Source organism: Engraulis encrasicolus, chromosome 14 (assembly GCF_034702125.1).
Source record: "Engraulis encrasicolus isolate BLACKSEA-1 chromosome 14, IST_EnEncr_1.0, whole genome shotgun sequence".
Taxonomy (NCBI): domain Eukaryota; kingdom Metazoa; phylum Chordata; class Actinopteri; order Clupeiformes; family Engraulidae; genus Engraulis; species Engraulis encrasicolus.
This window is the reverse complement of record NC_085870.1, coordinates 45,633,732-45,705,469: the sequence shown is the minus strand read 5'-3', so window position 1 is coordinate 45,705,469 and position 71,738 is coordinate 45,633,732. Positions and strand designations below refer to the sequence as shown.

At 44.8% G+C, this 71,738-nt stretch overlaps 4 protein-coding genes and 2 long non-coding RNA genes across 8 annotated transcripts; 5 read left to right on the top strand and 1 right to left on the bottom strand.

Annotated features, from left to right (window-relative positions):
* Nucleotides 1-2,167: 2,167 nt before the first annotated feature.
* Nucleotides 2,168-6,086, top strand: LOC134463358 (uncharacterized). Of its 2 annotated transcripts, none has more exons than XR_010037730.1 (5): nt 2,168-2,353; nt 3,704-3,756; nt 3,942-4,125; nt 5,117-5,212; nt 5,550-6,086. It is a non-coding gene; the product is annotated as an uncharacterized LOC134463358 (long non-coding RNA). The 2 variants fall into 2 exon arrangements; XR_010037729.1 differs by lacking the exon at nt 2,168-2,353 and adding an exon at nt 2,802-3,365.
* Nucleotides 6,087-18,742: 12,656 nt separating this feature from the next.
* LOC134462733 (cyclin-L2-like) lies at nt 18,743-32,981 on the top strand. The gene is made up of 8 exons (XM_063215916.1): nt 18,743-19,042; nt 28,980-29,100; nt 29,430-29,494; nt 29,627-29,726; nt 30,197-30,452; nt 31,938-32,028; nt 32,268-32,339; nt 32,462-32,981. Exons 1-8 carry the CDS (start codon nt 18,942-18,944, stop codon nt 32,703-32,705), a joined length of 1,050 nt encoding a protein of 349 aa, XP_063071986.1. The 5' UTR covers nt 18,743-18,941; the 3' UTR covers nt 32,706-32,981.
* A 1,200-nt stretch (nt 32,982-34,181) lies between these two features.
* LOC134462734 (olfactory receptor class A-like protein 4) lies at nt 34,182-55,638 on the top strand. The gene is made up of 4 exons (XM_063215917.1): nt 34,182-34,412; nt 53,891-54,142; nt 54,574-54,828; nt 55,236-55,638. The coding sequence occupies exons 1-4, from the start codon at nt 34,182-34,184 to the stop codon at nt 55,446-55,448; spliced, it is 951 nt and encodes a 316-aa protein (XP_063071987.1). The 3' UTR covers nt 55,449-55,638.
* LOC134463357 (uncharacterized) lies at nt 39,384-48,245 on the top strand. Its single transcript, XM_063216570.1, has 2 exons — nt 39,384-41,088; nt 48,041-48,245. The coding sequence occupies exon 1, from the start codon at nt 39,760-39,762 to the stop codon at nt 41,083-41,085; it is 1,326 nt and encodes a 441-aa protein (XP_063072640.1). The 5' UTR covers nt 39,384-39,759; the 3' UTR covers nt 41,086-41,088; nt 48,041-48,245.
* On the top strand, nt 45,915-47,157 carry LOC134462919 (uncharacterized). The gene has a single exon (XM_063216192.1). It carries the CDS (start codon nt 45,916-45,918, stop codon nt 47,155-47,157), a length of 1,242 nt encoding a protein of 413 aa, XP_063072262.1. The 5' UTR covers nt 45,915.
* LOC134463356 (uncharacterized) lies at nt 49,046-51,633 on the bottom strand. 2 transcript variants are annotated; one of them, XR_010037728.1, is made up of 4 exons: nt 50,730-51,633; nt 50,039-50,222; nt 49,504-49,599; nt 49,046-49,167 (listed from the first exon to the last, which is right to left on the bottom strand). It is a non-coding gene; the product is annotated as an uncharacterized LOC134463356 (long non-coding RNA). The 2 variants fall into 2 exon arrangements; XR_010037727.1 differs by lacking the exon at nt 50,730-51,633 and having other exon boundaries at nt 50,039-50,332.
* Nucleotides 55,639-71,738: the final 16,100 nt, after the last annotated feature.

Below are 71,738 nucleotides of genomic sequence, written 5' to 3'. Positions count from 1 at the left end.
AGGCTATTCAACCGAACTTTGCTGAGGCTAAGCTTAGCCATGAAATCCGCGGATTACAGATGAGTCTACAGATGAGACGTTCAATTGACTGCTACGGGGACCGTACCGTATGCTATGTGGAAGTATTTGACTTTATTGACAACGACTTGGATAGCAGTTTTCATCAGCATGATTTCGGAGTTATGACGATGATGTAGGCTATTGAGGCTACACACGCAGCCTGGGGAGGGTAAGTCACTGGCTATTTCCATTATTAGCACAGGCTGCTGAGTGAATAGGCCTATATTTCGCTGTTTTAGTATGTGCAGTTATGTGCTGGCATATACTTAAAGAATCTCTGCTGGCATGTTATGGGTTGACGGCATGATACCTGCTCTGTTCTTCTGTACTGGAATAATTGACTGATTGTGATGGGTTAGAACACTCTTTCATTCTCAACAGGGGTGCAGAGGCACCCTGGGGTGCCACAGTCTCCCCTCAGGGGTGCCGCGGAAACGTGGCTGATAAATAAATTATATAATATAATACATATTTGTCTAAATTGATAAATTAATGCTAGTAACTGGAATCTTTCATTTGCCATTTACGCACAATAAAGTAAATAGGTCGTCCCAGTCATCTGCAACTTCAAACGTAGGTCGCGTGACGTCTCCAAATGTGTTACTTTTCTAATCTTGTGTGGTATCGGATGCAATAGTTGGTTTGGAAATGTTTCATGAATTGAAAGGGTGCCTCGTCTAAAAAAAAGGTTGAGAAACACTGGGTTAGAAGGCCTACTGTTGCCTGCTTTGTCATTTTATTCCCAAAAGTGGTCTTATGTCGTCACATACAAGCAACAAGTACAACTGTTTTGCAATGTGGAGTCAAGTTTTACAAACGTCAGGGCTCTAAATTATATCAGCCAACTGGCCAAATACAGGTGAAATTTCAGCTTTGACTGGATGAAAAGACCACCAACTAACTAGCCATTTCAAAGCTATAAAAAGCAAATAAATACACCTAAATGTATGTACTAGCAGCCTCCGACGCAACTCACTTCAATATATCGGCCCAAAAAGACTTTCTGAGCCTCTATTGAAATTGGGCGGGTTTTAGTGCCTCCTGGCGGTTTTTGAACACATTTTGGGCGGGTAGTCATCAGCTACATCTGGCAACACTGTGTGGAACAGGTCATAGGACAGCGTGAATGTCTGTCAGCTGTCCTTAATTACCCCCAGCAATTACTGCTGACCAACAGCTGCCGTTACTTGGCCACAAATTACGGAGTACGAAAATGGCATCCATCGTGGATGGATGACCAATGACCATGCGCAAGGGAGTTAATTTTCCATCCACTCGTGTCCTCAGGCAACGCCCCCGTACTACACCGTGGCCAATGCATTCCCCGCCATGAGATTGTTCTTTCTCTTGAGTTTCTTTGGTTGCGAGCGTCGACGTTGCGCAAGGAACGTCAGCGAGAACTTGTTGTCACGATGTGGGTGTCATTAAATACAGCGCATTTGCAGTCGGCCACAAATATGAACGAGACGATGAGCTCGCACCGGTTTGCTCTACTAACACACCACGTGTGAGGAGTGGGGGGACAGGCAGTGAGGAGGAGCTGAAATGGGGACCTGCGCAAACTTGTGTAGAGGTGTGAGACAAGACCCATATACACACGTGAGTGAGTTGTTGACCAACCAGTTCATGGGCGCGTGACCTCGGAGGCAGTCCGCCGACGAGCGTTGAAGGGGATAAGCAACTGCAGAGGTTGCAAGATCTGACTACAGCCGCATTCATCCCGCGATAGTTTTACACCATGTGACATGTCACCTCGTCAACGCAACGTCGACGAAATTTATAAGTTTGACAGGAAATCTAACCGTCATGCAGCATTTTCCATCCAGGGTGCATTGCTGTCTAAATGTGCATGCATGCGTTGACACATCTCGAATGCACCTATTCTCAATGGTGGGCTTGAAGCCATATACCTCCTTGCCAATTCTTGCCAAGTCGGCTCTGTTTCGTTCCTACGATAGTTTCCCCTCCCTTCCAAACAGCCCAGATATTTTTTTCAGGCTGACCCTGTATTTAAGAGAGCTATTAAAATAGTTGACCAATGAGCATGGATATTTGGGTTGATTGGCAGTTGACATTCTTTAGAATTATTGTTTTGATTGACAGGCAGGCCGTCGTCAAGGCGAAGGACGACTCTCGCGCCGTCTCCAGGGGAAGCTCCCTCCCTGCTGCATTACTTTCAACAGCTTCATCACTGCCATGGGTTATTTAATTTTGGTACACTTTCCCCACAAATATGCGTTGTTGTACTTTTGGATGTACTTCTCCGTATTCTGTAAGGACCTCTGCAGTTTTGGTAAGTAAAATAAAAACATGTATTATACGTGGCTGATTGACCAAAATGACTGAGCTTTGTTAAACAAACACGTAGGCCTACGACAATGCTAGCTTGTTATTAGCCCAAGGCAGCATGCTGATCTTTCAGTGTTTGATGATCTGTCGGCTTGTCAAGTAACTTAATTATAATTTGAATGCCATTGCTTTTGGAAGCAAAATGTGTCTGTTTGGCGTGCATCAGGTGTAAGGATTCCCTCCTTCCGTAGCCAAGTCCTTACATCAAGATGCTGTGTAAACATTTCACTACCATTCTGGCACTATGCTGGCCAGTGGCCACATCGGAAAAGCAACGTAGTCTAGCTGTGTTCCTCCGTGAACTGTTAAATGGGCCTATTGTTCGTTTCTGTATTGCCAAATTTCCAAGTTGCTAGTTGGCGATGAAATGATGGTCATTGGTAGGCCTACGTTCGTTATCAGTATGTTAAATCTTAAATGTGACCTGGTGGCATTATTGCGTGAATGCTTTGCACACTTAATGAATAAGGTCCTCAAGTGTGTAGAGTTTCGCTGAGTTCGTTGTTTATTTACATTTTCCTCAGCATAACTGTACAGCTGACACCGCTGCCTTCTGTATCATAACAAAGCCTGTCACTTCCACGTTTCGTTCTTTTTATGTGACCGAAGTCACTGGCTACTGCACCAGAGAGGGCCTCTGCACTCATTGCTGGTCCTATGATGCCATCTATTGGCGATAACGTGCAACAGCATAATTAAACTAAAAGACAACTTCTGACAGGACAACAAAAAGACAGGGAATGAGAATAAGGGAATAACAAAAAGACAAAAATGGGGGGTCCACTACACTTGCATACAAACTGATTGTGATGCTGTCACTCATTTTCTAGTCTATATCTTGGACTGAAAAAGGATTACATTATTATGTTTCAGGTGTTTTGCCCCTGCGGTTGTGAGGAGGATGCTGTGTAGGTGGCAGCGTGAACGTGTCACACAGACATTGGCTAAACTACTCGGTAGGTATAACGAAATAAAAGAAACCACCCCCTCAACCCTGTTTATGCTGCACTGTACCTATTATAACCAGTTTTTATATAGACCATTATTTGAAATCTATGAGAGCCTTTCTGTTAGGATACTGTACAGCAGGGATGGTAAACTGGAGGCTCGGGCGCCACATGCAGCCCAACTTCTCACTTTTTTAAAAAAAAAGAAAAAGGACAGTTTTTAACCGACGTTGGCAAGACATAAGTGTGCTGTCTGGGTAATGTTGGCGATTGTAGGCCTTCTGACGAGTGCATTGTGTAGTAAACATCCTTTCCCCATCCTCATGTGACATGGTTTCATTCTGTAGGCAAACAACAAACCACACTTCACCTGGAAAACAGAGCCAGGACTCACTGTCAGGTAAGTAAAGTTTAAAATCCCTAATATAATATAAAGTATGCTCCTGAGTTAAGACCAGAGACCTTCCAATGTAAAGCTAACACCATCATCTCCTTACTCTGCATGTGTTTATATATTAGTAATAAAATAGTAATGAAATATATGTTGTTCTCATCACCCTTCGTTTGTCATCATTTTCTTTACAGATGTCTGCAAATGTACAGTAGGCTACACGCCAGCAGGTCTCACCATAGTCAGCATCATCAAGGATTGTCACTCCGACCTGAGAAGAGGCCCCATAGAGACACGGACAAGGACCAGCCACTGTTGCCAGTGCACAACTGAGGACCCGACCAGCCTGCTGCCATCTATGATACTATATAGTACCCGGTATGTAACATTACACTACACTCAGCCAATGCTTTCATCCAAAGTGACTTTCACTTATTTTTACATGTGCCTCCCAATTTGAAGGGACAAAAAGTAATCGGACTGGATAAAAGTATACATCAAGCGTAGTAAACTCTCAGCGTTTGTCAGTAGCCACTATCTTCAATAATTACAAGGGTACCAATTCTATTGACAGATATGCATGCCCACACCATGAAACTATCACCCCATGATTTTCACTGATTAGGTAGCATGCTTTGAAACACGAGCAGCCCATCTCCTTATCTATTGTGTTTTCTTCCCATGAACCTGACACTAACACAAGTTCAGCTACTTAATGTTGAGGTTGTAAATATGGAGATTATTGGATGACCCAGAACTGATATTGTTGCTGTCACTGTTTGCTGTTATCTCAGTAAAGTTGACTTAAGGGGACATCCCCCCATGCCAGGTGGTGGCTCAAACCCCTGGGGTGCCACTGGCCCTAGAAAGACGAAGGACACCTTTGGGGTGGGGGGTTGCAGTATATAATCTCACTTCAGAGATTCATCTGGGAGTCTCCTTCCATCTCTAAAGGGGCTCCAACCTCTGTCTTTCTCTCCTTCTCCCTCTCTCTTTCTCTCTCTCTGTCTATCTATCTTGGGTAAACTGTATTTGATTTCACTGTATCCTATGTAACCTACAGTAACCTTGAGTTAAATGTAATGTTACCTTGCAGTTGATAATTAAATTGTCATATAACATTCATTAATTTGCACCTCCTCATCTGTATCATGCCATTTGCCTTTCCTGTGTCTTAAATTAAGTTAACACTGCTTCTGTTTCAAATGCCCACTCCTTTCCGTCGTTGGTTAGGAATAAAGTGGAGGGAAAAGTTATTTTATACTTTTACAAGGTAAATAATGAAAACGACATAAGCATGTTAAGTTGTTGGTGTACCAAACAGTGACGTATTCTCATCACACTTCATATGCCATTATTTTATTTACAGTGGAGCGGTCTGAAGACGTGGAGTACACTGCAGCAGGTATCACATGACCAAGGACTTGGACAACGTCTCTGCTTACATCTATAGTGTATTACACAAGTGAGTGTACACCCCCATATTTCTGCAGATGTAATGGGACAATAAAGACATTTGAAAACTGAAAATTAAGTCTGCACTTCAAGCTCATCACATTGAATAAGTAAAACAGGAGCTTGGTGAGCAGACTTAATTTTCAGTTGTCATTTGACTTTGTTAGTCCTGCACCCAAAACTTTTTTGAGAAGGATGTTCATGGGTTTTTCCTTTTTAAACAAATGTAGGCATTTTTACTACACTGAAATGTTATAGTTACTCTATATATACCAGTGATATGCTTCAATTATGTTCATGTTACATTAATTGTTTTTTTAAAAATAGATTTGTATTTATCGTTACAGCTGAAGATGTACAGTACGCTGCTGCCTGCATCCTGCCACCACAGAGGATCCGATATGCGAACCAGCTTCAAAAACCATTGCAATTATGAAACACAGTTAATAAATGCTTATATACAGCAGCCCACACATTTTGTTTAATTTGTAATATTGGTTAACACACTATTGTTACAACTGTTTAGATCGGTGTTTCCCAACCAGGGGTACATGTACCACTAGGGGTACGTGAACACAATGCAGGTGGTACATGCATTGGCAGGTATCAATAAAAAGAAATGTATGGAGCATAATCATATTGGGATAGAGGAAGATATACAGTAGACTAGAGCATGAGGGAGGGGGTACTCATGGTATGACAAAAATGCTTAGGGGGTACATGAGACAAAAAAAAAAAGTTGGGAGACACTGTGTGATTGAAGTAATGCATTTCTTACAAGCTTGGGGAAGAATGTCCACTCCATGATTTGCAAGTTTAAAAAGCAGAACATAAGGGTGAATATTTCATTTTAATCTTGATGTCATGCACACAAAACACCCAGATGTTTTGTCATAGCCTACTGTAGGCCAGCTATGTTACTGAAAGGTGTTAACTTTGGTTTGTTTACCATACCGTCTACTTCTAAGAGTGATCTAAGAAAGAGAAGCTTTGTATTCTGAATCTTTTCAAAAACTGGGGGGATCAGCAAAAAATGGTCATGATGACTGCTCGACACGGCAATCTTCATCTTCAATCTTCCGGATGACAGCTTGGCGTCGAGGAGACTTTCTTCAGCGTCCATGGTTTGTCTGTCAAACGGAAAGGTTTTGCATGTCATTTGATGCCCAAACATTCAAAGTTATTTACAAATGTCCGTAGAGGATTAACTTGGTGTGGCAGACACTAAACAAACACTATTTTACGATGTACAACATGAAAATTGGAGCATTCTGAGCTCATACAAATGCAATGTTGATACTGAGTATTGCTGACATGGATTATGTTTTGCCAAACGGTACGCCGACCCCAAAGACACATTTTCACATTGCATTTTCTGTGTACAGCTCTGTTTGTAGCCTAACTTCCAATTTATCTTTAATTGCGGCTACATTACAACGTGGTGAAGTAACTTTTATAGTAAGCTAGGTCTTACGCCATTCGGCTGGCTCACGTTAGATGCTAAGCTAAAATTATTATGGTCATCATAACAAGCTCTTCAAGGTTTCGTTATCCCAAAGTATCATTTTATTAATAGCATGGTATATTTGCCATACTTACCGATCACCAGTTCCATTTGAACTTGTGTTGCTGTTTTTATGACAATCAAGGGTTTCTGTGTCGACCAGTTCCACAGCTGAAAATTGGGTTCAATATTTCTGCTGGGGACGCCATGTAATATTCGGGTGGGAGGGGCGGGACATGTCTTGAAGTTCCGTGAGTGAACAGCCCCTGGTTATACTCGTCATATGAACAAGGAGCTGAACCACTGAGCTGAACAATCATTTGACAACTTCTCACTGTGTATGCCACTGTCTAGTGCAGGGGAAGTCAGTGAGCTGAACAATCATTTGACAACTTATCACTGTTTATTATATGGTGTGACGTCATCGGTCGAATGCTCCATTCATTTCAACTGGGCTCCCCAACGTTCGCACGTCTGTTATTTTTCGATAACGGACGGGTTGGTCTATAACAGACCGCTGTCAATGGCAACAAGACGTTTCACTGCTAAAGCGACTTATCAACAAGACTCTAATCAGCTGCTGTGATAGACAACACCTGTTGTCCTGGCTACCTAGCTGTTGCCTAGCGGTGTTCCACAACGGCACTGTTTTGTTTTGCGCAGCAACAATCTTAACATTAAATAGGCCTAAAGAAATGTCCCCGCTATGTGTGAACCATTTAAGTATATCCATATAATAAGCGGGTTAACTTTCGGCGAGTCGGTCGCTTTGCGTCGGGGTCTAAAGATTCTCTCTGTCGTGCTGCTATTCCACGGTAGCGACCTTCTCGCCGAACGTTAACCCTTACGTATGCCACTGTCTAGTGCAGGGGTTGTAACATTTATATCAGGCACCTTTACAGGCACCTGTCAAGTGTAAGTGTGGGGTCCTGATTGAGAGGCATTTGACGTTCGCTGCGTCAAGCCGTCAGTCTTCTGAATAATAAATGAACATCAGCCACAGCTCCGCGAGTACCTGTTTTTATTATAATTATACAAACACGACATGGTGTCAGAATAATGGACGTAACCGGAGTACCCTCGCCCAAAATCAATTGGGACGCGCCTGATCTTCCCGGGGAGTGGAAGAAGTTTAAACAGCATGTGGAGCTGATGTTTTCGGGACCGCTACGGAGCAAGAGCCAGGTCGAGAAATGTAGCTACCTGCTACTCTGGGCGGGAGAAAAAGGTAGAGACATTTACAATTCATGGACGTTGACTGATGAAGCCGCAAAACTACTTAAAACATACTATGACGAGTTTGAGAAGTATGTATTGCCCAAGAAAAACACAATCTTTGCTAGATACAAGTTTAACGAAAAAGTGCAGGGAACCAACGAAAGTCTAGAGCAGTTCATCACCGAGCTAAAGCTGCTAGTCAAAGACTGTGCCTACGCAAATGATGACGAAATGGTCAGAGACCGAATCGTATTTGGCGTACAGTCTGCCAAAGTCAGAGAAAAGTTGCTAAATGAGGGATCGGAGTTAACGTTACAGAAAGCTACTGACATCGCCAGGTCCCATGAATTCGCCCAGGCACAAACTCGCGCCATCGAAGCTAACGTTAGCAACATGATGATCGCGCGTGATCCGGTCGTACATTCTGTGCAGAGGCAGCAGCAAGCAGCCACGAGAAGGCGTCCCAGGCTTGAAGAAACCGAGCGAGATAGACCTAGCGAGAGGAGCAGGGATTACGGCAGGAACTGTGGATACTGTGGAGGGAAAGCACACAGAGACATAGAACAGTGCCCTGCCAGAGGAAAGCAATGCGCCAGATGTGGGAAAACTAATCACTTCGCAAGAGTGTGCAAGTCTACTACGAGAGGGAAAACAGTACATGCAGTGAATGACGACGACGACGAGGGTGAGTCAGAGGAACTGTATGTAGATGCCGTCACGAAAAGTGGACACCCTCGAGAATCGGAACAAGCATTCGCAGACATACACATTGGGGAGAAGCGCACAGTTTTGAAATTTAAATTAGACACAGGGGCCCAAGTCAATGTCATTCCACTGAATGTATTTGACCAGTTGAAATCTGAATGCAGGCTGCGCCTACAGCCCACAATGCGCACACTGACAGGATATGGGGGACAGGTGCTTGCCGTTAAAGGCCTGTGCAAAATTCGCAGTGCTTACAAGAAGAACAGCATGATGTTGGACTTTTATGTAGTGGACACTAGGGCACCGCCTGTCCTAGGTCTAAACGCCTGCCTGGATTTAGACTTAATTAAGCTAGTGTTATCTATTGGCACACCACTCGACCAGAAGGCCATTAGGGAGGAGTTCGCAGATGTTTTCAAAGGCATCGGGCTCTTCCCTGGTGAATGCACAATACACGTTGACCCAGCCGCAACCCCCGTGGTATGCCCACCAAGGAGAGTTCCGTTGGCGCTGCGCAGCCGGCTAGAGGAGGAGCTGCAACACATGGAGGACACCGGAATCATTGCCAAAGTGACTGAGCCAACCGAATGGGTCAACGCGCTTGTTGTTGTGGAGAAGCCACGTACAGGACGGCTCCGAGTCTGCCTCGATCCCAGGGACTTAAACAAAGCCATCAAGCGACCCCACTACCCTCTTCCTACATTAGAAGACATCACCCCCAAGCTAGGGGGTGCCAAGTGCTTCAGTGTGTTGGATGCACGTTCGGGGTACTGGGCAATCAAGCTCTCCACAGAGTCATCCAAACTTACCACCTTCAACACGCCATTCGGGCGTTACCGCTTCCTGCGGCTACCCTTCGGACTCATCTCAGCCCAAGATGAATTCCAGAGGAAGATCGACGAGACATACCAGGGGCTCGAGGGCGTGGTGGCAATCGTGGATGATGTCCTGGTATACGGTGCAACCAAGGAAGACCATGATCGAAACCTCCGCGCCATGCTGCAACGATCACGTGAGAAGGGAGTTCGCCTCAACCCGGAGAAAGCGATCATCGGTGCCACTGAGGTCAGCTACTTCGGCCACTGCCTCTCAGCTGAGGGCATCAAGCCAGACCCAGAAAAAATCACAGCCATCAAGATGATGAAACCACCACGAAACCGGGCCGAACTAGAGACAGTGCTGGGGATGGTCAATTACCTGGCAAAGTTTGCACCCGGTCTATCCGAGACCAATGCGCCGATGCGCCAGCTACTGAAGCAGTCCAGTGAATTCCTGTGGGACGCACAACACGATGCTGCGTTCCAAAATATGAAAGACATCATCACCAGAGAACCAGGGCCAGTCCTCGCCTATTTCGACACCAAGAAAGAGCTCACCATACAAGTGGACGCTTCCAAATACGGCCTGGGTGCCGTGCTGCTACAAGATGGAAGACCCCTCAGCTATGCATCCAAGTCACTCACAGACACTGAGGTGAATTACGCACAAATTGAGAAGGAAATGTATGCCATACTATTTGGACTAAAACGCTTTCACCAATATGCATACGGCAGGCATGTCACTGTTGAATCTGACCACAAGCCACTGGAGTCGATCATGAAGAAGCCACTGGCAGCCGCCCCCCCGAGGTTGCAGCGGATGATCCTCCAGCTACAAAAATACAGCTTCACCATTATCCACCGTCCTGGTAAGGATATACCTGTCGCCGACACCCTCTCAAGGAAATCACTTACATCGGATGACAACAGCCTCAGTGAGGGGATGGATGCACAAGTACACACCGTATGCAGCAGCCTACCGGTGAGTGACAACCGACTGAAGGAGATCCAAGTTGAAACTGAGAAAGACGAACAGCTGACACTGCTGGAGAGAGTCATACAAGAAGGCTGGCCTGATGAGATACAGAGCTGCCCCCAGAGCGTCAGAGAGTTTTGGAACCATCGTGACGAGCTGTCAAAAATGAATGGTATTCTCTTCAAGGGTGAAAAAATCATCATCCCTGGCAGCCTTCGGGACAGGATGCTGGAAAAAATCCACACAGGCCACTTGGGCATGGAAAAATGCAAACAGCGGGCACGTGATGTCATGTTCTGGCCCGGAATGTCCAAGGCCATTGAGGCGATAGTAAAGGACTGCGAAATATGCAGAGAACGCCAAGCAGCAAACCAGAAAGAGCCCATGCTGTCACACAAAATTCCAGATAGACCATGGCAGAACGTGGCAACAGACATATTCGTATGGAATGGTGAGAATTACCTTGTAACAGTCGATTACTACAGCAGGTTCTTTGAGCTAGATAGACTTACCACCACAACATCAGCAGCAGTGATCCACAAGCTGAAAGCAGCTTTTGCCAGGCATGGCATTCCAGAGATCTTAATTTCTGACAACGGCCCCCAGTATTCATCAAAAGAGTTTGAATTCTTTGCCCACTCGTGGGAATTCCAGCACCTCACCTCCAGCCCGCATTACCCACAAAGCAATGGCCTTGCAGAAAGGACGGTGCAGACTGCAAAAGCACTGATGGAGAAAGCAAAAGCAGCGCAGAGAGACCCCTACTTAAGTATCCTTGAATACCGAAACACACCGGTGGACAACTTCAAATCCCCGTCACAACTACTGATGAGTCGCAGACTCCGATCGGTCTTACCAACCACCAACAGACAGCTGCTGCCCGAAGTCGTCGACTACGGAGAGGGGAAGGAGAAAAGACAGCAGAGACAGCGACACCAAAAGAGGTACTACGATCGATCATCCAAACCACTGCCCCAGCTACGCAGTGGAGAGCACATCAGGGTACAAGAACAGGGCCGCTGGAAACCAGCCGTCGTGATTCAGCAAGCTGACACAGCACGGTCATACCTCCTCCGCACCGCAGGTGGAGAGGTGTACCGTAGAAATCGACGCCACCTTCGGACCCTGTCAGACACGGCGCAGGCGAGCGAAAGCAGTACACCTGACACACCACGCGCAACTGAAGAAGAGCCATCCCCATACTCACCTGACGCAGACACTCAGACACCGGAACCGCTGACCAGGCCAATGTCATACCACACAAAGTCCGGGCGTGAAGTCAAGACACGCTCGGTCATGGATTTGTGACACGAAAAGGGGGAAGCCGGATTGCTGCCCTGAAAAACATACTTACCTGACACACACACACACACACACACACAAAGGGTACACGCCGAACGCTGCCCTGAAACACATCCCTGACACACACCACATGGATCGCTGCCCTGAAACATACTTGCCTGACACACACACACACACACACACACACACACACACACAAACAAAAGGGTGCACGCCGAACGCTGCCCTAAAGCACACATGCCTCACACACACACCACGCAAGTATATACTTACCGGAGAGCGAGAGCACCATCAGACTGAGGACAATTCAAAAAAAAAAAAAAAAAACACTTGGCGGATCGCTGCCGTATTTTTGTTTAAAAAAAAATAAAAAAACAAAAAACAAACAAACAAACAAACAAAAAAAAAAACCCCCCAAAAAAAAACCCTGACGAAAAAAAAAGAAAAAAACAAGAAAAAAAAAAAAAAGACAAGAAAGAAGGAAAGAAAAAAGCATATTGATACAGGGTGTTTGCATTCCCTTGAATTGTTGTTTGCATTTTAACTACATGTTTTGCAGGCCTACATATCTATACGGTATGATTGCTTTTCCAATGTTTTATAACTTCAGCCAGGAACTTGAATGTTGTTTGAATATTGAATGTACTCAAGAATTTAACTGAATTCGAGACGATTCGTGTAATGAATTGTTGAGAGGGGACCATTCGAACAAAACGTTGGACCATTAGTAGAAGGCATGGGGCGTTTCGTGCAGTACCTGAGGATTTTTCGTCGAAGACCTAAGGACGTTACGTTCAACCCATGCAGACCTTTCGTTTAACTGGGCAGATGTTTAGTTTAGTCTGCCTATTTTATTAGCCTATTATTTTTATATTTTATCAAACTTGTGTGCCTACCACCACAATGCAATGAAAACAAAAATCGAACCGTGTAGAAAGTGCGTGCGTGCGTCTCTATTTTTTTTTAAATTAATTTTTCATTTTAGTTCAGTTTTTTTATCATTAGGCCATTTCATAGCCTATTTTATAAATATACTATATCGTAGCGGACTGCCTCTGCCTCCTCCGGAGTGAGATAGCAGCGTTACCCCCTGTGCACTACATCTGTCTATATATATATCTGAGTTATTTCTAATGTGTTGGTTACTGATTTGTATTCATTTTTGGAAAGGTAAAGGCAGTCTTAAGGGCCGTACACACACGTCGCTGCTATTTACTCGCTACTTGCTCACTCGCCTACTTGCCACTCGCTCTGGGTGATTTTGTTTACTGGTTGTCATGGTTCCCGCTGTCCTCGCCAATAACGTCCGTACGAAACAAAATGTAGGCCTACGCTGTTTAACGTTGATCGTGTGCTGTGCACAACCATGCATATGAGCCTTTGATGGTGTACACTCATTGATATTTACTGTCAATGTGTACACTGTATTGGATGTATTTTCCTCAACACTTCAAAGTGTGATGGCGTGCAGAAGTTGGGTGGTCAGAACACCACAGGGGCAACGTCACCTGTCAATAATCTGTACCCTGCATTCCAATTGGTTACTCGCTTAACTCGCGTCGCTCGAAGATAAAATAAGTTTATCTCGGAACCCGCCCACATCGCATCGCTTGTACTCTCCTCGCCTACTCGCCAGCGAGACTCGCTGGAACACGTAGACATTCTATTGACTTCATCCGCTGAGCGAGTAACTAGCAGCGACGTGTGTGTACGGCCCTTTATTGTTGCCTAGCTGGCGCCCATGTCATAACTTAAAACAGTCGGTTGCACCGCCGCTACAATACCGACGAAATGTTTTAAAATGTAGGCTTACAACAGTAATTTAAAGGTAAGGGATAATGTATTGTCCCACATGACTATAAGAAAATATTGCCTATACGGGACGAATAAGACCCCCGATGCCGAAGGCAGAGAGCTGTTATTCCGCTCCGAAGGAAATATATTTCCGTAGTCATGTGGACAATACATTATCCCGCTTATCCCGCCTTTACCAACATTAGAAAGCATAGAATACACAGTTAACCAGTAGTTTATAGTAACAGGTTTATTGCCATTTTATAGCGTGCGCAAAGAAAGATAGAAAAGAAAGATATAAAAAGATATAAAAAGAAAGAAAGGAGTCGCACACTGGAGCTGAATGCAGAATCAAAAGATGCCATTTACAATTGTCCTAAGACGTCAAACTGGTCCTGGATTAACGCATCACTGTTACGTTATTTGTTCTACTGTATGCATCTAGGCCTATATTCGTTATAAAAACAGATATCTTAGAATGAAGTCTTATGAATGGTCCACCATGCTTAATTCCATAAAGCATGCCAAATGAACTTGAAAGAAATGTGAAATGAAAACAGCGTGTCAATGCAAGCTCTTTTTAAAAAAAATCATAAATACAGTATGAAATAGTGATGTGAGCTGTTACAAATTGAGAACAAGCGCACAAGTCTGCAAACAAGGGTTTTGCAAAAGTGCACTACTAAAAATAAGACAAGATATTCGTTGTGATGATCTGAGTTATTTCTAATGTGTTGGTCACTGATTTGTATTCATTTTTGGAAAGGTAACGGCAGTCTTATTGCTGCCTGACTGGCGCCCATCTCATAACTTAAAACTAAAGTCGGTTGCACCGCTACAATATCAACGTTTTTTTTTTTCTACAACAGCTTTAAAGGTAAGGGATAATGTATTGTCCACACGCAGTGGTAGAACGCAGGTATACGGAGTATACCCACTTCTAAATTTTAGGGGATTCAGTATACCAACTTAAAATTGATTGATCCATTATTTAGAATGGCATAAATATATACAGTATACCCACTTCAAAAAATGTGAGAATATACAGTATACCCACTTCAAAAAAGTAGACTACACCTAGACTACAAATATTTTCCTACGGGGCGAATAACACCCCCAATGCCGAAGGCGGAGTGCTGTTATTCCGCTTCGAAGGAAATATATTTTCCGTAGTCACGTGTGGACAATACATTATCCCGCTTATGCCGCCTTTACCAACATTAGAAAGCATACATAGTAAACCAGTAGTTTATAGTAACATGTTTATTGCCATTTTATAGCGTGCGCAAAGAAAGATAGTTCGTGGAACGCTCATAATTTAAAAAGAAAGAAAGGAGTAGCACACTGGAGCTGAATGCAGAATCAAAAACTGTATTAAACAAAGCCGAAAAAAGTAAATAAAACCGACAGACAGGGGACAAACGTTTCGGTCAGCCCATCATCTTCCTTTTCTTCCTTTTCATACTCCTCTTGGAATTACGCACCGAGCAATAGGCCTACGCTCAGGATATGACATTGGCGCGGACGCTACCCCACCATTACGCGCATAATTTAAAAAGGTTAACAAGCAACAGAGTTTGGCTACTTTCTAACTTGTTACAGCCACATTGCGCTTCAAACTGTTTGCAGGCTGCCTCGTTCACTGCGCGATATCTACTAAACTCGGGTTCATAACAGGATCATTTCTATCTGATCTGCGACAGTATTTCAGAAAAAAGCATAGACAACCACTGATGTGCGCCCTGACCATCATTAGCTATCTATCGATCCTGCTACAGGCTGAACACTTTGAGCCGGATGGTTGGCTGGAGGAGGCAACGCTAGCCTAAAGAGTAGGCTACTTCACCCTTAAGCAAACTATCAAGGAACTCCTCACTTGTTACTCACATACTAGTGTTAATAAAATATGTCACGACAGCGGCCGGCGGACAGTGACAGTTTGCTTTCTTGAAATAACAACATTCGGACAATAGTGTAGGCTTGTGCGCTACACGCTGGGGTGGGGCAGGGCTGCTGTAGGTATCCGTTGCGCGCGGCCGGTCGCTTTGGGAACTGTGTGTAAATTGCATTTGGGTAGGCTATTGCGCGTGTTATAGTTGATTAAGTAATTGACGAGCCAACGTCCGGCATCAGTGGCTGAGTGTGTAACTTAACTTAACTTAACTTTTGTAGGCTACTATCGTCCGAGTGTCTCCAGATTGTGATTATTTATTCATTTATTCAAAGACGATAGCAGTTTACAGACGCTGCTGGTTGTATGGATATTGTGGTGGTTTTCCCTCCTAATTGTATTTTATGAAATTGTAAAAATAAAACTAAGTCAGAAACTGAGTCAGAAAACTCGCTGCATGACAACCAAATGTGCTCAGTAGACGCACGCTGCCCTGATTCAAAGCGACAAGGCTGTGCTTGGTCCCGCCTCTCTGCCCGCAGCTGGGGCTACTCAAATACTGTTCCAGAAATGTCAGGAGTAGAAAGTAACATAGGCCTACAGATATTTGTCAAAAAATGTAACGGAGTAAAGTAACGGCGTAAAAGTGAAAAAAAGCTTCTCAAATATTGTTCCAGAAATGTAAGGAGTAGGCCTAGAAAGTAACCTAGATAATTGTCAAAAAATGTAACGGCATAAACGTAAAAAACCGACAACATACCAGTTAAAATGAGTAGGCCTAAGTACATTTTATTTATGAAGCACATCTGAAAACAGCAAAAAAAAAACAGTTGATTTACATACTAGATTACTAGATACTAGATAGGCTACATTACTAGAGAGAGAGAGAGAGAGAGAGAACGCGCTCCTATGCAGTGTTAATATAGCGATTTCACTTCTCTCTCTCTCGCTCTTAGTGTTTTTGTTTTTGTTTTACTGTAGCCATGGACTTAACAGGGGTGCAGGGGTTCTATAATGTTTTCCGACACTGTTATTTTTTCTGCCTCATGCGCGAACTATTTATTGTCATTCAGTTTGTGCCATTATTAGGCCTATATGAATCGCGGGTAAATCAGTTTTACCACATATTTAGACTTCGAACAAAAGAAATAGGCCTAGGACACACGGGAATAATAGGATATAAAATAGGCAGCCTGACTGGATCGATGGACGATTTCCAACAATAAAAGACAGGCTATGAAACAAAATAGGCAGCTACCAGCTTATTCAATTAATAAAACTATAGCCCAAGAACATTGCCTCGCCGGGCATAGAGAGACAGAGAGAGAGAGAGAGAGAGAGAGAGAGAGAGAGAGAGAGAGAGAGAGAGAGCGGTCCTATGCAGAGTGTAACGATTTAACTTCTCTCTCTCTCTCTCTTTACTGTAGCCATGGACTTAACACAGGTGCATGGGTTCTGTAATGTTTTCAACACTGTTATATGCATAGTGCTCTGGCTCATGCGCAAACTTTGTTGTCACTCAGAATCAGAAACATCAAAGTGTCGGCAGACAGCATTCTCTTGTTGCTGGTGCTTCGCATCTAAAAAGTTACCGCCCAAGAACATTGCCTCGCCGGGCAGAGAGAGCGAGAGAGAGTGATAGAGAGAGAGAGAGAGAGCGCTCCTATGCAGTGTTAATGTAACGATTTAACTTCTCTCTCTCTCTCTCTTTACTGTAGCCATGGACTTAACACAGGTGCATGGGTTCTGTAATGTTTTCAACACTGTTATATAAGCCTAGTGTTCTGGTTCATGCCGAACTTTGTTGTCAAAAAATGTAAGGGCGTAAACGTAGGCTAAATTGTCAAAAAATGTAACGACGTAATCGTAAAAACAACAACAACATACCAGTAAAAACGAGTAAGTACATTTTATTTATAGATTTACATGTTTAAATCAACAAAAAACAAAACTTAACAGCTGATTTAGGCCTATTTAAATAGGCTAGACAAAACCGTTAAAATGAACATATTTAAATAGACAAAACCGTTCAAATGAGCATTAAAAAAGCTGATTCTAAGAAAACCCGCATTAAAAAACCGTTAAAATGAACATATTTAAATAGACAAAACCGTTAAAATGAGCATTAAAAAAGCTGATTCTAAGAAAACCTGCATTAAAAAAGCTGATTTACATTTCTAATATAGGCAGACTGAAGGGACCTTTAGTTGAAACCTAAGGATCTTTAGTTCAATTTTAAGGACCTTTCGTAGGCTTTTGCGGTAGACGGACCGTCCTCGACTAAAGATCCCCTGCCTTATACTAATGGTCCAACGTTTTGTTCGAATGGTCCCCTCTCAAGAATCCATTCGACGAAAAGACCTGTACCCATTTAACTGAATTGATTTTAAATGACTTCACAGTGCTTGTGTATCATTGTGTTCATTGTTTTGTTTTCTTCCAAAAAGAGGAGGATGTAACATTTATATCAGGCACCTTTACAGGCACCTGTCAAGTGTAAGTGTGGGGTCCTGATTGAGAGGCATTTGACGTTCGCTGCGTCAAGCCGTCAGTCTTCTGAATAATAAATGAACATCAGCCACAGCTCCGCGAGTACCTGTTTTTATTATAATTATACAAACACGACAGGGGTGGGCAATTATTTTGGCCTGAGGGCCACATTGAATATGGATCGTAGGGCCAGATGTCGCAGACAACATGCCTGTGCCAATAGGAAATACTGCAATGTACACTGACCTAGCTTGTTGGCTATTTCACTCCTGCACATTGCAATATTTATATGTGAACTTGATTAATTTCACACCTGCAACACCCTTTGCTCTTTTTAGAATGTTAGGTGCAAGTATGGTACTTTGGATTAAAGGGACAGTTTGGTCAATTTCAACATGCGATTGTATTGCTCACGCTACCCTCGACTTGTCAGTACCTGGTGATGCCACATTTTTCGGCTCAGCCCTTTCTGAGATATGAGCAATTCTAATGGGGGCAGCGTTTGTTTACATTTTTAAAAAATGAAACATAGGCCAACTCCAAATATTTTCCCAAAAGATACTGCTGTTTGCTAGTTGTCTGCTGATGTGTTATAAACTTTTGGATGTTTTTGGGAATAAATAAAAATGTTTTTTTGAAATGTAAACAAAGAGCTGCCCCCATTACAATGACCAGGATCTCGGAAACGGCTGAAGAAGAAGAAAAAAAAATCTCAGGCACTGACAAGTCCAGGGTAGTGTGAGCATTACAACTGCATGTTGAAATTGACCAAACTGTCCCTTTAAGGCTCTGTGGGCCAGATGAAATGACTCAGCGGGCCGCATGTGGCCCCCGGGCCAGAGTTTGCCCACCTCTTGTCTAGTGTGTCTGTCTGTAGATAACATTTATGCCACAAATATAGTATTGCTTTTGTCAGTTATGTTCTCCATCCAACAAAATGGGACTAAACAGATTGTGTCCTGCAATGATTTTCTTTTGATGCTGCCACACTGAACTCGTACATTTCATCTTTCATCCCACTGCCTCCCCAAGACCGTTGCCATGGCGTGTGTGCACCTGGCCTCCAAGATTGAAGAGGAGCCTCGCCGAGTGCGTGACGTGCTGAATGTGTTTCACTTCTTGAAAGGAAGCAGGGGACGCAAGTGAGTACTGCCTGCTGAATCCAGGGCACAGCACAGCACAGCACACGCATAGGCAATCAAGCTTCTCTCATTAATATGGATTACAGATTACTCTGTGTCTCTCTCACACACACACACACACACACACTGTAGGATATTATGATGAGGAAAGTACTGGTCGTACACCCGCTGGCCTAATTCTTCAGTCAGAAAGAATGCAGCTGTTCTAGAGGTTGAGTCTTGCCATTTATTAATTAAACATTGAGAAGTTTTGAAGTACAGTTGTCATAATGTGTTGTCTCACAGTGTGGAAGTTACGTTGTGTGGTTTTCTATACAAAGACAGAAATAAAGGAACAAACAGGACAATGCTAAGTTATTCACATTACAGATGTCCCATTCACAATATCAACTCGAGGATAATAATTACAAGGAAAGTACTGCACACACAGTAGTAATAACAGGGTGATAAACAGTACTAAATTGACATGTATGCAGCATTAAAACAGTACAGGAAATCGTACAGCATTAAATATATGAAATGCTAACAAAGACCATCCGTGTACAGGATTGCTAACACGCCGTTGCTGGTCACGGAACATTCTAGACATTTCCAATTACACAGAACGATTGTCAGGCTTCAATACAAAGTTAGAAAGGACTGTAGAAACTAAATAAATGGCTGCACAAACGAAATAAAACCTTACAAAGAAAATATGTGTACTTACAGTTACATTCACGCACAACAACACAGAAACACTTCCAAACGAAGTCGGAGAGTCCGGGAATGCGACTGCATGAGAGAGAATGTCCGGGCATGTCTCATATCACGCAGCTATAACATGCATTCAAAGCGTGATCAGTCTCTTAAAGCGACAGCGCCACATTTCTTATAGTCAAGTCACTTACATAGGAAAATGTACACATATAAGAAGTAAGGCATTTAAACATATGAATCCAGGGAATTTACACATGAAGCAGGGAATTTTGTACAGCCGCCCCCAAATTTACCTAGTAAATTTGTAAACAACATAAATGAACTGCCCATCAGTTAAACTAGTTAGCTACATCACTGGGCATTTCAGGGAGCTCAATTAACTTGGCCACAGGGCGTAAGTAAGTGTTACCTTTAATGTCCACTGCGGCAGTCCGGACCTTACCGTCATCACTTATAATGACCTTACTGACCCGTCCAACAGGCCACATGGCTCTCGGCAGTTGATTGTCCATAACCAAGACAACCTGTCCAACCTTGAGGACTTCTGACGATTCCTTCCACTTCTGGCGCAGTTGAAGATTGGGAAGGTATCTCCGGATGAACTGGTTCCAGAAGTGGTCGGCAATGACCTGGCTGTGACGGTAGAGTCGTCGCCCCAGCAGAGCTTCAGGCCCATACAAGGCCTGTGGCAGGGAGGCATCCCGCCGCCCCATCAGGAGTAGGTTTGGCGTGATCGAGTCTGGGTCCGCCACGTCAGATGACACGTAGCCCAGAGGTTTTGAGTTCAGGATCCCTTCGACTTCCACCAGCACGGTGGCAAGGACGTCCTCTGGAACAATCTGGTCGCGTAGTACAACCTGGAGAGAGGCCTTGACAGACTTGATCTCTCTTTCCCACGCTCCTCCGAAATGAGGTGCATGAGGTGGGTTGTATCGGAAGGAGATTTTCTGTCCAGCAAGCTGCTCCCTCAGGGAAGGTTCAAGTTGGGCGAAGGCTTCCTCGAGTTCTCGGTCTCCCCCTCGGAAGTTAGTGCCCTGGTCGCAGAGAATCTCGAATGGCTTTCCTCGTCTTGCTACAAACCTCCGTAGGGCAAGGAGGAAAGAGTCACTGTCCATGTGGGTAAGGAGGTCTAAGTGGACACACCTTGTAGTCAGGCACTTAAATATGATGCCCCACCTTTTCTCATGTCTTCTGCCTATTTTGACTGTGTAGGGGCCGAAACAGTCAACCCCCGTGGACCAGAAGGGAGGCTTATTCAAGCGAAGCCGTGCAGAGGGTAAATCGGCCATTTTGGGGATCCCCGGCTTCTTGCGCCACTTGCAACACTCTGTGCACAGCCTCTGATGCTTGCGGATGGCTTGTCGTCCGCGCAGTATCCAGTATGATCTGCGAATCTCTGCATAGACTCTCTCTGGTCCAGGATGAAGGAGACGATTGTCATAATCTCTAATCAGTAGGCGAGCGACAAGGTGATCAGGTGATAGTACAATAGGATGAAGCGTGTCGTCCTCTAGATCCTCCGCCTTGCGAAGCCTCCCACCGACTCTTATCAGTCCAAGTTGGTCGAGCGTTGGTGAGAGTGAGCTCAGTCGGCTACTGGTTGGTACGGCCTTACCAGCTTTGAGAGCGGTCATCTCCTCAGGAAAGCTCTCTAACTGAGTCCTCTGTAGAAGAGCTAGTTCAGCTGCAATGCGCTCAGATGCGCTTGGGGATGTGGAGGCCGCCCCGTGAAGAGCCTGGTGCGTGGTAAGTATGAGGTCTTCCCACGTCTCGCAGGCATCCAAGTCAGGCAGTGGCATGTTTGTGGTGGAGATGGTGCCACAGAAGCTACCATGTCTGAGCTCGGTCGCATCATCCAGGACAGTGGAGGGACAGACAGGCCAGTGATCTGGTGAGAGCTGTAGGAATGGAGGACCACAACGCCAGTGACCAGGCTGTGAGAGCTGGGACAAGGTTAGACCTCGGGTTATGTCATCAGCCGGGTTATTCTTTGAATCAACATATCTCCAGTTGCTAGTCCCGACTAGGTCCTGGATTTCTGCAACACGTGTTCCTACGAACACTTTGTATTGCTGGGACTCGGACTGAATCCATTTCAGGACAGTGGTAGAATCAGACCACATGACGGAGCGTGTGAGGGGTACTGTGAGCTCAGTACTCAGTACTTGGGCAAGCTGTGCACCAGTTAGGGCTGCACATAATTCCAGGCGTGGGATTGATAGCTGGCGCTTGGGTGCAACACGAGACCGTGCCAGGACAAAGGAGACATGAATCTGACCAGCTGGATCTACCACTCGGAGGTAAGCTACAGCTCCATAAGCTTTCTCGGATGAATCACAAAACACATGTAACTGTGCGTCTTCAGTTGTGATGTTGAATGGGGTGTAACGGCGAGGAATGGCAACATCCTGGAGGTCAGTTAGCTCTGATTCCCATGCTTTCCACAGTGGGAGCAAGTCATCCTGTATGGGGTCATCCCATTGTCGATCGGTTCGCCACAATGCCTGCACTAGCACTTTAGCCCTGGTGGTGTATGGGAGAATGAACCCCAAAGGGTCGTACTGGCTTGCAAGTACACGGTACACTGTTCTCATGGTCACTTCGGTGGTAGAGACTGACCTCTTCTTGTAACCGAGGACATCAGATAGGCAGTTCCACTTCAGGCCGAGAGTGGATTCTTGGGGCTCTGTTTTGTCTGCGGAGAGCCAGAGCTCACAGGCCTCTGATCTGGCCTCAGAGGGAAGATGAGCTACCACTTCTGGCACATTACAGGCCCACTGTCTGATGTCGAAGCCACCTTTGGCGAGCACTGCTCTCAGCTTGTCAAGGAGTGCTGTAGCCTGCTCAGGACATGGTAAGGACTGGAGGCAGTTGTCCACATAAAAGGCTGTCAAGACTGACTCCATCACATCTTCATTGCCCTTCACATGGTCTCGGGCGTGCCTCTGGACTGCATAAGTGGCGCAACAGGGGCTGCATGTTGTCCCGAATGGTAGTACACGCCACTCATAGATGTCCGGCTGACGGTCTTGTTCCATGTCTCTCCACAGGAAACGCAAGAAAGGCTGGTCGGAGGGCAACAGCCTAACTTGGTGAAACATTGCACGAATGTCACCACTGATGGCGACAGCATGCTCTCTGAATCGGAGCAGTACTCCTAGTAAAGGAGGACCTAGGGTAGGGCCAGGCAACAGGTTGTTGTTGAGGTTCTGCTCTTGATGTGTGAAGGAGCAGTTAAACACTACTCTCGCCCTTCCATTGTGGAACACCATGTGATGGGGAATATACCATGAGCCAGCGGTACTGTCGGCCTCCTCACGGGTGATCTTCACAGCATATCCCTCCTTCTCCAGCTTGTGTATTGCTGTGTTGTAGATGGTGGCCTGCTCAGGGTTGTTCGACAGCCGTCTCTCAGCCCTTCGTAGGAGAGGCATTACAGCAGAGGGCGAAGCTTGGAGTAAGGTATGGTTGTCTTTCCACAGGAGAGGTGTTGCATATCTCTCCACGCCATCCACATTGATCCGTGCCGTGTCACTTTCCAGCAGAGCGAGTGCGGCACTGTCCTGCTTCGAGCGTGTGATCTCTTTCTCATTGCGACGAGGCAGAGTGTCGAGTTGCCATAATTTCTCCACGTTGTGTCGTAGCTCTTGAGCAGGTGACAGGAAGGAGGTGTGTAGGCATGAACTCTGATGACAGGGCTGTTGCAGGAACGTCGCAGGCCCTTGGATGGCCCATCCTAGCTTTGTGCATACAGCTACAGGAGAGCCAGGTGAGCCAATGCGGACTGGACATATGGCAGTGATCAAATGTGAATTGTCTGACCCAATGAGGATCATCGGCTTGGCTTTGTGGAAGGGCTCAACTGGCACATCCCTCAGGTAGGAGTATTTCTTCTTTAGAGCATCAGCTGGACAGGACTGCTCAGCGAGGTTCAGCTCTGAAGCAGTGAAAACATTCTTGAGCTTGTGTCTGATACCCAGGTTTGACATGGTTGATACCTCAAGTGTCACAGAGGCTCCCTTCAGATGCACTATGTCCTGCCTGACAGTTCTCAAAGTCAGGAACTCACACTCCCTCTTGAGGCCAAGCTTGTCCACTGCAGCGGGAAGTATGATTGTCCTTTCAGATCCATCATCGAGCAGGGCATGTGTATCCAGGATCTTGTTCCCATTGCACAAGCGAACAGGGACAACTTTGAGCATCACTCGGCGTGAGTGACTTGCTTGATCCAGGTAAACAACTGTGGAAACAGTGCTGACAGTAACACTGGGCTGTTGCGTTGTTGCAACTTCATGCAAAGTCAACAGGTGCTGTTCTCCACATGTGGCACAAGGCTTCTTCAGAGTACACTTGTCGGGTTTATGGCCTCTTCCACACCTCCAGCAGCGGTTCTGTCCTTTATCCAATCTGACTTCTGGGATGTATTCATGCTGGTGAATTTAGAACATCCATTCAGGTAGTGCTCGTTGGACTGGCAATATGGGCAAAAGGGCTTGAATCGCTCACGCTTGGATTTTGGTGATGTGGAAAGTGCACTTGTGTCAGGTGCAGTTGCCTTCGGCGTAGCAGCAGTGTTTAGCAACACAGTGGAGGTCTTCACTTTGGTCTGTTTGGAGGACTTGGTGTCTCGACGTGGAGGCTCTCCCTGAACGCCTTCAGCGGCCCGTCGAGAGATTTGGAGGGTTTGAGACTTAATTTCCAGCCAGGATGCCAGGTCAATCAGAGTGTATGTCGTAGTAGACCCACTGGCGATGATGCCTCGCTTCAAGCAGTGTTCAACGAAGGAATCTCTGTAGTTCACAGGAAGTTTGCTAAGCAGGATGTCAACATGCGAACCACACTGCAGCTCGTACCTGGCTGGGCCACGTGTCGACTGTAGCATTCCCACTAGTGAGCTAACTGCTGTGCTGAAGTCTTCAAATGCTTGGGCGTCACCAATTCGGACGGGTGGAGCTTGCTGCAGGGCCTTTAGCTCGCTTTGAATGAGTGACCGTGGCTGGCCATATCGTTGTTCCAGAGCCTGCATCGCAGCGCTGTAGGGCTGTGGACTGTTCAGGTGCCTCTTAGCTATCTGATAAGCTGCAGGAAGTTTCAGAAGGTCAAGGAGAACTTGAAACTTGTAGTCCTCTGTCAGATGTCGATGAGGCCCTAGGACTGTGTCCAGACCCTTTTTCAGGAGGATAAAGTCACTCTCTTTGCCAGATGAGAAAGCAACCAATTTAGGCTTCGGTATCCCATAGGATGAGGCGATGGCCATCTCCATCAAGTTAGGTGCTCCTGTATCAGGTGCAGGGTAGGCCGCAGGTTGTGGAGCAGGATATGGGTATGGGTACCAAGGATAGTGCCCCGGTTGCGGTGGCGCAATCCCATGAGGAGGGTACCAAGGCCCAGCAGGTGGCTGCACTGGCGGATAAGTTTGAATGGGCGGAGGCTGATTTGGCACTGGCTGCCATGGAGGATGCTGTGCAGGCACTCGCTGACCTGGAGGAGGTAGCATGGGCGCTCGCTGGGCTGGCACAGGCGGCGCGGGTACAGGCGCTAGCTGGACTGGCAGGGGTGCCGCATGTGCTGGCGCTGCCTGGCCTGGCGGCGGTAGTGCTGGCGCTAGCTGTCTCTGCAGAGGTGGCGCGGGCGCTGGCTGGACTGGCAGAGGTGGCGCATGTGCAGGCTGGCGTGGCACAGGTGGCATGGGTGCAGGTGCAGGCGCTAGCTGGACTGGCAGAGGTGGCACATGTGCAGGCTGGCCTGGCTGCGGTAACACGGGCAATGGTTGTCCCCGCAGAGGTGGCGCGGGCGCTGGCTGGCCGGGCATGGGTGGCATATGTGCTGGCGCTGGCTGGCCTGACGGAAGTAGCGCGGGCGCTAGCTGTCCCTGCAGAGGTGGCACAGGCGCTGGCTGGACTGGCAGAGGTGGCGCATGTGCAGGCTGGCCGGGCATGTGTGGCGCATGTGCTGGCGCTGGCTGGCCAGGCGGAGGTAGCGCGGACGCTGGCTGTCCCTGCAGAGGTGGCACGTGCGCAGGCTGGCCGGGCAGGGGTGAAGCATACGCTGGTTGGCCAGGCAGGCGTGGCAGACGAGGCAGGCGTGGCATGGGCACCGGTGCTGGCTGGGGCACCAGAGGTGTGGCAAGTGAGGATGCCCTCTCTGGAGAGCCATAAGATGCTGGTGTAGCAGTGCCATCCGATTGAACATTCTCTGCTTGCTCAGTCAGGCCTACCGATGCTGCAAGAGGCTTATGTTGTGCCATGTCTAACCAGGGTCCTACTTTGGAGGCTGCTCCTTGAAGTGCCGATGTGGAGAACTGAAAGAGTGGCTGAGGCATGACTGGATTCAATTCTTGCACATAAGTGTGACTAGGGGGTTCTGGCCATAATGTTTGAGGAGCTAACATGTAATCTGAGGGAGGCCTGTCTGCAGTGTGGGTAGTAGTGACAGGTGCATAGCCGAATGTGTCTGGCAAACTGCTACTGTACTGCTGATGAGGAGAGGTTGATCTTGGATACTCATGAGAAAAGCCCACAGTACTTGAAGGATAAGAGGCACGCTTTGCATTCTCCATTTCCATAGCAAGCTGTTCCATTGCAGTGCTTAAAGTTTTCCATCTCTCCTCTAGTTGATCTAATGCAGATGCTCTAGCAGCGGTAGCACTCTCAGATGGGAAAAAAATGTTGCTCTGACTTACATGTGTTGCATGCCCTGTTGATGGCATGTGTGGTCTGGAGGGGGATGATTGGCGAGGGTGGCTGAGCACATAGTCCTCTAGGTAGGCTGGAGGTTGTCTTCTCCGGCTGGGGCGAGGATAAGGCTGATGTGCTTCACCCTGGACATCTCTAGAAGCAGCCATGACGCAGATGATGTACAATCCGGCGATAAGAAGGACCAATTTTGTAGGATATTATGATGAGGAAAGTACTGGTCGTACACCCGCTGGCCTAATTCTTCAGTCAGAAAGAATGCAGCTGTTCTAGAGGTTGAGTCTTGCCATTTATTAATTAAACATTGAGAAGTTTTGAAGTACAGTTGTCATAATGTGTTGTCTCACAGTGTGGAAGTTACGTTGTGTGGTTTTCTATACAAAGACAGAAATAAAGGAACAAACAGGACAATGCTAAGTTATTCACATTACAGATGTCCCATTCACAATATCAACTCGAGGATAATAATTACAAGGAAAGTACTGCACACACAGTAGTAATAACAGGGTGATAAACAGTACTAAATTGACATGTATGCAGCATTAAAACAGTACAGGAAATCGTACAGCATTAAATATATGAAATGCTAACAAAGACCATCCGTGTACAGGATTGCTAACACGCCGTTGCTGGTCACGGAACATTCTAGACATTTCCAATTACACAGAACGATTGTCAGGCTTCAATACAAAGTTAGAAAGGACTGTAGAAACTAAATAAATGGCTGCACAAACGAAATAAAACCTTACAAAGAAAATATGTGTACTTACAGTTACATTCACGCACAACAACACAGAAACACTTCCAAACGAAGTCGGAGAGTCCGGGAATGCGACTGCATGAGAGAGAATGTCCGGGCATGTCTCATATCACGCAGCTATAACATGATTTCAAAGCGTGATCAGTCTCTTAAAGCGACAGCGCCACATTTCTTATAGTCAAGTCACTTACATAGGAAAATGTACACATATAAGAAGTAAGGCATTTAAACATATGAATCCAGGGAATTTACACATGAAGCAGGGAATTTTGTACACACACACTCACACTCACACTCAAACTCAAGTGAGAATGCTTGTACTACAACACACACACACACACACACACACACACACACACACACACACACACACACACACACACACACACACACACACACACACACAGCCGAACATACAACCCATGACCTGGTCCAGAGACGCAAGTCTATATGATTGACGCAAAAATGTCCAATCATGTCATTTTTTTCGATTAGTAGTCAATTCCATGTTCTCAATTGACTTCCAAGACTTGCATCTTTAGCTGGCAATTTTGGACAACATTAATGGTTCCATAAAAGATCCCTACGCCGATGCTTTCTGTAGCATTCATAGTTGGAAGTGTAACAGAGGCCAACTAGCAGAGTGTGGCGTGGAACGATATAAACCTCCCTCCCGAAGCCTCATACATACAGTATCGGTAGCGTTGAGCAATCGGACTGGTCCTTTAGCTCAGCGGTATCGTGCTGTGCCTCCCATATCTGAACTGTTGCGTTGACTAGGAGGTGGCGAGTTTGAGACCTGAGGGGTGTGCTGCACAGCAACACCTCAGTCTCATTTGAACAAACCGTAATGGTCCTGAATATTAAATTGAAACGCAGTGCGCAAGTCACTAAAATGGTCTTTAGATGATCAATGGTCTTAAGATCTTCAAAGTAAATGATGAGATGTGTTTGATGAATGGATGGCATTTCAAGTTGAAATGTGTTTTTCTGCCGCATATAAATTGCCTGTCTCAAGTTGTGCTGCGTTGACAGGATGATGGAATGACAAGTGTATGAAATGCTGAATCGTACAGTAGGAGATTTTGCTGACATCTAGCTGCTGCCTGCTCTTAACATGACTTAAAATAAGGCAATCCATTGCCCTATCTACACTAATGCTGTGATACTGGCTGGTCGAGGTAAAACTGATACCTCAACAATTGTTGTGTGCTCACTCAAGTCATTGTGCTTAACCCAGTGAATGTAGAGCAAAAGCTCGGCTTTAGGCCAGTCAGCTCTTGGAATTATCTGCTAGTCAAGAGTGCAGAGAGAGAGAAAAAAATAAAACGCTAAACGATGACGGGGACCCATTTTATGTTGGACATCCATAGACATTTTGCATGCCTAGAAAAGAAACATACCTCGCCTTCGGTTGACCCTGGTTGTAAAGGCATTTGAGGTCTGTGCTGTAGTATCACGTTTGTCCTACACGTAGTAGAGCAAAGTATGAGCCAGCAGTAGCCAAAGAGATCAAGGGTACAAAAAGCGGGGACCAGACTAACTTGACTAGGATGATCAAGAACATACAGTATATGATCTGCTGCTCTACATTGTAAGTTGCATAGGATAAGACATTTGGATTCATGCTGAATGATGATGCTTCATCTATGACTAGGATGATCAAGAACATAACTGTATGCTGTATGATCTAATGCTCTACATTGTAAGTTGCATAGGATAAGACATTTGGATGTTGTGCTGATGAATGCTGATGGGTCATCCATGTCCACTCTTCCTCCTCCAGAGGCTGCAGCCCCATGCCTTTGGACGGCAATTACATCAACATGAAGGGCCAGGTGATCAAAGCTGAGAGGAGGGTGCTGAAGGAGCTGGGCTTCTGCGTGCATGTCAAACACCCGCACAAGGCAAGACCATTGGCCTCCACCACATACATATTCATGTAGCGTTCTTCACATGCATGTCATGCAAATGTATGCAAATATATGGCCTTCACTGGTTGTACTGTTAAGTAGTTCAGTTGTGTTGCGTTAAGATTTGTGCTCAGGTTTTGAGGTGATCAGACCTAGACAATTTAAAGCTGGAAAAAAAATGTTTCTCACAGTTGTGTTCGAGTACGATCTGATATGTGGTTCTGTACGCTTTGTTATTGTCGGTTTGATATAAAGTCAGTACTACTTTGATTATGTTCTTGTGAAAGCTTTTAAATAAGTCTATGTTTTTGTTTCTGTTTTAGATCATTGTAATGTACCTCCAAGTCTTAGAATGTGAAAAGAATACTGAGCTGGTTCAGATGGCCTGGTAAGTGTGTACTGTATGTGTTATTCTCAGTTCATGGAAGTTTATCATTCAAAAACGGTGGGCATCACAAAGCTTTCTTTCCGCTGTCTTCACCCCTCTCTTTTTGTTGTCTGCCTCTTTCTGTTTCTGCAGGAACTACATGAATGACAGCCTAAGGACAGACGTGTTTCTGAGGTTCAGTGCCGAGACTGTTGCCTGCATATGCATTTACCTGTCTTCCAGATTCCTACAGGTCTCGCCATGTTCTGTCACTTCATTTTTATTTATTTTATTCGACCATTCACTTAATTTAACCAGGAAGTTCCCCTCGAGGTCTAAAACCTCTGCTCCCAGGAAGTCCTGGCCAAGACGGCATAAAGACAAACAGACAGAGGAGGCACATGCACAAGACTTACAGGCAAACAAAAAAAGCATGTGTTCTGTTACTGTTCTTATTGGTATCCAGCTGTGCATGGGGAAAGAGCATGGCCAACCATGTCCCTGTAAGGGATTATGTGTGGTCAATATGACTGACAATGGGGCCTGGAAATGCGCACAAACTAGCCAAATGTCCTAAATTGAAGTTTTTAGTTTATGCTTTTAAGTCTTTCTTTCTTTCTTTCTTTCTTTCTTTCTTTCTTTCTTTCTTTCTTTCTGTCTGTCTGTCTGTCTGTCTCCTTCACTTGTTCACTCATCAATATTTTTGCCTCCGTTGTAAATTAGATTCCCCTGCCAGTCGACCCCCCTTGGTTCTCCCTGTTTGGCGCATCGGAGGAGGACTTGCGGGACATCTGCGGGAGGATCCTGCACTTGTACACGGTGCCCAGCGTCCCGCTGGCCGCCCTCCTGAAGCAAGTGGAGGAGGCGAAGCAGGCCCTGGACGCCCTGAGCAGCAAGGGCAAAGTCAGCATCTTCATCTCTGCAGCCGCCACACCCACCCTCGAGCCACCCACCTGTTTCTCTCCTGCCTCCAAAGCTGGTGAGACCAGTAGAAGCATACCTGTACTTGTTTTTGTGGATGTGTGTGTGTGCATGCATGCGTGTGTGTGTGCAGTCTTTATGGTGCATTCAATATAGGGCTGCACAATTATGGAAAAAATCATGATCACGATTATTTTGGTCAAAATCATAATCACGATTATTAATCACGATTATTGATTTTTGCAGATTTTTTTGAAAATTATAACAAGATGAAATATAACCAAGGATGAATTACATACAGGATGAGCAAAATAAAATGAATTGTACTAATTATGTAAAGGCAATAGCATGAAACTTAAAGATGGCCTCTCAACGTCATTTAATTAATATTGCCGTGTTCCCAATTGTTATTGAATGTGTTACGCGTTGGTCCTGTTTTAAAAAACGTTCTGGTTGCTTTGTTTCAAGACGTTTTTGCAAGCTGGCAAGGTGGCTTGTGGAGAAACGAGAGAGTGTTCCGTGTTTCTCGTGGAAATGCGTCTCTGATTGGCTCACTCCTCCTGCTCTCGAAGAAACGCGTCTCTGATTGGCTCAGTCCTCCAGTTCTCGCCACTTCCCCGGGTGGTACTGCACTATAGGGGCGCCAACGGAGGCGTGCAGGCTCCATTCAGGGCTGTGCTCTTTCGACAGCGACCCCTAGGCGAGCTGCAGGCACGGAGCAACCAGAGTGAGCTGGCTTTATGTATGAGGCTTTGTGCTGTGTGTGTACCTGAGAGTAGCAACCAGCTGATAGTTAAGCTAAGCTATGTTTCGGGCCACCAGACGTTGCTTGTTTTGAAAACAAGCAGAAAAAAATTACTCGACATGTTTTTAGATAAATGGGTCGATATAAACCTTTGTGGGCAACGCCTTCTTTCGACGTGACGAAACACAGAAAGGCTTTCGTGATTCGCTCGTTTCTCTGCATTATTTATGTAAATTGGGAAACACCGGGAAACACAGCCAGGAGAGTTGACGCACCGCTATGAGAGCCTTGCAAGTGAGTTTAACTTGGGGTGACCGTCCGATCTTCGAAAGGAGTGAGTAAAACTGAGTTTTATCGGAAGTTGGCCTTTAAGTTGACAGATTTCTGGCCAGAAACACCAGCCTGTCAGTATGTTCTGGCTTCAAGGACGCTCTCAAAAGTAGGTCACTATTGCCACGATTAAATCACGATCAAAAGCATGAGTTCGATTTCACTATTTTATCCCGATTTTGATTATTTTTCGATTAATTGTGCAGCCCTAATTCAATATATTATTTTTATTTGACATTATGACAACCAGCATATTTACTTCATTTATTATTCGTCTTGGCCAGTCCTCTAGCCTTCATGGGATAATTTTGTAACCACTGAGCTCTATATAAAACACTCAGGTTTTGAAAGACATTTCTTTAAAAAAAATAATAAATAAAATTAAATATACAGTTTAGTTCAACAGCATGACCTCACTGTGCTGCCCTGCTTTCGTCCAGCCCTAAATTCTCCTCTGCCTCTTCCCAGTGTCTCCTATGAATCCTGGAGCCAACCAGGAGCCCTCTCTATGTAATGTCCTCCTGAAGAACGCCTGCCGGAAACTTCTCAATGGAAACGAGTAAGAAGAGGTTTACTTTCTAGTGTGTGTGGGTGTGTTTGTGGGACCTGGATTCTGCATGTTAAAGCAATGTAGGTTTCGGGGTGGAATGAAAGGCCATCCCAATTATATGGAGTAGCAGGAAGCTTTAATACATTTTCTAAAATGTATCCAACAACGAATGAACCATATTTCCTATATTTTCGAATACATTCAGTACTGACAAGTTCTCTATTTCGTCTTTTTGTTTGAAATTTTAGGGAAAAGCGAATTAGCCGCAGTGAGGAGAGACCAAGAGTGGAACCCAAGAGTGCAACTCCCCCTAAACGCAGGTGAGGAAGTAGCATAGCATTCCATCCATGGTCTTGCATGCAACAAATTGTGTGTGCCAAAACATGTACGTTTCCCCCCCAACCCCGTTACTTAATCCATACTGTTTGTCTTTCTTTTTCAGACGCAGTCGGAGTGTCACCTCTCCCCGCCAGTCTTTATCCCCGGTGCGGCACAAAAAAGATTCTCACAGGGAAAGAGAGAGGGAAAAGGAGAGGGAGAGAGAGCGAGAGAGGGAGAGGGAGCGAGAGAGGGAGAGGGAGAGAGAGAGGGAGCGGGAGCGGGAGCGAGAGAGGAAGAAAGAAAAGGATAGAGAGAGAGATAGGAGTCGAGAGAGGAATAGAGACAGAGAAAGAGAGCGGGAATGAGAGCGAGACAGGGACAGGGACCGAGACCGGGACCGACAGAGGGATAAAGAGAGGGACCACCGGAGAGATAGAGAAAAGGGGGAGCGCAATGGGTCGAGAAAGGAGATATCCTCACACAGAAGATAATGCCTCAAATCATCAGAGACTGTTCTGAATACTCATTCTGTATATCATGGACCAAACACCGGAATGTGTTATTTTTTTAGTCTTTGGATTGAACATTTTGTAGTGCTGAAATGCATTTTTTTATTAAATCGTGTTTTAACGTTTATTTTACACGTGTGTATCTTTTTTATTTTTAAGTATGTTTCAAGCATGTGCATGTTAAATACGACACTGTATTCCTCAAAATCCAATGTTTAGTGATAAATCGGGGCACTTAAAAGGTCTTAATTTCTGCTGGAGAGGACTCCTACTTAATTAAACCGAGGGGGGATTGTTGGCTTCGTGGTAGTCCTTCATACAACACCCTGAGGGCTCTAGGCAGTCGTGTACAGAATTAACGAGTGGGCTATAACTGCCAGCTATGCAGCATTTGACACCAGTGGCAGGGTGTTGTGTCCCCTCTGCATGCTAGGGCCAAAAATGCTATATTCACACTGTGCTCTCACATGTCGGATTGTGACTCTCACACTTAAGATAAAAATCAGAAGTTTCAGAACAGCAGTGGTGTAGCACAGTCTGTAATTTCCCAAATGATGTGTTGTTACCGTTTTACATGGGGGTTTGCATTCAGTTTCTAACTGACACACAGAGAGGAAAAACTGAGTACTATGCAGTACATGTATCAAATATGTCAAATGTCGTCATTCTACATGGTTTTGACTTGAATTTATGGTTGAGAACAGGAAATTATGTGATCATAAAAAACAATCTGCTCCCATTTTCAATCGGAAACAGTACAACTTAGTAAACTACATCTTAAATAATGTCAGAAATGTGCTTGGAATTTAAGTAAGATGACAGCTACGTTTTGGTTTTCACTGTTCATTCTGAATCAAAAAACAAGACAAAATAGACTTGGTCATAAAATCTCTGATACCTCATCCATGGAACCACCCTCCTAATATTACACCTATAGGCTGTGGTTGGCTACCTGGAGACGACATTAATACAGCAAAACAAACCGCATCCTTGGCTATAATTCACCTTGACGTGGTAGCCCTGGGGATTCGTGACATGCATCTCCAACAAGTCCTTGGACCAGTTCATGCCAGAATGTTAGGCTGCATACATCAGCCATTACTTCCACGGTGGTGAGCACACTGAAGTCAATCACTGGACCAGACTGAATGGTTTGAACTTTCTGTAGGGCTCAAAAAAGAGATTAAATGTCTTGAGGAGCATTTTGTAATTTTGAGGCTGCATACTAGTGAGGCTGTGACTGTGAATGGAATGGAGTCTCAGACTGAACCCCCTGTGTGGTACAAGGCGGCCATGGACGATGACCTTCACACCACGGTGGAGCCCATTGGCATGGGCCTACGGATCCGGATGTCGGACGTCCAAACTGCGTTCTACATCTTCCTGGTGGCACTGGGGATCCTGGGGAACGCGGCCATCATCGGTGTCATTGGCGAGAGCATTTTGAAGGACCAGGGCGGAAGCCGCAGCTCAGACATTATTCTGGTGAACATGGCCTTATCCAACCTGGTGGTGTCCATCACCAGGAATGCACTGCTGGTCATATCTGACCTGGGAGTTGAGGTATGTGGAACCCATGACAGACATGGGGTGGAAGATGGGCAGAGACGTAAGAAGTGTAGGAAGTTGAGATGTAAGTGCGATAGAAGTGCTCTTACAGATGTAATTACAACACTAATGGTAATTAGACTATAAACCTATTTGCAGATAGACTTTTTTATTGGGGGTCAAGACAGACTACTGTACATTTCCCCTTATTCTAAGATGGGGATCTTCAACAGGAGCTTTGGGTCAGGTGCATTGGGTCCAGCTCAGGGGCCTCAGAGAATGCTATTAACAGGATGTTATATTAGTACCGCTATTGATAATGGACAATTGCAACAAGGGTCCAACAGTTCTTGCTACAAGCTTAATCTGGACTGGCAAAGTGAAGTCTAAAAAAAAAGGGAGAAACGGGGTGTAGAATGCCCCAGTTTCACCTTATCGTGCAGAGACTGCTGTATTTTAATGCCTCACAATAAATTAATGAATTGATTGCTTCACTTGGAATAGTCTGCCCCCTGGGCTCCCACAAAATATCGGACTAATTGATTAGAGGAGGAATTGCATTAAATGTAAAGGGAGGGTGGTCTTTTCAGCAAGACATCAATCTGAGGAGGAAACTGCTGGTTTGTTTTAATGTGACAGTAGAGAACTGATGTGTTTCCTTTTTTTTCACAGCTTTAAGTCTTAACGAGGCAGTCCTGAGATTGAGATAAACTACTTTTTATTCCTAAAGTTTAGGACTTGTGGTCTGAGTTCTATAATTAAGCGGGCTTGCGGAGCAAGGACCATGCAGAGCATGGCCCTTGCAGAGCAAGGCCCGTTTATAGTAATCTCTAAGTCCTGTTTCTTTATTAAGCGGGCTTGCGGAGCAAGGACCATGCAGAGCATGGCCCTTGCAGAGCAAGGCCCGTTTATAGTAATCTCTAAGTCCTGTTTCTTATTATTGGTCTTGTGCAGGGCAGCAGTAAAATAGAAAATGGATCTCCTCCTAGGCCTTTCGAGATAGAGACACCGTTCAAACACTAAAACGACCGGCTCGGCTTGGAGATCGCGTATAGTTATAGGCTTCTCCGTGTCTCTTGTCGTTTTCCCGTTTTTGGCGATTTTGTTAAAGCCTGGGTCCCCATTGGAAACAGTGGTGGAACCTCCATGAACTAAGGTTCCGCCACTCTAGAGATTAGAGTGTAGGAGGCTTTTTCGGTCATAAAACATCAACACTTTCACCTAGAAGTTTAGTTGACGCGTTGTTAGCGAGCTCTATGGGATGTCTCCAAATTGTCAAAGTTTCATCTCCCAAATCCCAATACTTTTTAAATGGCAGGTTTGTAAAAAAAACAGGCCTGGCTCTATGGAGAATCCCAGTCTTTCGAAAAGGGCATTTTTCAAGAGATCAGCGCATGTCCCACACGGAGGTCCATTTGTGCCTGAAAAATTTAACCTATAAACTTCATTCTGTTAGAGAGATCACAAGCATGACTCCGATCTGTGAAAAGGACACGTGCCAACTCCTTTTAGTTTTTTTACAACGATGTTGTAAAGACAAAAAACTCATTCTCATTTTCTCCCCAGTTTAGAGCTCAATACTAACTGTCTTTCAATCACAACTAGTAATGTGTCGTTCACGAACGAACCGTTCGTTTTGAACGAGTCTTTGAAGTGAACGAAGCGAACTAGTTCCCCGCCTCTCGTTCACTTCGTTCGTTGGTGAATCACCGGTCTGTCACTAGTCAGTCAGACAGTAGCAGAAGTGGTCGTCCAATGAGCATTTTAATCTGTGCAAAGGGGCACCACTTTATCTCTTAATGTGATATCTTAATATTACCAGAGTTTTTACACATACCGGGTATAATCATAATTTAGAAGAGCTCAGCAGTTCACATAGACCACAGTTCACAGCTCTGAACGAGCTGAGCTCTTGTTCCTGAACGAGGAGCCAGTGAACTGCAGCCAGTGGTTTCCATGACCACGAATACACAACTTAAACAAAGGCATAGGTCTACTTCTAGTTGGAAATGCCACTTGTAAATGATATTTTATTCTTTTTTAATGGGTGATACTGTTCAATACATAACATTAATCTGCAAAATAGGTTTCAGGTGAGATGAGACACGAGGAGCACCTTAGATCTACACAGCACAGCGAGAACGAACTGTATTGAGCCCGCGAACGAGAGACCAGCCTGGGCGCATAGCAACAGTCTCCATGACCACGAATAAACAACTTAACGTGGCAGAGACGAAGGCATACTTTTTGGTTAAAAACAGCTTGTAATTGGGCTTTTTTAAATGTGTGCTGCTGTTAAATAAATAATATAACTAGGCAAAATGAGTTAAGTTGATATGTTTGGACATGAGAAGCACACAGGCAAAGTATGAATGCCCCCCTCCTCCTCTCGTTCACTGAACTAGTTCGCTCGTCATTCACCCCTTGCTCTCCTGCATTGTGGCGTGACGTAATCAAAATGAACGACTGAACGAACTGTGAACGAACGAATTCCTCAGCAGAACTGAACGAAGAGAACGAACTGGCGCGAAAGAATCGCCATGCCCTTCACTAATCACAACAGGTGCAGCCAGTGAAGGATTCCATTTCAACTGTCACTGTCTCAAGATTCCATTCTTAACGAGCAGGTGCGAGCAAGCATTCTAGAAGTCTATTGTTCAGCTCTGCAATGCAATGTAATATAGTCTTGCTGGACTATGCATGACAATTAGCTGCTTGGCTTAGTGGTAATGCATGCCGCTGCATTAGAGATATGGAGGTTGAGGGTTCGAAACCCATCCGAAGCCATGTTGATTTTCTAAATTATATCATATGCAGCGTTCCTTGGCCGACTTAAAATGCCATGTATATCATTTAGTATGGACGGCAAATGTGCTGAATTACAGATATTGAGGTTGGGGGTTCGAAACCCAGTCAAAGCCATGTTGATTTTCAAAATTATATCATATGCAGTGTTCCTTGACCAACCTAAAATGCCATGTATGTCATTTAGTATGCATGGCAAATGTGCTGGATTACAGATATGGAAGTTGGGGGTTCGAATCCCAGTCAAAGCCATGTTGATTTTCAAAATTATATCATATGCAGTGTTCCTTGGCCAACTTAAAATGCCATGTATGTCATTTAGTATGAATGGCAAATGTGCTGAATTAGGGATATGGGGGTTGGAGGTTCGAACCCCAGTCGAAGCCATGTTGATTTTCAAAATGATATCATATGCAGTGTTCCTTAGCCAACTTCAAATATCATGTATCGTATGTCATTTAATATCAATGGCAAAGGGGTTGGATTACAGATATGGAGGTTGTGAGTTCTAATCCCGCTCGAAGCCATGTTGATTTTCAAAATTATATCATATGCAGTGTTCCTTAGCCAACTTAAAATACCATGTATGTCATTTAGTATATCCCCAAAACGCAGAGCTACAACACTTTCAAGATGGCTGAATCCAAGATGGCTGAATTGTTTGGCCCATAACTTCTGACTGGGTGGATGGAGTTTTTCCAAGATTTCTTTTAGCTTTGTTTTCTCAATAGTACTTTGTTTCATCTCTGCCCCAAAAGGCAAGCCCGCTTCCAGCATTTTCTGTGAGAATGCATTTCTAGTTATTTATTATTGGTCTTGTGCAGGGGCAGTAAAAATAGAAAATGGATCTCCTCCTAGGCCTTTCGAGATAGAGACACCGTTCAAACACTAAAACGACCGGCTCGGCTTAGAGATCGCGTATCGTTATAGGCTTCTCCGTGTCTCTTGTCGTTTTCCCGTTTTTGGCGATTTTGTTAAAGCCTGGGTCTCCATTGAAAACTATGGTGGAACCTTCATGAACCAAAGTTCCGCCACTCTAGAGATTAGAGTGTAGGAGGCTTTTTCGGTCATAAAACATCAACACTTTCACCTAGAGGTTTAGTTGACGCGTTGTTAGCGAGCTCTATGGGATGTCTCCAAATTGTGAAAGTTTCATCTCCCAACTCCCAATACTTTTTAAATGGCAGGTTTGTAAAAAAAAAACAGGCCTGGCTCTATGGAGAATCCCATTCTTTCGAAAAGTGCATTTTTCAAGAGATCAGCGCATGTCCCACACGAAGGTCCATTTGTGCCTGAACCCTTTCACCTATAAACTTCATTCAAAGACTGTTAGAGAGATCACAAGCATGACTCCGATCTGTGAAAAGGACACGTGCCAACTCCTTTTAGTTTTTTTACAACGATGTTGTAAAGACAAAAATCTCATTCTCATTTTCTCCCCAGTTTAGAGCTCAATACTAACTGTCTTTCAGTCAATCACAACCACTGACTTGTATAGTATAACTGGACTGCGGAGTTCGATAGAACTCCATTCAACGGTTTTGAAGCAACCGCGGCTGATTTTCTTCCGCCCCAAAAATGCGGAAATATAATAATCACCTTGACAACGTTGAGCTACATTGCTGATAGGTCGACATCGCCGGCCAATCCACAAACAGACACTTCAAGACATGTCCCGCCCCTCCCACCCGAATATGACATGGCGTCCCCAGCAGAAATATTGAACCCACTTTTCAGCTGGGGAACTGGTCGACACAGAAACCCTTGATTGTCATAAAAACAGCAACACAAGCTCAAATGGAACTGGTGATCGGTAAGTATGGCAAATATACCATGCTATTAATAAAATGATACTTTGGGATAACGAAACCTTGAAGAGCTTGTTATGATGACCATAATAATTTTAGCTTAGCATCTAACGTGAGCCAGCCGAGTGGCGTAAGACCTAGCTTACTGTAAACTGTTAATTGTATGTTGTGCCTTATGGCCATTATTGGGTATTTTATTTAATCTGGGTTATGCATGTGAAACTACTTTATTGATTATTCTATGGCGAATTGTTATGGATGAGTTTTGTTATGTTATGGATGATTTTTGGTTCCTGGTGATGTGTTCCCCCGCCGGACTGTTTTTGGGGGACACCCTGGGTTGGGGACTCGCGCTGAGTCGCCTGTCAGTTGCCTCGCTGTTTGGGTAAATAAAAAGAAGTTTATTTGTCAACTGTAACCTGTCGTCTTTGTCACCCACGCACCCCACTGGACATCAGGAACAAGAACTCAGGTTACAGACTGGTGGCAGCGGTGTTTTTGTGTGTCATCATCGCGTTTACCCTGTGGCAACTTCTGGACCAAACCGAGGTAAACGGCAGCTAGCGGCTGGACCTGCGACTCTTTGGCGCGAATTGGATGGAACTAGCTTGCTAGTGTTGGACTGTTGCTCGATTGCATCTATAACTAGCTTGCTAGTGTTGGACTGTGAGTTGGTCATCTTCTGATTATTATTATTTTTTTTTAATGTAGTACGTGGTTTCCTGCGCGTTATTTTTTTTTTCCCGAAAATGTCAGAGGGTGAAGATAACCCGGTCGTGAGCACAGTTGATCGTCCTGTCCCTCAGGCGGCGGCGTCTCGCGCTAACGCTAATGCCCCTGCTATTAGCTCTGGCCAAGCACTGGCTGCCGACCGTGACCTTACGGTGAGAAGAATAGTTCATTATAAAGTCGAGCTGCCGCCGTGTTTCCACGGTGATGGCAAGGATAAGGACAGTTTTTCGCTTTGGAAGTCGCGACTCGAACTGTCTGTGAAAGCCTGCTCCGATTACCAACAACAGGATCTTGCCACCATACTGCCTACTCGGCTGAGTGGGGATGCGTTGGCATATTGGCTATCTTTGGCTGAGGAAGAGAAGGCTGATTATGACAAAAGTATTGCGAAGCTGAATGAGGTTTTTGGCAGGAAACAATTTTTGTTACATTTTCAAACGTTCGTCAATGCCAGACAACGGTTGGTTAAAGAGCCCTTAGAAGTGTTTGCTGCTGAAATCACCAGGCTAGTGCTCGAGGCGTTTCCAGATTATGGCGCGCCAGCCATTGCGATGGAGCGATTCAGACGGTTCGTGGCTGGCTTAGATCTCACTCTTCAGGCAAAATGTCATGAGCATGGGGCCACTACGCTGGAGGAAGCATTGGTCATTGCCGGCAAGTGGGAGAGGGCTCAGGAAGCTTTGAAGCTCTCGGCCCCAGCTGGCCCTCAGTCACTTACCCTCCCGGTGGCTGCCACATCAACGGAGACAGTTTCTGCCATGGTGTCAACTCAGCATGATGCCGCGCCGCACAGTGCAGCACCTGAGTTGGCAGCTGCTGTTCAGGAGCTGTCAGCTGATGTGCGTGCACTTCGACTGGAGGTGGATCGGCTGCAGCGAAGGACGGACCATGACTACAGAGGACGGGCTGAGCGTGACGGAGCGTGGCAGAGGCCTTCGAGAGAGAGAGAGAGATCCTGGCGTTCGCCATCGTCGTCTCCAGATCGCCACTCTGCATACCGGTCTCATCACTCATCCCATGAGGGGGGCTATTACGCCCGCCACAGATCTTCGCCAGGTCGACGGGGCCGTGGCTACTCACCTGCTTCACCGTCCCGGGCTCCTAGATCATCGAGCGGCCAGGACCAGTATCGGCGCCCCAGCCCCGGTTACCGGCGCAACTCCAGCCCAGCGCCCAGCTATCCAGGCCGGTGGGAGCACCGTCCTCCACACGCTTCATCCACGATGGGGAGAGATGAGCGGCGATCACCAAGCCGGTACTCCTATCGCCCCCCGTCCAGAGAGAGAGGTCAGCACGTGAGCTTTGGCGACGAGGACACCATCTACCAGGGAAACGGCCGCTAGCAGGTACTATGGGTCGAGTATCTGCTGTTCAGGACTGTATGACCCCACACTTTCTGCAGTCAGATAATGTACATGTAACCCCTATGTCATATGTGTTTACTGTTGTTGAAGACATTGCTGTTAGGGGGTTTATTGATACCGGTTCTGAAATCTCACTAATTAGTGAAGCTATGAGAATGGCCATCCCAGCCTTACAGAGGAGGCCAATTCAGAAATCATATGTTCTTGCAAAGTCTGTGACAGGGGATTGTTTGGATACATTAGGCACACTCTCCATTTCAATCAGAATCGGTGACGAGTGTTTCAGTCATGATGTACAGGTAGTTCGAAATGCCACACAACCACTGATTCTGGGTTGGGACTTTTTGCAGAAACACCATGCCGTAATCGACCTAACCACAAATCAGTTGAAGCTCTGGGACAGGCCTGTTCCACTGCTTTGTAGCACTCAGATAGCACCGTTAAAGTGCAGTGCTGTAATGCTGGCACCTGTGACCATTCCTGCTCTAAGTCAGATGAATGTCTTGATTAAGATTCAGTCTAATCCAAGTGGCCTTGAACACAGTCCCAATTACACTGGTATCTTAGAACCTGATTCACAACACATGCCTAGTCTGTTGGTGGCCCGTACATTGACCACAGTAAGAAGGGGAGTGGCTTGCATTCGAGTGATGAACCCCACCTCGGAAGATTGCCATGTGCCAGGCGATAAACAACTAGGGGAATTTCATTCAGTTGCAAACCAATCGGGGGAAGAGTTCTCATTAGTTGAAACTACTGTGGCCAATGTACAGGCCCAGACAGCGACATTCCCTAAAGTGGATCTTAGCCAAGCAGCGCTTGATGCCGAACAGAGACAAGAATTAGAGAATTTAATTCTTAAGTATAGTGACATTTTCAGTGCACATGACAGGGATTTTGGGAGGACAGATAAAGTTCAGCACAGTATCCGGACAGGGAACGCGGAGCCAATTAAACAGAGAGCTTACAGAACATCCCCTCGCTTGCGTGATGAAATAGACCGCCAGGTTCAAACTTTGTTGGACGAGAACATCATTGAGGAGAGTTGTAGTCCATGGTCTTCGCCCGTCGTACTCGTAAAGAAACGAGACGGTAGTTACCGGTTCTGTATTGATTTCCGAAAATTAAATGCTGTGACCGTTAAAGATTCTTATCCATTGCCTCGTCCAGCGGATGCGTTAGACAGTCTTTCGGGGTCATGTTGGTTTAGTACCATGGACCTGTCTAGTGGATATTGGCAAGTGGCTTTAGACCCACAGGACAAAGAGAAAACTGCTTTTACCACAGGCAGTGCCCTATACCAATTTAAAGTCATGCCGATGGGTTTAACCAACGCACCCCCAACTTTCCAGAGATTAATGGAATTGGTACTACGTGGTCTTCACTGGAAAGCGTGTTTGATATATCTTGACGATGTTTTGGTGTTCAGCCGCACCTTTTCAGAGCACCTGAAAAGCCTCGAGGAGGTTTTTAGGCGATTCAAATCCGCCGGCCTTAAGCTGAAATCAACTAAGTGCCATTTCGCTTGCAGTCAGGTCACCTTTCTAGGACATGTGGTTTCTAGCCAGGGCCTTCAACCCGATGCCAAAAACCTTGATAAGGTTCGAGACTGGCCAACGCCCAGAAACACTACGGAGGTGAGAGCTTTTGTCGGGCTATGCTCTTACTACCGTCGCTTCGTGAGAAATTTTTCCGTTCTCGCCTCACCCTTGAATGCCCTCACTCAGAAGGGGGCTTTGTTTAGTTGGACATCCGAGTGTGAGGACGCCTTTCAGTCATTGAAGTATGCGCTCACTAGTCCGCCAATAGTAGCTCACCCCAACTTTTCTCTGCCATTCTTGCTTTACACAGATGCGTCTCTGTCCTGTATTGGATCGGTTTTAGCCCAAGTGAAAAATGGTAAAGAGCACGTCATTGCGTACGCAAGTCATACGCTCACGGCAGCACAGCAGAAATGGTCCACCTATGACCGCGAACTCTGGGCCATTATATGGTCAGTGAGACATTTCAAACATTTTCTGGCAGGGTCCCCGTTTACAATCATCACAGATCACAAGCCCCTGCTTAGCCTCACTAAAGCTCAGGTGGATAATGACCCTACTGGTAGGCGTGCGCGTTGGATCCTTGAACTAGATGTGTTTGACTACACCATTCGTCATCGTGAGGGTAGACAACACGGGAATTCAGATGGTATGTCCAGACGACGTAGCACAGAGAGGGATACTAAAGCAGTGCAGTGTGTCTCCACCTCCACCAACTCTAGGGTAACAGCTGCATCAGCTGGTAGGACAGGGGAGGAGGCACTGATTGCTCCTAATCTTTCTCCCTCCTTCTCAATCAACCTAGATGAAATACGGAGACAGCAGCAGGCGGATGAGTCACTACAAATGGTCTTATCTTGGACAGAGAGGGGTAGGGGCCGACCCCCCATGAGAGTGTTAAAAGGAACGTCTCCGGTAGTGCGAAAGCTTTGACATGAATTCCAGAAACTAAGTGTCCAACATGGTATTCTGTGTCGGGCTTCCAAATCAAACCCCTATGCTACTGTAACTCACCAGGTTGTATTACCGGAACAACTGGTGCCTACGGTTTTAAATGCTCTTCATGGTGACGGTTTTAGTGGGCATTTGGGTGCCGAGCGTGCTCTTGAGAAAGCAAAGGAAATTTGTTACTGGCCGTATATGTCACGCGATATATATAAGTTCTGTAGTGAATGTCTGCCATGCCAGCAGCGTGCCTCCCCCACACCACATGAGAAAGCACCTTTGCAACCCATTCAGGCCGGCCGGCCATTTCAGAAAGTTGCCGCAGATATAACTGAACTCCCTGTTACGGCAGGGGGTTACCGGTATGTCCTGGGCCCGGTTGCACAAAACACCTTAAGTTTTCTCCCTTAAGTGTGACCCTTAAGGGCTCATTTTCCCTTAGCTAAGGGATCTACTTAAGGGGGTTGCACAGAATGCCTTAAGTCCTTCCCTTAGGTAAGGGAAAGCCCTAAGGGATTTACTACAGTAAAGAGGAGTTTACAACGGTAGAATTCTATTGTTTCCAAGGAAACTTTTTAAGTCATTCTTGAATATTCTTCTCAAAACATCGTTAACCATTCTGTAGCTATTTATCTATAGGCCTAAACATGGACAATGGTAAGGCTAGAAAGCCAAACTGGTCAGAGGAGGAGAAAGTGGTATTATTAGAGGAATTTAACAAAAGAAAAACATAATAAAAAGCAAATTCAACCCTCAAATAACGGCCGCGAAGAAGCAGCAACAATGGGAAGAGATCACCGCGACCATAAACTCGAGAAATATGGTGAAGAGGACAGTGGGGGAGGTCAACATTAAAAAAAAAAAAAAAACCTTGCGGTCCAAGCGAGGAAGGAACAACGCCATATGTCCATGGCTTAATTGTCGAACCAGATGTCTGGTTATGGAATACTGTGCTCCAACAGTTGTGTGCGTGCATAGGCTATGTGCTTGAGTGGTTCAAAGTGTGGTTGTGTGCTCTGATCGTCGCATTGTTGCGGTTGAAATGACATCTTCTTGCATGCATTGCCTACATGAGCCGGGTGCTTGGGATATCGCAGGCAACACTTGACCCAGCATATAGCGTTGTTCGCAACATGTGCCCCGCCCGCCTCTCTTCACCGGAGCCACTCCGCGCTCCGCGACCTCCCTCTTTACAAATTAAGCACCGCTCCAAACGTTCTCCTCTCTTCTCTTAGCAGACGTGGGCTCTACTCCCCATGCATTATTTTGTAGGCCTATTTGTGATATCATTCCATTTATCTGTTTCTTCCGCGTTGTTTTGGGAGTGTCAAGCGGTAATGTGAATTTTAAGAATTATAATAATAGCCTAGGCTATGGCGCAAGCACTGGAGAAGTGCCGTGTGTCTCACCTGCATTTTCGAGCTCCTAAAACAACTCCCAAACAACTCCAGTGTCATAATTAACACAGCGAGGATCATTGATCATTGTCATCTTAATGCATGTTAGCAAAATAAATGTGCGGTTTGAGGGCAATAAAAACATTTGGTGATGGTGGGACAATGGACGAGACTGTGAGGGAGGAAATTAATGAATGGGCTACCCTAACCCCGCGGCGATAACTTCATCCGAGAATCTTCACAATGAGGAAACACTGAATATACGCACATATTCGAGTAAAAATTAGACGTTTTGTTATGAGGACTTGATGTTATAGGTCTAATGAAGTGCCACCCAAAAATGTTCTGGCCCAAGCTGATTTTCTGGCGCCGTGCCTGGCGCAATCATCAGCTGCAAGACGGCATGCCCTGCAGGGAGAGCACAACTCTGAGTCCTGTAGCATGGTCCAATTCGAGACGGTCGGATTCATATAGGCTATGGATTGTCTATCAAATCTATAATTAATAATTAACGGTTCGTCGGTAGGCCTACGCGTGCCTATCCATTGGGTTCTCCCGGTCGCGGAAATCTCTTATTTGAATCCGTTGATCACGTTGCTGAATGTGCATAAACTCGGCCATGTCTGACTTAAGGCGACGATATCGGTCCCTCAGGTATTTTCCCTTAACTTGGTTGTTAAGGTCTTTTGTGCAACGATTTTAAAGAACTTTAAGGGATTTCTTAACTTTAAGGGAAACTCTTAAATATTTAAGGGGAAACCCTTAAGGAAAACTTAAGGGGATATTTTAAGGGTGTTTGTGCAACTGACTTTCACTTAGGGGACCCTTAACTCAGACTTTAAGGGAAATACTTAACTTAAGGTGTTTTGTGCAACCGGGCCCTGGTCCTCATGGATTATTTCACCCGTTATGTCAATGTGTATCCTATGAAAGATCAGCGTGCCACTACTGTAGCACAGTGTATTTTTGAGGAGTACATTAGGCATCACGGCATTCCGGAGTCCATTCACACAGACCAGGGTCGACAGTTTGAATCTGATTTAATGAAAGAGCTTTGTGTATTACTCAAGATTGAGAAAACCCGTACATCCCCTTACCACGCTCAGTCTGATGGTATGGTGGAACGCTTTAATAGAACCCTCAAGGACCAACTAGCCAAATATTTGTCACAGACAGGGGGGGAATGGGTTCAGTACTTACCTCAGGTAGAACTGGCATACAATAGCAGTGTCCATTGTAGTACAGGATTTTCTCCCTTTTTCCTGGCCCATGGTAGGGAGCCACATCTACCTTTACACCTTGCAGTAAACTGGGGTCCTACAGCCACATCTGCTACCCCAGGTACACCTGCAGCGTATGTCAAAGATGTTACCTCCCGTCTTTCTCTCGCCCTTAGGGAAGCTGCCCAGAGGTCGGCTGCTGCTAAACTCCAACAGAAGCGGCAGTATGATAAACAGGTGGTGTTTCACCCTCATGAGGTGGGGGACTATGTGTTATTAGATGACCCAGCACAACGGATGAACAAGTTAGCGGCTAGATGGAAGGGGCCATTTGTCATACTGAAACGATTTGATAAGGGGGATAGTATTGGTGTGACTTACGAGATCACTGATCCAACGAAACCAGAATCCAGGAAATGGGTGGTGCATCACAATAGGCTGAAGGTCTATAAGGGAAGGTTGTCAGATGGGTCATCTCATAATGCAGAATCTCCAGAGGCAGATGGTGGTAACCTAGTACCTGCTCCTAATCAGTCAACCCTCACAGCACTGTCGGGGGCTTTACCCTATCGGCCCACGGTTTCTGCACCACACCGCACCACACCACACACTGCTCCACAGACTCAGTCGGTCTCTGCACCACACCGCACCACACCACACACTGCTCCACAGACTCAGTCGGTCTCTGCACCACACCGCACCACACCACACACTGCTCCACAGACTCAGTCGGTCTCTGCACCACACTGCACCACACCACAGGTTCAGAGGCCAGTGCCTATTACTGATACTGAAGGGGGTCCTCAGGTTCATTTTTGTTCTGACCCGTTACCTGTTGTGGATGTGGACACTGATTCTGCGATCTCACCTAGGCGGTTGCCGCCTCCTGTAACCACCTGTAGTGGCCGTCTAGTACGACCACCCGATAGGTATGGGTCCAGTGCTTAAGGCATACTTACTATTTTTATAATGTTTTTTTTTTTGTGTGTTGTTTGTTTTATTGGAACACCTGATAGGCATGGGTGCTATGATTAAGGTATTCCTGCCTTGTGTTTGTATACTTACCTTTTGTTTTGTTTTCCCTCTTCCTGTTATGGTTATCCAGTTCTGTTCTGCTCTGTTTGGTGTCTGCTATGAAATGAGGACATTTCTATTTTAAGCATGGGACGACTGTAAACTGTTAATTGTATGTTGTGCCTTATGGCCATTATTGGGTATTTTATTTAATCTGGGTTATGCATGTGAAACTACTTTATTGATTATTCTATGGCGAATTGTTATGGATGAGTTTTGTTATGTTATGGATGATTTTTGGTTCCTGGTGATGTGTTCCCCCGCCGGACTGTTTTTGGGGGACACCCTGGGTTGGGGACTCGCGCTGAGTCGCCTGTCAGTTGCCTCGCTGTTTGGGTAAATAAAAAGAAGTTTATTTGTCAACTGTAACCTGTCGTCTTTGTCACCCACGCACCCCACTGGACATCAGGAACAAGAACTCAGGTTACATTACTATAAGTTACTTCACCACGTTGTAATGTAGCCGCAATTACAGATAAATGGGAAGTTAGGCTACAAACAGAGCTGTACACAGAAAATGCAGATGTGTCTTTGGGGTCGGCGTACCGTTTGGCAAAACATAATCCATGTCAGCAATACTCAGTATCAACATTGCATTTGTATGAGAGCTCAGAATGCTCCAATTTTCATGTTGTACATCTGCGTAAAATATTGTTTGGTTTGTGTCTGCCACACCAAGTTAATCCTCTACGGACATTTGTAAATAACTTTGAATGTTTGGGCATCAAATGACATGCGAAACCTTTCCGTTTGACAGACAAACCATGGACGCTGAAGAAAGGCTCCTCGACGCCAAGCTGTCATCCGGAAGATTGAAGATGAAGATTGCCGTGTCGAGCAGTCATCATGACCATTTTTTTGCTGATCCCCCCAGTTTTTGAAAAGATTCAGAATACAAAATCACTCTTAGAAGTAGACGGTATGGTAAACAAACCAAAGTTAACACCTTTCAGTTAGTAAAACATAGCTGGCCTACAGTAGGCTATGACTAAACATCTGGGTGTTTGTATGCTTGACATCAAGATTAAAATGAAATATTCAACCTTATGTTCTGCTTTTTAAACTTGCAAATCATGGAGTGGACATTCTTCCCCAAGCTTGTAAGAAATGCATTACTTCAATCACACAGTGTCTCCCAACTTCTTTTTTGTCTCATGTACCCCCTAAGCATTTTTGACATACCATGAGTACCCCCTCCCTCATGCTCTAGTCTACTGTATGTCTTCCTCTATCCCAGTGGTTCCCAACCTTTTTCTTCAGGGACCCATATTTTTACCATTGTAAGCTTTGGTGACCCAATCGTGCCAGCGCCCGCGCGAGAGGGAGTCCCAGGCGAGAGAGAGTCCTGCGGAAACTCATTAGAAAATTGTATTCCTCAATTTGTCTTCAGTCAAATATAGAATGACTGTTTAATGTGTCGCTTACATTTTGTTGCCTCTATGCATATATCAGTTTAAAAGCTTTACTTTGTCATATATTCAACATGGGCTATATGGTATTAAAACGAAACCCCTTAAAATCAAGAGGGCTTCGCGACCCACTGTGGATCTTTGGCGACCCATAGGTTAGGAACCACTGCTCTATCCCAATATGATTATGCTCCATACATTTCTTTTTATTGATACCTGCCAATGCATGTACCACCTGCATTGTGTTCACGTACCCCTAGTGGTACATGTACCCCTGATTGGGAAACACCGATCTAAACAGTTGTAACAATAGTGTGTTAACCAATATTACAAATTAAACAAAATGTGCGGGCTGCTGTATATAAGCATTTATTAACTGTGTTTCATAATTGCAATGGTTTTTGAAGCTGGTTCTGCATATCGGATCCTCTGTGGTGGTAGGATGCAGGCAGTAGCGTACTGTGCACATCTTCAGCTGTAACGATAAATACAAATCTATTTTTAAAAAATAATTAATGTAACATGAACATAATTGAAGCATATCACTGGTATATATAGAGTAACTATAACATTTCAGTGTAGTAAAAATGTCTACATTTGTTTAAAAAGGAAAAACCCATGAACATCCTTCTCAAAAAAGTTTTGGGTGCAGGACTAACAAAGTCAAATGACAACTGAAAATTAAGTCTGCTCACCAAGCTCCTGTTTTACTTATTTAATGTGATGAGCTTGAAGTGCAGACTTCATTTTCAGTTTTCAAATGTTTTTATTGTCCCATTACATCTGCAGAAATATGGGGGTGTACACTCACTTGTGTAATACACTATAGATGTAAACAGAGACGTTGTCCAAGTCCTTGGTCATGTGATACCTGCTGCAGTGTACTCCACGTCTTCAGACCGCTCCGCTGTAAATAAAATAATGGCATATGAAGTGTGATGAGAATACGTCACTGTTTGATACACCAACAACTTAACATACTTACATCGTTTACATAATTTACCTCAACATTAAGTAGCTGAACTTGTATTAGTGGCAGGTTCATGGGAAGAAAACACAATAGATAAGGAGATGGGCTGCTCATGTTTCAAAGCATGCTGCCTAATCAGTGAAAATCATGGGGTGGTAGTTTCATGGTGTGGGCATGCATATCTGTAAATAAAATTGGTACCCTTGTAATTATTGAAGATAGTGGCTACTGACAAATGCTGAGAGTTTACTACGCTTGATGTATACTTTTATCCAGTCCAATTACTTTTTGTCCCTTCAAATTGGGAGGCACATGTAAAAATAAGTGATAAGCTTTGGATGAAAGCATTGGCTGAGTGTAGTGTAATGTTACATACCGGGTACTATATAGTATCATAGATGGCAGCAGGCTGGTCGGGTCCTCAGTTGTGCACTGGCAACAGTGGCTGGTCCTCGTCCGTGTCTCTATGGGGCCTCTTCTCAGGTCGGAGTGACAATCCTTGATGATGTTGACTATGGTGAGACCTGCTGGCGTGTAGCCTACTGTACATTTTCAGACATCTGTAAAGAAAATGATGACAAACGAAGGGTGATGAGAACAACATATATTTCATTACTCACAAGCAGGTAATTGGAGTGCTTCTGGGTCTTCACCTTTTTTCCTTGGTGCTCATCAGTGTAGGGGCTCTCAAACTTGGTCCAGGAAGACAGATGCTGAGGCACTCAAGGTTGCAATTTAAAAAAAAAAACTTTTTTATTTGGCTACAATGCCTACGCGTTTCGGCCCTTATGGCCTTCTTCAGGGCGTATCAAGGATACAAGCTTGATACGCCCTGAAGAAGGCCATAAGGGCCGAAACGCGTAGGCATTGTAGCCAAATAAAAAAGTAAACAAAAATTGCAACCTTGAGTGCCTCAGCATCTGTCTTCCTGGACTATATTTCATTACTATTTTATTACTAATATATAAATACATGCAGAGTAAGCAGATGATGGTGTTAGCTTTAAAGGTCGAAGGTCTCTGGTCTTAACTCAGGAGCATACTTCAGGGATTTGAAACTTTACTTACCTGACAGTGGGTCCTGGCTCTGTTTTCCAGGTGAAGTGTGGTTTGTTGTTTGCCTACAGAATGAAACCATGTCACATGAGGATGGGGAAATGTTTACTACACAATGCACTCGTCAGTAGGCCTAATTAAACATTAATGACACAATTTGCATTACACTATGCACTCGTCACTCCGTACAGTCAACATTAATGACGCAATTTGCATACTGAAAACGAACGTACCAATGACCATCATTTCATCACCAACTAGCAACTTGGCAATTTGGCAACACAGAAACAAACAATATTTAACAGTTGACGGAGGAACACAGCTAGATTACGTTGCTTTTCCGATGTGGCCACTGGCCAGCATAGTGCCAGAATGGCAGTGAAATGTTTACTCATCTTGATGTAAGGACTTGGCTACGGTACGGAAGGAGGGAATCCTTACACCTGACGCACGCCAAACAGACACATTTTGCTTTCAAAAGCAATGGCATTCAAATTATCATTAAGTTACTTGACAAGCCGACAGATCATCGAACACTGAAAGATCAGTATGCTGCCTTGGGCTAATAACAAGCTAGCATTGTCGTATGTGTTTGTTTAACAAAGCTCAGTCATTTTGGTCAATCAGCCACGTATGTTTTTATTTTACTTACCAAAACTGCAGAGGTCCTTACAGAATACGGAGAAGTACATCCAAAAGTACAACAACGCATATTTGTGGGGAAAGTGTACCAAAATTAAATAACCCATGGCAGTGATGAAGCTGTTGAAAGTAATGCAGCAGGGAGGGGGCTTCCCCTGGAGACGGCGCGAGAGTCGTCCTTCGCCTTGACGACGGCCTGCCTGTCAATCAAAACAATAATTCTAAAGAATGTCAACTGCCAATCAACCCAAATAACCATGCTCATTGGTCATTTAAACTATTTTAATAGCTCTCTTAAATACAGGGTCAGCCCGAAAAAAATATCTGGGCTGTTTGGAAGGGAGGGGAAACTATCGTAGGAACGAAACAGAGCCGACTTGGCAAGAATTGGCAAGGAGCTATATGGCGTCAAGCCCACCATTGAGAATAATGGGAAAAGGCGCTCTACTTCCTTCTTCCGCCCCAAAATCGTCCCATGTCCCGCCCCCAGCCGTTGCTTCACAACAGAGAAATTAGAACACAGGGGAGAAGGCTCAGTCTCATTGGTTCCCATTGTAGCCAGTTAGCTTTGCATGCATTCTGCAGTAACGAGCGAAGGCCAGTCCTTCATGTGGGAAAATGTATGGAATGGAAAGGGGAACCCATGCTAAATACATTGCTACTGCCATTTCCAGTCACAAATATTATCAACAAAACATTCCTGGTAAGCACTATGACTGTTGTTTAACAATAGGCTGTATTGACAAATCGTTCAGGTGTGTAGTTTTACAGCTGGTTAGAAGATTTCAACCTGTACTCGCTAGCATCGTGCTACTGTTTATGGGTTTGGCCCCATAAAAATTGAGCTTTGTGACCCAGTATATAATAATCTAGTGGCGCACAATAATCGAAACGCTACTCAAATGGGGTCTTATTATTTCTAGCTTCGAACTTAATATTAATATTTCAGGACAAAAAATTATAAAAAATCACAAAAATTATAATGGTAAAAAACTCCATTGACACCCATTCATTTTGCACTGTCCCGTGGTTAGGGTTAGCCAATTGTGGCTAATAGGAAGTTCCGTGAGTGAACAGCCCCTGTTCACAACACATCGAACATCCGCAGTCTAGTTATAATAGAAGTCTGTGATCACAACAGGTGCAGCCAGTGAAGTGTTCCATTTCAACTGTCACTATCTCAAGATTCTATTCTTAACGAGCAGGTGCGAGCAAGCATTCTAGAAGTCTATTGTTCAGCTCTGCAATGCAATGTAATATAGTCTTGCTGGACTATGCATGACAATTAGCTGCTTGGCTTATTGGTAATGCATGCCGCTGCATTAGAGATATGGAGGTTGAGGGTTCGAATCCCACCCGAAGCCATGCTGATTTTCTAAATTATATCATATGCAGCGTTCCTTGGCCGACTTAAAATGCCATGTATATCATTTAGTATGGATGGCAAATGTGCTGAATTACAGATATTGAGGTTGGGGGTTCGAAACCCAGTCAAAGCCATGTTGATTTTCAAAATTATATCATATGCAGTGTTCCTTGGCCAACTTAAAATGCCATGTATGTCATTTAGTATGCATGGCAAATGTGCTGGATTACAGATATGGAGGTTGGGGGTTCGAATCCCAGTCAAAGCCATGTTGATTTTCAAAATTATATCATATGCAGTGTTCCTTGGCCAACTTAAAATGCCATGTATGTCATTTAGTATGCATGGCAAATGTGCTGGATTACAGATATGGAGGTTGGGGGTTCGAATCCCAGTCAAAGCCATGTTGATTTTCAAAATTATATCATATGCAGTGTTCCTTGGCCAACTTAAAATGCCATGTATATCATTTAGTATGAATGGCAAATGTGCTGAATTAGGGATATGGGGGTTGGAGGTTCGAACCCCAGTCGAAGCCATGTTGATTTTCAAAATGATATCATATGCAGTGTTCCTTAGCCAACTTCAAATATCATGTATTGTATGTCATTTAATATCAATGGCAAAGGGGTTGGATTACAGATATGGAGGTTGTGAGTTCTAATCCCGCTCGAAGCCATGTTGATTTTCAAAATTTTATCATATGCAGTGTTCCTTAGCCAACTTAAAATACTGTATGTCATTTAGTATATCCCCAAAACGCAGAGCTACAACACTTTCAAGATGGCTGAATCCAAGATGGCTGAATTGTTTGGCCCATAACTTCTGACTGGGTGGATGGAGTTTTTCCAAGATTTCTTTTAGCTTTGTTTTCTCAATAGTACTTTGTTTCATCTCTGCCCCAAAAGGCAAGCCCGCTTCCAGCATTTTCTGTGAGAATGCATTTCTAGTTAGGCCTATTGTTTTATGTTTCACATCTCGTGAATGTCTCCAACTAAACCATAGTATTTTACAGTTTTTGTGTCAGTGTGGATGCTAATCTAATCTCTTTCTTCTTCTTCTTCTTCTTCTTCTTATTATTATTATTATTATTATTATTATTATTCTCTCTCTCTCTCTCTCTCTCTCTCTCTCTCTCTCTCTCTCTCTCTCTCTCTGAGGATAGCTGTACTCGTCTAAGGAATGGTGTCAATTTCTCATGGGTCTTTGGGTGTGGCTGCGATCCGTCAACGTTTGGTCCATCTTCCTCCTCAGTGCTTTCCACTTCCAGACCCTCCGGCGCGTCTCCCCCTTGTCCGTGAGCAGAGGACCCTCCAAAGTCCTCTTCTTCATCTTCGGCCTCATCTGGTTCCTCAACCTTGTCTACTCTCTCCCTGCGTTTGTCTTCTCGACCAGTGGAGACAGGAACTCCACAGAGGTGTGTGGACGACAGAAAATAGTCAAGAGCTCAAGTTGTTGTAACATGGCAAGGATATATGGTCAGTTAATCCACAGAATTACTGGTCACTGGCGTTCATAACACTGACGACTGTGGGAGATATTCCCATTTGACATAGTGGTGTTACCTATCTCCAAGAAGTTACTAATGGTACAAGGTACAAAACAGTTAACAATTAACGCACAGGAACAAAATAGTTGCTGAATGATACTAGACCAGAAAAATACTGGTAATCATCCGGCCTGCCCATTCACTCATTGTTGAAATGACTCAACTACATCAGAATAACATTGCTATGACTGAGAGCCTAACAGATTAAGACTTGGACATTACCATTTTGGTGACAGTAAGGTTATTATAGAGGCTCTGCACAAAAGGGATCATTTTAATGAGCTGTTTCCCACCTGTAGACCCTGATGCTGGTGAGCAGCACGACGCGCCCCCTGCTGGGCTGCGTGTGGAACTTCCCCGGCTCCTACAGTGGCCTGGCCTACGCCACCACCTCCATGGTGATCCACGAGGGCCTGCCCATCCTCCTCATGAGCATCACCAACATGGGCTCGCTGCTGACGCTCTACGCCCACCGACGCTCCCTGTTGCACTCCCAGAATAACCCAGAGGTGCCCGTCATCAGGAGGGTGCCAGCGGAGAGGAGGGCAGCCATGGTGAGGTACTCACTCACTCACAGGGCAGGGGAGAGGGGGACTCAAAGGTTTTCATGACAATATATTGGATGGGGAATGTATAAAAATTGGAGCATTTAAGAATAACAATATTGTAAACCCAACAAAGAATGTACAGTAAACAGAAAAACAACAGGTAAGAAAGGTAGGCCTAATTTTATCTTAAACAAGCTGCCATGTAATAACAAAGAAGACATCCCTCTGAATTCCCTCAACTCTCGGATCATTGGGAAAATATTCTCATTGTTTGGTACATGGCAGCATGAAAACAAATCAATACTGTCTCTGGGATGCAAATTGGTGTGGAATTTCACAAATAAAGTATGCGTGCTCTCTCTCTCTCTCTCTCTCTCTCTCTCTCTCTCTCTCTCTCTCTCTCCCTCTCTCAGGTGATTCTGGCTCTCATCATGCTCTTCATCTCCTCATGGGGCACCAGTATAATCTCAGTGAACTACTTCAACTACAATCGCGGCACGTCTACTGAGTTCCTGTTGGTCATTGCCCGCTTTGCCAACATCACCTTTATTGCTCTGTCACCCATTGTCTTGGCGGTGGGACACAGACGTCTAAGAGCTGTTCTGAAGGCCTTGCTGACTCACTGACAGCTGGACTGTCTGTCTTAAAGGCCGGAAAGCCTGGGGCTTTGGATGTGGCCAGCTCATTGATTAAATTGAATATGGACAGGCTCGTATCTTGAACGCTGACCAAAAACGAGCCCTTTGGAGTTTGGAGACCTTTGAGTGACCTTTTGAGAGCTGATTGAAACAATGAATGAATGAACAGACACACACACACACACACACACACACACACACACACACACACACACACACACACACACACACACACACACAGGAATTCGTATTCATTGTGAACTGTCACCGTTTCAGAATAAAATCCAGAACATGCACAGCCAGTCATCATCATAAATTTCTCTCATGATTTTCTCCAGATCTGAACGTCTACCAGACCACTGTCCTATTTTTGCTGTACTGTATTCTAAATCGCCCAATAAAGCAGATTTCAAATAAACTGGTGGTTTTATTTTTCTGACTTAAGACATATATGGTCATTCTATAATCGGAGTAATCTTAAATCCATGCTGGGCTTCTTTTTTTTTTTTTTTTTTTAACATCAATGCAGATTTATCTTTTATAGCCTATAATACAAAAAGTCATCAAATAATGCCATTTTGACGTTTTTATGCCGTCCTATTTTCCAAATGTCAGATTCAGTCTTCATATTGACAATCTTGTATGAAATATTTAAAAATGTTTATTCACAGTAGTTATTATAATATGACAAAAGTGTTGAAAATTCCATTATTTACCATATTGTACATTAAATTGGGGATTTTGTCTGCGTCCCAGAAAACTGTGTCAACCGTGTCACAAACTGAAACTCCCTCCATAAATTAGCAATGGCTTGGTCCTAAGTCATATGACCAACATCATAAAATGTCATTAACTCCTTGGATGGTAATGTGAAGACCTTTTGGTAAGTTTTGAGTTCACCTCTTCAATATTTTATTCCATAGGCCTACTTTTTGAGAGGGACAATAGTGTCAACTGTGTTTTCAACATATTCCTCAGAACCTTATTTAGCTATTCTATTTATAAGCATACAGATAAAGCCCATGAAAATATGAATTGATTAAGGTCTTGACAGCTCTGAGATCTGCAGTTAGCACAATACTAAAAATGGCCGTCAACTGTATTACGCGAGGTTCGATTCCCAGCCCGGCTCCTTTGCCGACCCCTCCCCATCTCTCTCTCCATTCGCTTCCTGTTTACCTCTCGTAGGCCTACTGTCCTGTCCATAATAAAAATCTAAAAAGACCAAAAAAAATGTTTTTTTTAAACCTACTGTCCAAATCAACGGTGTTGCTTTGAAAAACATTTACCCAATTACAGCTCATTATCTTTCTCAGCACCTCTTGATAGACACAGCGGTGTTCATGGGAGAAGCTGCTACACACTATCAAATTGTCTATCATATTGTTTAATTTCATGTTCATAAGCAGGCACGTGCAGAGCATAGTTGCCCACGGTGCCCGAGCAACGGCCCTTTTACCCACATTGGCTGATATTGCCCTTCCAAGGGAGGGGAAAATAATTTGGCAATTATAATTTCATATTTCAATATCATTTGATTTCTTTATAATTCATAATTTTGATTGAAGTTTTGTACAATAAAGACTTAAGTCAGTCATACAAATTCATCAGACCCGTCGAGAATAAGTGAATTCGCAATTACCGGCGCGAAATGCATTATGGGTAATATTCGCCATTTTGAGAGATAAACAAAACAGCGTTGCCCCAGGATACATATAAACGAACGCGCATGATATTTCATCTAGCCGGTTACTCCAAGCATGTAATGTTGACGACAAACAATTCACACAACCATTTAACAACCCCAAATTACTAAAAATTTCGCTGGTAGATCAAGGAGGGTCTTGGGGTTGAAAACAAGACATTTTTAACTTTTTAAGTGAAACCAGAATTTAATAACGAACTTGTTTTGGAGAGATGTCTGGTAACTAACAGAAGACTAACCATCCGGTTTGCTAGCTAAATCCGAGTATGTAATGTTGACAACAAACAAGTCACACAACCATTTAACAACCCCAAATTACTCAAAATTTCGCTGGTAGATCAAGGAGGGTCTTGGGGTTGAAAACAAGACATTTTTGAACTTTGTAAGTGAAACCAGAATTTAATAACGAACTCGTTTTGGAGAGATGTCTGATAACTAACAGAAGGCTAACCATCCGGATTGCTAGCTAAATCCGAATATGTAATGTTGACAACAAACAATTCACACAACCATTTAACAACCCCAAATTACTCTAAATTTCGCTGGTAGATCAAGGAGGGTCTTGGGGTTGAAAACAAGACATTTTTGAACGTTTTAAGTGAAACCAGAATTCATTAACAAACTCGTTTTGAAGAGATGCCAGTTAGCCCACACATAGCTATGTCTTCAGTACAGCTTTACATGCCCTTCTTAAATTGAATGTTTCATTAATTTATTCTACCAGTTCATGGTATAGCTTCATTAATCACCTGTGGCCACTGTATGTCATCGTCTATCCATGAAACTTTATTCAAAACTTAATTCAGGCTGTCATTTTGATGGTCTCAGTCACCAGAATTGATAAGCGCAGCAACTATGGCATAACGGAGAATGGCACACTTCAGCAATGGCGACAGTGCACAATGGCTGCGCCCATGAATCGCAATGCAATCATTCTAAAATCTACAGAAAGCACCACTTTTACCCCACTACGAAATCCACAAATTATGACATTTATTTACCTCGTTTACTAGTGTGCAGCTCAGTGTGCTACCGCTTTGGGAAGGCAGGATCTGGTATCCACGCATTTGTTTATCTACCATTTTGCGTTGCTAGGTCAATTTCGCGCAGGCGCACTAGTAATTGCGAACTCACTTATGGGCACGAGCGATGTGAGGTAGTTCTAGGCCTACGCAACAACTCCGGTGGGGAGGGGCACGCGACAGGCGCTTGAGCGCCTATAAGAGACACGAAAGATTTTGAAGATGCCTGGATGTCGGCTAGAGCCCTACACACAGTCTACATATTAGGGTACAAAATATGCTCACAATCAACCTCTCTATTATCAACAATGTTGAGTTTAGAACTTTTCGTTATCATACATCTGACAGCCAGCCAGCGCCACGTTTAGGTAGCAAAAAAAAAAAAAACTCGACAGCCAGCAGATATGCCTCGGAAAAATAGGCTAAGATTTCATGTTTCAACTGATTTGCTTTGCAATTCGTACTTTTGATTGAAGCTTCCTAAATAAAGTTTTCAAATTCAGATTCACCTGCACCTCGAGAGATAGGCAAAGGGAGGGGCAGCATGCGCGTTGGGGGGGCACGCGCAGCTCTACATGGGAGGGAGGGGGGAGCAAGCATGCATGCGATGCGACCAGGGCAGAGACGCAAAATATGTCGAAGATGTCGTGGGAGTAGGGCGACTGCCCTGGCGGCCTGAAGTGAGCTGAAACATAGCAGACTACACAGTATTACACTACATGACCACAATTAATGCCTCTTAAAGCCGATGTCGAGTTTAGGACTTTAATCTGACAGCCGGTGTGCCACGTTCAGATATTGGGGAAAAACGACAGCCAGCTAGCTTGCAGTCATTGTCAACGTTTTATATGGCTCAGGTTGTTTTGTGGAAGGCTAACTCAACTAAGAAACGTGCAGATGACATGTCGTTTTATCAAGCAAGAGAGAACTTAAGGGGGTAGGCTAGCTAAAGGAAGCACATCTCTGCAGAGTTGGCTGCGAAAAAAAAATGAACAGGTGCAGGTGAGGCAGAGAATCTTTTTCAGGATTGTAGAGGTTTGATCTTGGTGAGACCGCTTGGAAAGTGCTTTTATACCCTGATATATTCTCCGACCCAAAGATAGGCTACTGTTTCCACTGTCAATGTCCATGTAATTGAAATAAATCCACTCCACATGATAACTGGCGTTTACTGTTCTTCTCAAGACATAGGCCTACAAAATGTGCATGAACTAACTAAAATATCTGTAATGAAAATAAAAGGTTATAAAGTAATGCGAGAAGCTCGGGGCTTCAGAGCAACAGATAAGAACTGGTCGCTCCCACGCCACGGTTCTTTGCGATCTGAATGAAAGCCGGCTCGTCAATTCTTAAAGCGACAGTACACATTTTTAATATAGGCTACAAAAGACCCAACAAATGACCTAAACCTGTGAATTCTTATTGTTTTAGCTTTCCTATATAATATTCATCATTTTAATCATGGAATATGCATATTAACGAAATTTCAAATTCAAATGAAATTATCTTTTAACCATTTTTAAACTATTTCTATTTATAACTTAAAGTCTACTTTGGCTGCTACAAGGATTATAAAGATGACAGTGGGTTAATTGATTAAGCATCTTCATATTTAGCCTATTAATTTACTCATCATTTCATTTCATTTAAGATGAGGATGACTCAGAGCCACAGACCTCTGCACATAGGGCAGGTGGGCATAAGACTGATCATCTCTGTGACTGATAAGTTACAGGTTTAAAAACTATCAAGGCTTTTTCTCATAATTTCATTTAATTTAGGGGCAGCCACATACCACACATGAGGAAATGTGGATCAGAATAAATTTAGGGCAGGTGGGCATAAGGCTGATCATCTCTGATATGATTAATAGGTAGGCCTACATGTTTAAAAACTAGCATGTTATATCATATGGTACGCATTCAAGATATACAATAAAATAATATTAATAATTATGACAATAATATACTACTTCTACTACTACTACTAAAAATAATAATACCCATGGTGCAGTTTCCTAAAAAATTCTGAAGGCCGCTCATTGTTGATGGGGTTTTTTTTGTGTTTTTTTTTTTTGGGGGGGGGGGGGGTTTGCCCTTTCTTCAGGTTAGAGCAACTGCCCTTTGAAATTCCTGTGCACGTCCCTGTTCATAAGTATTCTTCACCTACATACCTCAACTCCCAGGTCAGATATAACCAGCAGGGTGTTCCTGGTGATGGACACCATGAGATTGGAGAAGGTCATGTTCACCAGAATGACGTCTGAGCAGCGTTGTTTGCCGTGACCCGTGATCCTTCGCGATAAGCATTCCAATGGTGCTAACGATGGCCACATTTTCCAGGATCCCGAACACCACCAGAGTGGTATAGCACACTGTCTGAACAGGTGACACTCGCAGCCGAAGAACCATGCCAACCTGGGGGTCGTTTCTCGACAGTGCCTTTGCTAACGACGTTAGCCATTTTGTTCGTTCTTAAGACCAACGTTGTAACCAAGGTCTTAAGTCGCTCGTAAGACAGTCTTCCGGCTTGGTCTTGAGTTGGTCTTAAGTTGTTCTTAAGTTGTTCTTAAGTTGGTCTTGCTCCTGACATTTCAACTCAGGCAGAGTTCAAGTGACAGTGATTGATTACTGCCACCAAGTGCACAAGCGTCTAACTTTTACCACACAAAATGTCCAATGATTAGACAATTTTAAATATATTTGGTTGTGTATGCCGTCTTCCTGCCAGCAAGTCCTTACGTCCAACGTAGGCCACAAGAAAAATAATTGCCATTAAGAGCATTGTGCCTGAAGATGTGCAGGATGATTGAAAGGTGCGTCAAACACAGTAGGCTACACATGACATCTTTATGAAAGTCGTTAAATACCTGTGAGTACAATCATGCCCCCAAAATCCACCCCAATAACCAAATGTCGCTGTACATATCACTGCACAATAAAATCGCGCCAAATAACTTCGCAATGGCGTCAGCCACACGGTCCACTGTCACTGCGCACGAGGATGAGGAGGCAGAGAGTTGCGAATATGCCCGAATTGCGCGCGCACCAGCCTGGATGCGCGCGCGCACACACACACACACACACACACACACACACACACACACACACACACACACACACACAGTGAGAGAGAGAGAGAGAGAGAGAGAGAGAGAGAGAGATATGAGTGGAAGTGGATATACTGGATATACTGTTCAATTCAGCCAAAATAGATATGTTACCAGTTACCACCAGCAAGTGAGAATTAGGATAGTGTACATGCCATCACGCTTTCACCGGCCATTTCTGTGTAGTTATTTGGAGTGATTATGCTACAGTGATATGTAGACCGACATTTGGTTATTGGGGATGGATTTCGGTGACATGATTGCGTTGACAAGTATTTAACGACTTTCATGGAGATGTCGTGTGTACTGTGCTTGACGGCCCCTATTGCATCCGTAAATCTATCCCTTCCTCATCTTTACGCGCGACGGTCATAATAGCAATTGTTTTTCTTGTAGCCGTTGCGCATAAAGACGTGCTGGCAGAAAGACGACAAACACACAAATATTTTTTTAATTTAATTTTTCTCGACTCCTTTCAGTTATCATTTCAAGCAGCATTGAACTGTCCACTCTGTGTGGTTGTTCAAAGGGAAATGACTTAACTTGGTGCCCTCTCGCACTGAAGAGCGCAATGAAGGCATCCCTTGGGGTATCCGCAGTTGAAGCCTTTTTAAAAATTACTCCAACTACAGTAAGACCGCGCTTTCTCCAGCAACCACCTTCACAGCTGTCCCTCCTTTCTTCCATCGTCGTAAAAAGCCCCAAGCAACCAGTTCGTCACTTCAAGGTAGAGACTAGGGTTTAATATTTTTCCCGAAAATGGCATGAATCAAATCCCGGGATCTGACGGCCCATTTCCCGGGAATCCCGGGAAATCCCGTTTTTTTTTTTTTTTCCTTCAAATTTTTTGATCTAGTCATGTACATGCTATAATTCAACTGTTCCTCCCAAACTGGCATTTTGTAAGTTGTTACTGTTTGTATCATTATTGGGAGAAAGGAATTGAGATTAAACTCTCCTATCCACCAACACAATAATAATAAAGTGTAAGATGATAGCCTGTGCGCAGCATGCAGCGCCTATCAATGACGGTGGATTGTTGGTGGAGCTCACGACTTTCACCTTTAAGTTTGATGCAACAGTGGGTTGGCTATTTTCCATTAAGGAATTGTGTTTGAGGTTGTGCGCAAAATCATGGCACATTGTCCTTCACCTGTGGATAGTATACACGTCTACCGCCAGCTTCATGAGAACAATGTTTCACTGTCGGCTACTGTGATAAGCGGTGGGAAATATAGCCTATGCGATGTCAGTGGAGTTCCGTGCATGGGATTTCATCTGGGTCAGTCAGAAATGGCAGTTTGCTTTAGCGCCAGGAATAGTGTTTTTTCAAACAAGAAAACTGGTTCATCATAGGCAGGTATGCATGGCTAAACTGACTTTACCGTTTGCCCAAGTGCTATAGTTTTCCTCTGGTAATAGCACCGGGCGTCACTACAGTTAGGTGACCTCGCGCGCATACTAAACCCATTAAAATATAGGCATAGACTTGAGTGTCTTTCAGAGCAATATGAACCAATCAGCTCGGCTTTGCAACTAAACAAAATACTTTCCTGATGTCTACTTAACTAAAATAAGTTGCATTTTGTCTAATATTTGGAGACATCGCCTTGCCCTTTCTGCAGAGCGATTTTGGGAAGCGCCTCTCTCTCGTTCTCTCTCTGGTTCTCTCGCTCACACACAAAGCGACGCTTGCACTCTTCGCAAGACATATGTCACTTGACTCATCTTGTTGGATAGACCAGCCAAACTCGCAAGCTAGATAGCCAATAGTTTCGATTGTGCTGCTTGGAGAGGAGGCAAAATTGGTACAATTCACCTTTCGCAAAAGCCACGCCCCCTAGTTATTGTTGCTACGTCCGTCAAAAACTTAGAACCAGGCACACGTTTTGGCTGCGTTTCATAGGAAATGTGTGTAGCCTACACTTCTTGTATCCTACACACGCTGATTACTAGAAGCCATATTCAACTGAAATACAACAACTTGATGATGGCGATGTGATGTCTGTAACCAGGACATTTGATACTAGGTGCGATCGAGATGTGTCAACGCATGTATGCGCATTTAGACAGCAATGCACCCTGGGTGGAAAATGCTGCATGACGGTTAGATTTCCTGTCAAACTTCGAAATTTCGTCGACGTTGCGTTGACGAGGTGACATGTCACATGGTGTAAAACTATCGCGGGATGAATGCGGCTGCAGTCAGATCTTGCAACCTCTGCAGTTGCTTATCCCCTTCAACGCTCGTCGGCGGACTGCCTCCGAGGTCACGCGCCCATGAACTGGTTGGTCAACAACTCACTCACGTGTGTATATGGGTCTTGTCTCACACCTCTACACAAGTTTGCGCAGGTCCCCACTTCAGCTCCTCCTCACTGCCTGTCCCCCCACTCCTCACACGTGGTGTGTTAGTAGAGCAAACCGGTTCGAGCTCATCGTCTCGTTCATATTTGTGGCCGACTTTAAATGCCTGTATTTAATAACACCCACATCGTGACAACAAGTTCTCGCTGACGTCCGTTGCGCAACGTCGACGCTCGCAATGAAGTCGTATGGGCTTAGTGCTTGGTGTAAACTGGGACATTGCCGTCCGCCAAGACCTTTGACGGGCTTTGGGCACTGACACTGCGCAGCTCTTGGGCAGTCACACTGGGCGTTTCTCTTCTGTTCACTTTAATGGTTTTAGTTGACAGTTAATATCTTCATAACAAGGTTGGAACAAGCGCAGCCCCATTTCAGTGTTACTTTTTTTGCTGTCACACTCGACGCATAGGGCAATACACAGACACAAACTGGGAAGGAGAGAGGGTGGGGGCTGCTCCGTGGGCTGTGCATTTGGCGCATATTAAACAACGCAACTAGTAGTTTCCCAATAAAATTTGAATCATAATGCCGTGGATCCAATACTATAATATCATATAATATTGTCCTTAAGTCTGAGCGATGCATTGATTATTTGTTTAGGGTACGTTTTCTGCCAGCTAAATGCAAGGGGGAAGGGGGCTATATTAGCAAACAAGACGATTGCACAGTTAGCCTGCTAATTTTAAATATGATCACCTGGAGCTAATAGCCTTCACATGGCTTAATCCATCCCTGTTATCAGTCCGCTTGAGGTTTTTGCTCCGGGAAAGTGAAAAAATGAGGTCCTAATTAATCTTCAGATGGTGTCGGACCCTGACGGTGCCATAGGCACACGTTGTATGTCTCCCTGAAATCGTAGGTTTTAGACGGACCTCGACAAGTTCTACACTCCTTAGTTACCGTTGCTGAGCTCGGATTGGTTGGCGGCCGTTTGTGGGAGGGGTTTTGCGAAAGGCTAATTTAGGCTGCATGAAAGCATACACGTTAACTTTCACGTTGTGCGATGGATGGAGACAAGTTTGGAATCGCTCCCTCTCTCGCCCTCTCTCGCTCACACACACACGCGCGACGTAATTCTCTGCACTCTTCGCAAGACACTTGACTGGTCTTATTGGACCACCCAAACTTGTAAGCTATATAGCCAATAGTTTCGATTGTGCTGCTTGGACTGGATGTATTTAAACTGTTAAAATTTAGGCTGCATTAAAGCATCCACACGTTTCAACTTTCACGTTGTGCGATGGGTGGAGACAAGTTGGGAATCGCTATAAATTAGAGATTTTTTTTTAAACATGGGCTGGCAAGATGTAAATGACCTGCACTGCTTGAAAAAGACGATCGACTATGTGCCTCAGGCATCTTAAATACTAAAAACTAATAGGCGGATGGCGGGCGGATTCGGTTTTGGAAATTGGAGAAAAAACATTAGGGCGGGTGGATGAGAAATTCTGAGAAGCGGTTGCGGATGAAATAATACGTCAACCGCGCACCTCAGACATTAGGTGCGATCGAGTTGTCATCAACGCATGAATGCGCATTTAGACAGCAATGCACCCTGGATGAAAATGCTGCATGACGGTTAGATTTCCTGTCAAACTTCGAAATTTCGTCGACGTTGCGTTGACGAGGTGACATGTCACATGGTGTAAAACTATCGCGGGATGAATGCGGCTGCAGACAGATCTTGCAACCTCTGCAGTTGCTTATCCCCTTCAACGCTCGTCGGCGCTCGTCGGCGGACTGCCTCCGAGGTCACGCGCCCATGAACTGGTTGGTTAACAACTCACTCACGTGTGTATATGGGTCTTGTCTCACACCTCTACACAAGTTTGCGCAGGTCCCCACTTCAGCTCCTCCTCACTGCCTGTCCCCCCACTCCTCACACGTGGTGTGTTAGTAGAGCAAACTGGTGCGAGCTCATCGTCTCGTTCATATTTGTGGCCGACTTTAAATGCGCTGTATTTAATAACACCCACATCGTGACAACAAGTTCTCGCTGACGTCCGTTGCGCAACGTCGACGCTCGCAATGAAGTCGTATGGGCTTATTGCTGCAATGGGCCTGTAGGCCTACTGCTGCTGCTTAAAGGAGCCTGAAGTGTTACCGCTGCTAGATGGCACTGTTGCTTATGTTGCTGGGACAACAAATAGACACGCACTTAATTTTTTTTTCCCGGTTTCCCGTCATGGCTTTCCCGGGAAACGGGAAATTGTTTTGATCAGATTTCCCGGGAATCCCGGGTCCCGGGATTAAACCCTAGTAGAGACATGGGTAACAACGTAGGTTACACATATCTGACCCAAAACAGAGACCCAAAGACAGCGCGACATATCAGTAGCGCGCGCGTGTGTGTGAGTGTGTGTGTCCATATTCTCAACCATCTGCCTCGCGCATATGACAGCGGGCCGCGTTAAGTAAATGTGCAATGATTCAAATGATCCCAATGTGATGTCGCATGCCTTTCAGAGTAGGCTATCCTCACATTATTTCATTAAGCTGCATTTTTTTCCCAGGGTTTCGATGGGTTGGAGTTCGTGTAGCGTAGTCTATAGACAACAATGACATAGTAGAAATGTTCACAATGAGTGTGCAATCCGACCACGTTGTGCGCGCGTGGGTATTTGTTTCCCACTGTGACAACATATTGTGAAAATTAGAACTCAAGCGGACTCAGAGGAGAATATTATGGATGTTAGAGATTTAAAAGTCCATGCATACATTTATCCCTTCGGGTCTAGAATCATTGCTATTACCCTCCGGCAAGGCATGACAACCACTCATCCACCAACCACCGGTTTCTGAGAGAAGTTACTGAAGACTTATCGTAAATTGATTTAGCAAAACCGGAATAAAATATAAGACATTGTGACATGTAATGCATTATTTGGTTTCTGCTGTCGAAGAGGGATGGTTTTGAGGGCACGGTTGTGTTGACAAAGATTTGTGGACTTTGATAGCGTTGTAATTATTGTCTCTGACAGCCACGTGAATCATGACGCCGTCACTACTTTGATTGCGACCAATGCAGCCGAGCTGAGGCGATACACTCCAAGCAGACTTCCTCGCGTCTGAGAACGTACGTACGTACGTCCAAAGGTTGGTCGCGACTTCGGTCGGTCTTGCGTCTAAAGACCAACTTAAGATCAACTCAAGAGCAACTTAAGACCAACTCAAGAGCAACTTACGACCAACTCAAGACCGACTTAAGACGGTTAGCAAAGGCAATAATCGAGAAACGGACTCCGTTTCTCGATTATTGCCTTTGCTAACCGTCTTAAGTCGGTCTTGAGTTGGTCGTAAGTTGCTCTTGAGTTGGTCTTAAGTTGCTCTTGAGTTGATCTTAAGTTGGTCTTTAGACGCAAGACCGACCGAAGTAGCGACCAACCTTTGGACGTACGTACGTACGTTCTCAGACACGAGGAAGTCTTCGGAAATGCTTAGAGTGTCTCCCCTCAGCTCGGCTGCATTGGTCGCAATCAAAGTAGTGACGGCGTCATTCACGTGGCTGTCAGATACAATAATTACAACGCTATCAAAGTCCACAAATCTTTGTCAACACAACCGTGCACTCAACCCTCGTCGACAGCAGAAACCAAATAATGCATTACATGTCACAATGTCTTATATTTTATTCCGGTTTTGCTAAATCAATTTACGATAAGTCTTCAGTAACTTCTCTCAGAAACCGGTGGTTGGTGGATGAGTGGTTGTCATGCCTTGCCGGAGGGTAATATGATTCTAGACCCGAAGGGATAAATGTATGCATGGACTTTTAAATCTCTAACATCCATAATATTCTCCTCTGAGTCCGCTGAGTTCTAATTTTCACAATATGTTGTCGCAGTGGGAAACAAATACCCACGCGCGCACAACGTGGTCGGATTGCGCACACATTGTGAACATTTCTACTATGTCATTGTTGTCTATAGACTACGCTACACGAACTCCAACCCATCGCAACCCTGGGAAAAAAATGCAGCTTAATGAAATAATGTGAGGATAGCCTACTCTGAAAGGCATGCGACATCACATTGGGATCATTTGAATCATTGCACATTTACTTAACGCGGCCCGCTGTCATATGCGCGAGGCAGAGGGTTGAGAATATGGACACACACACACACACACACACACACACACACACACACACACACACACGCACGCACGCACGCACGCACGCGCGCGCGCGCTACTGATATGTCGCGCTGTCTTTGGGTCTCTGTTTTGGGTCAGATATGTGTAACCTACGTTGTTACCCATGTCTCTACCTTGAAGTGACGAACTGGTTGCTTGGGGCTTTTTACGACGATGGAAGAAAGGAGGGACAGCTGTGAAGGTGGTTGCTGGAGAAAGCGCGGTCTTACTGTAGTTGAAGTAATTTTTAAAAAGGCTTCAACTGTGGATACCCCTATGCCTTCATTGCGCTCTTCAGTGCGAGAGGGCACCAAGTTAAGTCATTTCCCTTTGAACAACCACACAGAGTGGACAGTTCAATGCTGCTTGAAATGATAACTGAAAGGAGTCGAGAAATAATAACAAAAAATATTTGTCTGTTTGTCGTCTTTCTGCCAGCACGTCTTTATGCGCAACGGCTACAAGAAAAACAATTGCCATTATGACCTTTACGCGTAAAGATGTGCAGGAAGGGATGATGCACGGAGGGTCCGTCAAACACAGTACACATGATATCTCCATGAAAGTCGTTAAATACTTGTCAACGCAATCATGTCACCGAAATCCATCCCCAATAACCAAATGTCGGTCTACATATCACTGTAGCATAATCACTCCAAATAACTACACAGAAATGGCCGGTGAAAGCGTGATGGCATACTATCCTAATTCTCACTTGCTGGTGGTAACTGGTAACATATCCATTTCGGCTGAATTTTAAATTAAGCGCAGGTGCCTTATCTGCACAACAGTATATCCACTTCCACTTCCACTCATCTCTCTCTCTCTCTCTCTCTCTCTCTCTCTCTCTCTCTCTCTGTGTGTGTGTGTGTGTGTGTGTGTGTGTGTGTGTGTGTGTGTGTGTGTGTGTGTGTGTGCGCGCGCATCCAGGCTGGCGCGCGCGCAATTCGGGCATATTCGCAACTCTCTGCCTCCTCTCCCTCGTGCGCAGTGACAGTGGACCGTGTGGCTGACGCCATTGCGAAGTTATTTGGCGCGATTTTATTGTGCAGTGATATGTACAGCGACATTTGGTTATTGGGGTGGATTTTGGGGGCATGATTGTCTTCACAGGTATTTAACGACTTTCATAAAGATGTCATGTGTAGCCTACTGTGTTTGACGCACCTTTCAATCTTCCTGCACATCTTCAGGCACAATGCTCATAATGGCAATTATTAATCTTGTGGCCTACGTTGGACGTAAGGACTTGCTGGCAGGAAGACGGCATACACAACCAAATATATTTAAAATTGTCTAATTATTGGACATTTTGTGTGGTAAAAGTTAGACGCTTGTGCACTTGGTGGCAGTAATCAATCACTGTCACTTGAACTCTGCCTGAACCTGCCCCAAAACGCTGAAATGTCAGGAGCAAGACCAACTTAAGAACAACTTAAGAACAACTTAAGACCAAGCCGGAAGACTGTCTTACGAGCGACTTAAGACCTTGGTTACAACGTTGGTCTTAAGAACGAACAAAATGGCTAACGTCGTTAGCAAAGGCACTGTCGAGAAACGACCCCCTGCTCGGAGGTCCACTGGGTGTCCTCCTCCATGGCACTTCATCTCAAGAAGAAGAAGAAGAAGGACCTGTCTTCAGCTCTGTCATCACTATTTTCTAAATACATTTCATTTTCTCAGACCTATGACCAGACCTAACCAAACTAGGTCTACACAACTTGAGGGTGATCTGATGTCCGTTCCTGAGGTGAACTAAATTGGCCCAACCTTCCTCAGAAGATTATTGACATGGATGATGGTTACGTCCTTCACATCCATCCTCTTCCCAGTGAAGAGGTTTTCCTAGAAGTCATTAACAAACACAGAGTGGGGGAGGACTAATGACAAATGACTGCTAATACCAATAACACATGTACAGGGCCACTGACAGCATTGGCCAGGCCGGGGATGAAGTCATTTGAGGGGTCCCTCACCTAATACATGCAATGTATACAGAAACCAAATCTGCTCACCCCCACAACCCCACCCCCCTGGGCCTGGGACAACTGACCCCGTTGTCCTCCTGTCGGCTGCCGTGCACCCTTGAATTTGGTTTATGTCTACAACTTAAGGGTATTTGTGATTACTTATATTGTTCATCATTATGCACACTGATCGCACAAATATTAGAAGTAAACATGAATCATCTTTTTAAATCAAAGTACACGCATCTCATGTTTATTATGTTTAAAAGTTACAAGAAGGTTGCAAGGGGGTGGAATACTCAGATTTCTAATGTTCTCCATCAGTGCTTAAAAAAAATAGCCAAATTGTTTATTATTGCTTGCTTTCAAATGTTCACTTGTAGAGAGTTACTTGTGCACAATCCCTGGTGCTGAACAAAAAGATTACGAGAGGTCGAAACGTCATTGCCATTGAATGAATGAATAAAAAGAAGAAAAAATAACTTAAAGAAAAAAATCCAAAGGAGAGTGCGAACCTTGTGTAACCAAGTGGAACTTTAGATGTTAATTTTCCTAAAACAATGACTCATCAATATTGATAATTGTAATTGCACGACTACGCCACTGGGGGAATTTCGCCACCCAGAGTATACCTTGACTCCAATGACACCAAGGCACAACAGGTTCGGATAAACGTAGACAGAGACGTGTACTTCTTGTTTCAAAATAAAAATCTTTTCTTTATTAACATATATTTAAAATAAGAAAATGAACATACATTAAAACTCCTGCACCGCCTAAAACAAAAAGGGGACAGGATTGTGCAGAGGGGGGAGGTCTGAGGTTCCTATGGTAGAACTCAACCAGACGATCAGTGCAGGTAACCCGTGTCTACAATATTCCTATTTACACATTTGCGCATAGGCATAGGCTACCACGGCAAGCAAGTGATTCAATCAGTAAGTCTTTCCACTGCAAGCAAGTGATTCAATCAGTAAGTCTTTCCACGTCAAGCAAGTGATTTAAACAGCAAGTCTTTCCACTGCAAGCAAGTGATTCAATCAGTAAGTCTTAACACCGCAAAGGTGATCTCAAACTGTGCACGTCACCCCTAAAGCTACAATAAGTGCGTAAGGAGACACGGGGCTTGCACTGAAAGCGGTGGGAGAATAGAGCTTTAACAGGGTAAATATATTGCCTAGGTAGGCCTACTAACAGCAGTAATACTAGTCAGACCAGGAGAGGGAGGAAGGCGGCCGGGCGGAAATTAAACAAACAAAAACAAACATAACAGAAAAGCAAAACTAATTGAGCAGGGACAAAACAGCAGTACGCAATGTTGCCGACCCTCGACGGCACACTCTCAGCACAGGTGGACAGAGTGTGAGTTAGGTACGGACAGGTCGCACACCAAGGGAGAATCTCAGGCTCACCTAGAGATTAACATGGTAGTGAATACACTGTTCTGAAGGTTGAGCAAACACACATCATAAATAATCACACAAACACGTACCTCCACATTGACAGACATGGATTCACAACTGGGGCTGGCCATCCCAGGATCTCTGACTAGCTCAGCCAGAGCGCGGCGTTCGCCAGCACAAAATCCCACACACCGGGAGAGCTCCAGCTAACCGCTCACTTTCAGCTGTTTTTATAAAACAATGGGCTAGCCGCCACTTACTGCGGAGCCACTCAGTAGCTAGCTGAGTCTGTGACGTCAGACTAGTATGGGAGCTGACAAGGGACAACGCTCACCTTGACCGTAGACAGGTCTACCATGTTACATTTTCTCCCAGCTTTTTTTCATCGGCGCCCTGACGATGGGCTAGCTTTCCACACCCAGGATTCAGGTCACAATGGGCCTATGCACACAGGCAGGCAGACTCTTACACAAGCATGCACATACAATAAGCAGTCACACTCACACACTGGTACCCCCATAGTCAGGCAGGCAGGTATGCTCCCCCACAATCATGCGCACGGGCAGTCGCG

Bases quoted from the DNA above. Each gene is read 5' to 3' on its own strand.
- LOC134462733 (XM_063215916.1), top strand. From the start codon at position 18,942: ATGGCGTGTGTGCACCTGGCCTCCAAGATTGAAGAGGAGCCTCGCCGA. The intron at 29,101-29,429 runs GCAAGACCATTG...TTTCTGTTTTAG, and splicing joins ATGTCAAACACCCGCACAAG to ATCATTGTAATGTACCTCCA. The intron at 30,453-31,937 runs GTGAGACCAGTA...GCCTCTTCCCAG, and splicing joins CTCTCCTGCCTCCAAAGCTG to TGTCTCCTATGAATCCTGGA.
- LOC134462734 (XM_063215917.1), top strand. From the start codon at position 34,182: ATGGGCCTACGGATCCGGATGTCGGACGTCCAAACTGCGTTCTACATC. The intron at 54,143-54,573 runs GTGTGTGGACGA...TCCCACCTGTAG, and splicing joins GAGACAGGAACTCCACAGAG to ACCCTGATGCTGGTGAGCAG. The intron at 54,829-55,235 runs GTGAGGTACTCA...TCCCTCTCTCAG, and splicing joins CGGAGAGGAGGGCAGCCATG to GTGATTCTGGCTCTCATCAT.
- LOC134463357 (XM_063216570.1), top strand. From the start codon at position 39,760: ATGTCAGAGGGTGAAGATAACCCGGTCGTGAGCACAGTTGATCGTCCT.
- LOC134462919 (XM_063216192.1), top strand. From the start codon at position 45,916: ATGAAAGATCAGCGTGCCACTACTGTAGCACAGTGTATTTTTGAGGAG.